We start from the raw sequence: 72,089 nt of genomic DNA on the forward strand, positions 1-72,089 counted from the left end.
GAATAAATCATCTAATTACTGCAACAGCATTTTGAGACTTGACCATAGAACTTTTTATTACCTAAGACGTACCAGACAACATCAAGGGGCTTGCCTTAATTTTCACCCAGGTACCAGGAATTATCTAGTCCATAGAGTGTACTTTAAGAGATAATAAGACACAGAAATAACTTTCCTTTTTTTTTATATTTTGCAAGTCATGGTTGTCGAATGTAATGATTACACAAAGTTAATACAGCAGTCTAGGGACGCCTGGTTGCCTCAGTTTGTAGAGCATGTGACTCTTGATCTTGGGGTTATGAACTCTGTTGAACTCAAGCCCCACGCTGGGCATAGGGCCTACTTAAAAAAAAAAATATGGCAGTCTGAAGGGTAGGATCTATGAAAGAGAATTGTTAAGTTCCTAGAAGTTTGGTGGACAAAACATGTGATAGGAGTAACATGTATAAAGTCAAGCCTTTCTAAAAAGTATATGACTACTTAAGTCATATTTTTTTTTTAGAAAGGCTTGACTGGGGCACCTGGGTGGCTCAGTCAGTGAAGCGGCTGCCTTCATCTCGGGTCGTGATCCCGGGGTCCTGGGATTGAGCCCCGCATCGGGCTCCCTGCTCAGCGGGAAGCCTGCTTCTCCCTCTGCCTGCCACTTCCCCTGCTTGTGCTCTCTCTCTCTCTCTGTCAAATAAATAAATAAAATATTTTTAAAAATATGACTTAAGTAGACAAAAAGGAAAGCAGGGTTTCCCAAGCACCATAGTTTTCTCCAAGCATCAGTAAGTAAAGCTTAATTTTATAAAGAAAAAGAATTAATAACATTGGTTATCTTATCTTGTATGACATTAAAATTAAGTGTTCAAAATATGCTGAATTGAATTCAAGAATGTCTTAGTCAAAATAAAAAGTATAAAAAATATCATTGGCCAACACTTACCCCAGGCGTATAAGGTATAAAATTAAGGCAAGAACATCCTTTTCCTCTACGTCTGATGTATGACAAGGACTTCTGCCAAAAACAAGACATGGCGAACCCTTTAAAATAATTCATCTAATAGACTAGAAAATGTAATCCAATTATTTATTTTCTTCTTAAAAATGTTCTGCGGTTCTAACTTTTCTAAGATTCAAGTGTATTACTTTTAAAATAAATATTAAAACATTCTAGGTTTCTTCTCTGGCACGAAGAATCAGATGTTTTCTGGGGAAGTGGGAATATTGACTGACACTGTAGTTGTGAGTTAACTGAGGCAGTAACTAGTCCTAAAGAGGAAGTGACCCTTTGCAGGGTCACTGCTTTCTGTCTGAAGTACCTTGTCTGGCTGATAGGGGAAGGAAGGGCAGGTAAATTTATCTGGTGTGGATCCCCTTTCTCTTGTATACCTTGATGGACTGTGACAGGTAAGACTGTGCTTTAGCCACAGGGAAAGAAGAAAAGGACCAGCAAAGGGACAGCAAGCTGGGGAAATCAGAAAAGTAGGCCAAGTCACAGTGGTATACCCAAACAGGTTGCAAGCAAGCCACCCGCCAAGTAGCGCTGCATGGCCGTAGCAAAATCTTTAGAGTAGAACACCAGCATTGTGCCCGGAACACAGAGACTTTTCAGTTGGAGTCCAAACGCAGAGCATCTGTCACTAAGTCACTTATAATTAATCCTGCCTTTAAATTAGCAGCTGTCTTAGGACATTTTGCTGGTGGGTGGGTTGCGGACAAAGACACATTTAAGAATGTAATGGATTTGAACTTGTCAGTTTTAGGGTGTCTACAGTAGCCAAGATTGGGCTCTTCTGAGGGCTGTTCATGTTTATAACAGTGGTAGTGACCCGTTTTTGACATCTCTAATATTTTCTTGGCAAAGATTAGAGAGACAGCTATTTTAGTTCAGGATTTAGCCTATCAAATTCTTTGAATTCCTCTTTCATTTTCTCCTACAGTTTGTATTCACTTAATTTGAAGGAAATCTGATTTACAAAAATCATTGCCTAGCCATCTGCCAAATTCCTGAGGTAATGGATACTAATTTTTCTTAGCCTCGCATCACCATTTGAGAGATAGTAGGACATTTCTTAATTCAGGTGTCTTCAGCTGCAGAATCTAGTGGTCATGGTGAGAGCAGGCCACTTTTTTCAAGTCTTCAGAGTGGATAGAAGATGCTAACCCTCCTCCTCATAACCTTCTGCTTCTGACTGTCTCCCCTCTTCCCTGATACAAATGTTTTATAATATTGTGTATTCAGATATAACTTGCTCGCTTAATATTTTGATGTGAGTTTCATACTTGAGTATATCCATTTTATTTGCTCTTTAGGGCATTATTTGAAGCTTGAGCACAAGTACTACATCATTTATCTGCTAACAATAAATAGCTGTTTTGTAAAATTTTCCCGAAGATAATAATCCTAGGAGCTAGCACATAATGAGCTTTCGTTATATGCTAGCACTGAGAAACACAGTTGTGGCAGGCAGCCTCCAAGATGACCTCCAATGATCCCACCTCCTGGAATTCATGCCTTGTGTAATCCCTTCATCTGAACGTGGACTGAGTTAAGTGACTATAATATAAATTTTCAGCCACTAAGTTTTGGGGTAATTTACTATGCAGTAATCAATAACTAATACAACTTGAGATATATTATTTTATCTTTAGAACAGTCCAGAGAAGTAGGTATTGTCATTACTATTATGAAGAAAGACTGAGATGTTAAATATCTTGTCCAAAGTAATACAACCCGGGTGAAATAGGAATTTAAACTCAGATCTGCCTGACTCCAAAGTCACTTCTTAAAACTGTTAAACTATTCTGTCTCAGATGACAGAAATTTTATTTTATTTTATTTTATTTTAAAGATTTTATTTATTTATTTGACAGAGAGACACAGCAAGAGAGGGAACACAAGCAGGGGGAGTGGGAGAAGGAGAAGCAGGCTTCCCACTGAGCAGGGAGCCCGATGCGGGGCTCGATCCCAGGACTCTGGGATCATGACCTGAGCCGAAGGCAGTCGCTTAATGACTGAGCCACCCAGGCGCCCCAGAAATTTTAAACAGTAATGCATAAATAAAACTTGGGCTTTTCTCATTAATCAGAAAGTTGATGCCATCGAAATCATCTCTGTCTTTTAGAAATTTAGGTGGACATTGTTCTGAACCTTGGTTCTGGTTGTAGCAGTGTGTAGGTTGCAGTGTCCAAATGGGGTTCCACGGCATTCCTTCAATTCTCATGCCCTCTGTGCTTCCTCTGCCTCCTCCCAAGTCTGCCCTCCCTATTTCTGGCAGCCCGTTAAGAAACTTGGCCATTTTCTCTCCCCACTGCTATCCTGCTATCCTCTTAAGAATCAGCCTCACTTTGCTATTGACCATCTGTAACTCTCAAGAATTCTGGAGAAAACGCTCTCTTGTTGAGTTATAAATATAACCAAACTCCTCTTGATGATGATGTTAGATGGAAATGTTCCCTAGAGGCATTGCTATGATAGTTTTTCTCCTTTTATATATTTTTAAATTCTCCTTCATTTTGAAAACACTTTCTTTGCAACCTGGGATGGATTGCAGGATTTATATGCAAAGTAAAAATAGGCTCTGAATAGGGCTGAGGGCCATTTTTTAATGCATGTGCTTGTGGTCATTTTTTTTTGTTCCAGGACAGGTTCATAGCTTTGTTTTGAATGACGAAGACCTGCCAAAAGTTAATTTCTACTTAAGCGGGATATTACTCTATTTTTTATTTCATTTCATATTATTTGCAAAAACAGACACATTCTTTCTCATTTTATTCTTGAATAACTCCAACAACCTTCTAACTATTCTTTCTGCCAATATGCCCTTCCCCTCCAGACTAACCCCTCTGTGACTTCCCAAAGCTCATTTCCAAAACCCCACTTACATCAGGGTGTAGCCTGATGATGGCCTCCAGCGTATCTTCACAAAATAATCTGAGAACTCTTTCTGGGGTTAAATATTTTGTTTAAATAAACTAGAATGGAATGTTTAGAGTGGGGACTTGGCTCAAGTTGAGCTTTGTCTATTAAATTATCAAACAGGGTTATCATGACTATACTACTAATCCTGATTTATATTAAATTACATTCAAGTGTGAAAGGGAGTAGAAAAAAATGTGATTTTTTAATTAAAGCTTTATTTTTATTTTATTTTATTTTTTAAGAGAGAGAGTGGGGGAAGAGAGAGGGAGAGAGAGAATCCCAAGCAGGCTCTGTGCTGCATGGTGTGGAGCCCAAGGTGGGGCTCAGTCTCACAACCCTGAGATCACAACCCTGAGATCACTACCTGAGCTGAAATCAAGATTGGATCCTTAACTGACTGAGCCACCCAGGTGCCCCCCAAAAGTGTGATTTCTAATTGATAGTAACCTCTGATATAATGAAAGTCATTTAAATGTAATATAAATACTTTTAATTAATATATTGTGTTGCTTAAGGTATATTAGTAGTAATAGAAGTAACACTAGTGGGGCGCCCAGCTGGCTCAGTCAGTGGAGCATGTGACTCTTGATCTTGGGGTTGTGAGTTCTAGCCCCATGTTGGGTATAGAAATTACTTAAAAATAAAATCTTAAACAAAAAAAAGAAAAACTGGTGGTGGTGATAGTAGGTATTTGAGGGACTACCTACTGATTGTGATAAGGATCTTACACATATTGTCCCTATGAAATAGGTACTGATACTGTCCTACAATTTATAGCCTTATCTTAATTTCACAAATTAGCTTAGTGCTTTTTTTCTTTTTTTCCCAGATCCTAAGTATCTATCAGTCCTGCTTTTATCAGTCAATAAAAATCTCATGTTTCTTGCTCTTCTCTTATAGGCATGTGCAATACAGGAGTTTAGGGAAATGAAATATCTTCTATCATGAAATATTATACTTCTCTAAATCAAGATTTATTATAGCTGTTTGAAGCTTCTACCTGAGGGAATTTTCTGTCATACAAGTCAAAGAACTTCTATTTGTTCTGCCTAGTTTAGCTTTTCTCTCGACTTTACTGAATAAAATAAAAAGATGTGACAAAAGGAGACATTAATATCCACAAATCCATCTCGGCAGAAGTGAAAATCGGTAGCTTTTATGATTCCTTTGGCAAGGGGCTCCTTTTAAAAGGGAGTAGCAATTATAAATAATATTAATAGCTGTGGCTCCAATAATAGTAGTCCATTTATCTTAGAACTTTTTTATGTACTTTTATTTTTCCAAGTGAATCAAGATAGAATAAAGTTCATCGTGTCTCTGTTATAGTTGTGATGTAGGGGTGGGTTGGGAAGAGACAAAATGTAAGTAATTTTTTTTGACTGTTACAATGTACCATAAAGAATCATCAAGTATTACTTGTTATAATGCTCTTAAAATTCTCAAATCTCTATTATTTCCAAACTTGTTTGATTTAGAATAGTGACCTTGGAGGTAATTTCGGATAACAAACAGCAGATAGATAAATAGAACCCCAATCTGTTATAAATGATTACTATTGAGTATGTGATCAAACAAAAGCCAATCTTCCCAAATGCATCCTCCCCCAAACAAGTCCCCATATGCTTCTTGTAAAATCATGTGGTTGAAATAATTTAGAGAAAACTCAACAATAATCTTAGTTAAAAATATAAAGTATATTAAAGGAATAAACAAATTCACCACTCAGTACTATGAGTACTCTCACTTCCTGTGTTTGGGTGCATGGTATAAGTCATATGGGAGTGCCTGGGTGGCTCAGTCGGTTAAGCATCTGCCTTCGGCTCAGGTCATGATCCCAGGGTCCTGGGATCGAGCCCCACATCAGGCTCCCTGCTCCGTGGGAAGCCTGCTTCTCCCTCTCCCACTCCCCCTGCTTGTGTTCCCTCTCTTGCTGTGTCTCTCTCTGTCAAATAAATAAATAAAATCTTTAAAAAAAAGTTATATGGAATAAGAATGGTTTTGGGGGCACCTGGGTGCCTTTGTTGGTTAAGCATCTGCCTTTGGCTCAGGTCATGATCCCAGGGTGCTGGGATTGAGCCCCGCATTGGGCTCCTTGCTCACTGGGGAGTCTGCTTCTCCCTCTGCCCCTTACTCGGCTAGTGCTCTCTCTCTCTCTCTCTCTCTCAAATAAATTAAATAAAATCTTTTTAAAAAATGGAGTTTTGGAGAACTGCTGATTACAGTTTTAAAAAGGTGAACTGTATCTGTTGTGAGAAATTTTATCATGTCAAATCAAAGGATACAGCCCAATGAATGAAAACAAAATAGTGAAACAACTACTAGTTTTTTTTTTTAAAAGATTTTATTTATTTATTTGACAGCGAGAGAGACAGTGAGAGAGGGAATACAAGCAGGGGGAGTGGGAGAGGGAGAAGCAGGCTCCCTGCTGAGCAGGGAGCCCGATGCGGGGCTCCATCCCAGGACCCTGGGATCATGACCTGAGCTGAAGGCAGACGCTTAACGACAGAGCCACCCAGGTGCCCCGAAACAACTACTAGTTTAGGTGTTTTATATCTTCCCGGGATAAATGCCTTTAGTAGTCTCTTTGCTTCTGCATGTGTGTGCTCATTTGCCCAATTACTTGTGGTTATTCTCAAATTATCACTTCATGTTATTCTCAAATAATCACATTCATCACTGGTAGGTAATTCTAATAAATAATAAGCAATTCCTCAGTGATTCTGACTATTCATTTTGCTCTAGTGCACTTAATAAATTTGGTAAAGTTAGCAAATAAAAAACTCACACCCCATAAGCCTGTCCACAGTCTTGAGTGGCTTAAATGTCTTGTTAATAGAGTTGTCAACTCAGAATCGACAGAATTTTGTATCTTATTCTTCCAACTTAGTGTCCCCTTGCAATATCCATATTATCTCTGGTTTTGTCCATACTTAAGTGCCTCTCCTTAACTTCCAGGCTTGGTACCTTAGCTTCAATTTGGACTTAACTCTTATCCTTATTCCTCACCTAGAGCCACGGGTTTGTCCATGCTTGCTTTATCATATGCATCACCTCCCCCTTTCCTCATTTTGATCTCATTCATTCAAAATCTTATCCAATCAATATGTTCTCATCATTTTGCATAAAATTGTTTAATATTACCCAGTAGCATATAGGATAATATCCAAAATCTTTAACCTGACATTCAAGATATTTCACAGCATGAACTAAAGCAAAGATGTTCTATCTGATTTCCCTTTCATTTCCTCCACATTCTACTGCAACCAACTTTATCTTTTTGCTGTCTTGGAAAATGCAATTCTCTTTGCTGCCTCTGTATTTTTACTTCGGAGGTTCTCTTTGCTTCCATCCCCCAATGCCTGTCCCCATCTAAGGCCTGATAACCTCCTTAGATCATTTCGGTATTTAGCAATCATTCCTGCATTTAAAGTCAGAGAGTCTGTTAATTTTAACTTCACTGTTATTCTGTGTTTGTCTTTAGGACAGAACCATACATATATTCCTTTATGTCTCTCCTTTGGGCATATTTTAGGACCCTTAAATATTATCTAAATTTTTTTAAGTATCCAAATGAAGCTACTTAGGTGAATTCAGTATGTGAATTTTATTACCAAAAGACAGGCTGTGACACCTTTTCTACCTTTCTCGGATCCCAGTCCCCTACGAATACAGAAGTATATCAGTTAGGCTCTGAAATATGTGGATTATGGCACTTAGAAGTTGTGAAGATTTTTGTTAATGGAACATTTCAATAGAGCCCTTGGTTCCACAGGCTCATTATTGCTTCTATGGCCACTGCAGAATACAAAACAGCAAGTTTAGTTTGTTTAGGATGAATGTGTATGTGGGACAGATTAGTGTACAACTGATAAAAGTTCAGAGGTTAAAAAGTACCAGATTTTGGAAAAAAATCTGTCACGTGGTCTAAATTAATGAACTTATTGGTATTTATTTTGAACCTATAAATAATGGTATCAAATTTTTTCCTGAACCTTTGTGTATAGTTTCAAATTCTCCGGGTATTTTGATACCTACTAATAAAAAAAATAATCTTTCCAGTTGTCCCCATAAACTATCAAATTATCTCAGAAAATTTTAATTTTCCATAACTTAAAAATATATTTCCTAGACAACTTCTCGCACATAGTAAATTATTTGACCACCTGTACATACGTACAGAATACGTATGTCCTCCATGTCCACTAGAAATATAATGTGAGCTACAAATGTAATTTTAAATTTTTTAGTAGCTGTATTTAAAAAAGTAAAAATAAATGGGGTAAATTAATTTTAATAATATATTTTATTTATTATTTCAAAAATACTATTTTATTTATTTTTTTAAAGATTTTATTTATTTATGAGGGAAGGGAGAGGGGCAAAGGGAGAAGGAGACTCCCTGCTGAGCAGGGAGCCCAACAAGGGACTTGATCCCAGGTCATTGTCCACACTGGCTCAAAGGGTTTAAATGGGCCAGAAAGCGAGTTGATTGAAATAATAGTTAAAAAATAGCTATATTTTAAAATAGATCTAAGTTCAAGGAGATCTGAATCCTTAGACCTCAAAGATAGAAGAAGTGGAAAATTGCTTTTGGTTCAGAAATTGTATAGAGTAAGAACGCCTCATTCCAATAAGTTTAAGTCCCCATTAGTTATAGAATTTGACAATCTGAAACAGTAAGTCATAATATAACTTAGGAGAGATACTATAATTTTCTGAAATAGAAATATAGAGGAATATGATGCATGGGCTAAAACAAAGAGTTTCTGTTGATCTGTGGGTTATAGGTTTATTTTGGAATCTTTCCTCTGAGTGGGTAATGGGGTAAGGATGAGAGGGAGTGTCACCCACAACAGTACAATGGGAAAATAGTTCTTGGAAGCCAGACTGATCTGTGTTCCAAACCTTGCTTTTCCACATAATAGATACATATACTTGGGAAAACTACCTAACTTCTTAGTATATATCCTCATTTATAAAGTGAGGATTCTAATATCTTCTTCATAGCATGATAATGAGATTAAATGAAATAATGTATACAAATTCATAGCACTGTGCCAGGCACCTGGGCAGTTTTATTACATTAGCTCCTTTACCTTCCCTTGGTAATAAAAATGACCTAGTTATAAAATTGTATTGTGGAAAATAAGGATTTTATTATTTTTAAGTACTAAGTATTTGGATAATTGTTAATAGAATAATGATATAATATATAAATGTACGACCATTTGCTCCTCCATGTCCACTAGAAATATAATGTGAGCTACAAATGTAATTTTAAATTTTTTAGTAGCTGTATTTAAAAAAGTAAAAATAAATGGGGTAAATTAATTTTAATAATATATTTTATTTATTATTTCAAAAATACTATTTTATTTTTTAAAGATTTTATTTATTTATGAGGGAGGGGAGAGGGGCAAAGGGAGAAGGAGACTCCCTGCTGAGCAGGGAGCCCAACAAGGGACTTGATCCCAGGACTCTGAGATCATGACCTGAGCTGAAGGCAGACGCTTAACCTACTGAGCCACCCAGGAGCCCCCCAAATACCATTTTAACATGTAATTAATATGAAACATTTTTAAGGAGATATTCTTCGGTTTTTGTTGTTTTGTTTTGTTTTTTTGTATCAAGTCCTTGAAACCCAGTAAAGCCGCATTCAAGTGCTCAATAGCCACTTGTGACAGTTCTGCTCTATTAAACTATGCAGACCTAGGTACTTTTTGTGGAAGAAAAAGGAAAGTGGGCAGAACTCTGCAAAACTTAGGACTTAACCCTGAAACAGAGAGTTTTAAACTAATAGGAGATGGTTCCTACTAACAGTAACTCAGATAGTGTTAACTGGAATCCATCAGGATTCTTACTTTCAAGTGATAGAACCAGCTCTGGCTAATTTAAGTAGAAAATCAGATTTATTAAGGCTATTAGATGGTTAACAATCTCTGTGACTGCTAGAAAACTAGACTTGAGGGTATAGAGTCAGAGACAAAGTCCAAATCATTCTGCAGAACTGGCCCATCAAGACAGCACTGCTGAGAATGAGTGCACAAGAATTGCCTCCTTGATCAATGCTGGACATTAGAGATAATGCTAGAACCACTTTCACTGCTGCCGCCTCTGGGAAATGGATTCAACTACTGTGTTTACAGCCAATATTGGCAGAATGGATTCTTCATACAGCCTGCTTCTTTGCATCCCAACTTCTAAGCCAGTGTCTACTGTGTGTGCGTTTTATTGGCAGAATCTGGGTCATGTGACCTAGCGACAAGGAAAGCTGGGGAAAAAAGCTTTCAGATCTCAGAATGGGCAATAGTCACTGCCTCTCATCAAGATTCATGGAGTAGGGAATTCCCCCCCACATATAGAGTGGGGTGGGGTGGGGTTACTACAGTCCAAAAGAAAGGTAGTGTCTGCCTAATAAGCTTGGGTTTTTCTGACTATCCAGTAGCCTAGGGTGAGGGCTTCTGAAGATTAAAAAATTTTTAAAAAGTTAATGTGAAAAAATTTTATATATATGAAATCTTTCTTCCCAATATGAATGCAGTACCCATGAAGTTTGTGACTTTGTTTTATGCCAAAAATATAACATGAAGGGATTTATAAAATCTATAAAAGTATGTTTATTTGACCATCTTTTTTCTGAAAAGATTAAAGTTCTAAGTAATTAGAAACCAGAGGATATTCCCAGAGCAAATACGTAGGAGTGAATGTTCCCATTTTGATATTGAAAATAATTTGAAAACTTAAGACAATTTGGATGTTTAGGAATCTGAGTAGGCTCGGGGCGCCTGGGTGGCTCAGTCATTAAGCGTCTGCCTTCAGCTCAGGTCATGATCCCGGGGTCCTGGGATTGAGCCCCGCATTGGGCTCCCTGCTCAGTGGGAAGCCTGCTTCTCCCTCTCCCACTCCCCCTGCTTGTGTTCTCTCTCTCGCTGTGTCTCTCTCTGTCAAATAAGTAAATAAAATCTTAAAAAAAAAAAAAAGGAATCTGAGCAGGCTCATAAGCAACACCCTTATTCTTTGCCTTAGTGCAGAACTATTGGAGATAGTTACTTAAGTCAGCCAATATCACTACTTTTACTGCTAGCTTGAAGAATGTGGCTTAAATGAGAGGAACAAATGAGGTTGCTAGTGCTTCCCAGATGGAGACCTACCCAATAGCACTGCCACCCACTCACCGATCTGGATGGCCAGAGAAGAAAGAGACTAATCCTCAATGTTTAAGAGACATAATATGAGACTCCATTTGATTTGGAAACCTGATCTGCCAACTTCTCCCCACTAGATAGTAGGTGAGCAGTGAGAAAGTGGTAGTGCAAAGGTCTAGAAGCCTTACTCTCCTTGAAATCTCTCCCTAGGGAATCCTAAGAGTGAGGGATAGATAGTCCCCATAACATTTCCAACTTTTTGCTCTTTTAAGCCATTTGGCTTAGCAGTTAAGCTATGATTGCCCAGGGATGTGACTGTGGGCCCCAGAGAGCACCTCTTATCCAGAGAGTATTCTGACCTTTATGAAGCCATTCTCTTATTTCCAAGTCATGCAGCTTCCTGAAACCTCTGGTGAGCAGTGTAGACTTTGGTCCAGAAGGCTCTAAATATGAATGAGAATGGTACATTATTTAAATGAATTCCAGGACCTTGCTCTACCCATTGCTTAGAGATCACCTTATTCTGTTTTCCCTCCCACATCATATCTAGACACAGGGTCTCCTAGAGCTCACCAGATAGGTAATGAGATTATACAACAACATAAAGGTATTCCAATAACACAATGCCACCAATACAGAGGAGCCCTAAATTTGAATATCTGTGCTACACTATTATCAAATTGCCTGGGAAAAACTAAAGTTCAAAGATTAAAAACACAAAGAGGGCGCCTGGGTGGCTCAGTCGGTTGAGCAACTGCCTTCGGCTCAGGTCATGATCCTGGAGTCCCGGGGTCGAGTCCCGCATCGGGCTCCCTGCTCGGCGGGGAGTCTGCTTCTCCCTCTGACCCTCCTCCCTCTCGTGCTCTCTGTCTCTCATTCTCTCTCACAAATAAATAAATAGAATCTTAAAAAAAAAAAAAAAAAAAAAAACACAAAGAAATTAAATTCCAGAATTCTTAAGTTAAATTCCAAAACAAAGTCCCAAATCAAATTCTCTTGTTCTTGTGAATCATGCATCCAATGAATTAGAGTTCAATTTTTTTTCTTCTACCACTTCTTTTTAATAGGAACCTTTTAGAAACATGACCCTGAGGCCCCCTTGGTGGCAGTCTCTTTATCTATCTGCCCCACGTCCAGAAACATTGGTCTATACTACAGTCCCCAGCATAAAGTCATGAATCCCTTTTAGGAGAAAATATGGTCAGTGACATGATAAACATTGAGTGGGCTCAAACAATTCCCAGTTACTCCTCATAGATGAATCTTTTAGATGACATGTGGTCATTTTGTAGAGGAGCAGGGAATCTCCTCTTCCTAGTTAGAATGAGAAATCAATCTCTTATTTTTTTTTAAAGATTTTATTTATTTATTCATGAGAGAGAGAGAGAGAGAGGCAGAGGGAGAAGCAGACTTCCCGCAGAGCGGGGAGCCCGATGCGGGACTCGATCCCAGGACTCCGGGACCATGACCTGAGCCGAAGGCAGACGCTTAACCATCTGAGCCACCCAGGCGCCCATCAATCTCTTATTTTTAAAACTGGGGATCCCACCATTACAGGGCAGCATCTGTGGCCTTGTGCTCCAGAATTTGCCTGGCCTACTCAGGGATGTTTAGGCCATTCTCAGTAGAGTTGGTACACCAGACAGCAGTTGACAATCAAAATTCTGGCCTGAGCTTCTTGAGGTAATGGTTATGTTACAGGTAATAACACACACAAAATGGCACAAATGCAGCAAAATTTCCCAGGCCTCCAGATGTCTGCAGGATATTTTAGAAGACACTCTCCTGAAATCCTGGGTGTTCTTTTATTCGCCCCAGTATCTATCATCAAATTAAAGGGATTGCCCACTCTTCCTCCAGTGCAGTGATCTCACCCCTTTGGATCAAAGTCCCACATGGTATTTAAGAGCATCCTATCAGGCCTCTGTGAAGGTTCATATGCCCCTAACCACTAGTAAAATCCATGGAGTGCTATGATGTAGAACACATTCTAGATCATTTGGGTGGTTCTTATATATTATGTGATTGTACATTCTTGTACCTTTATTCCACAATCTGGTAAATTTTCATGGTTACAGTTCACTATGTGATCAAATGACTATTTTATAAATAATACCTTTTATAATATTTGTGTATTTCCCTTTCCCCTTTTTGTAGTGGTAGAAACCAAACTCTGGAGTATTTCAAAAATTATTTTAGTGATAACCGAACTAATGATTATAGGAATCACTCCCTATTGACTTATGATCCTTTGCTTTTTAAGGCAAAAAGAATGTCAGCTACAATTTTTCCTCTTATATTTGATACAAAAGCAACTGATGAAATCCCACTCACACATACTATCAAAAAGTGTACCTACCTCGAGAGGAGACCAAGTGGAAGGCCCTGAAGACTTGAATTTCTTTTCTGAACAGGTGTCAACCAATCTGGGGCACATTTACAAATGGCATCCTGCTGTCATTCCATGATGCCTGTTTTTTTGTTTTTTTTTTTAATCTTCATGGGAAAAGGTTCTATCCATTGGGATAATTGTAGCTTTTTAACACATTTCACTATAATTAGTGAATCTGCATGTCAGTGTTTTCTAGCATATTCCCTGATTGAATTGGAGACCGTTTTAGTTCTCCCCATGACCCGTCAAAGATAAAGAATTTGTTTACTGTAAATTGCACACCACTCACTCCTATGTGCCATCTGCCACACTTAACTGCACAGTGCTACAATTTTCTAATAATAGCTCTTTGAACTTAAGAAAAATAGTCAGAGGTGTTAATCATACTTTCTAGGGGAATATTTGCTTCTCTCTATCATCCTTTTACTTCTTGATGGGATTTTCATTTTAGTGTATTAAGTTAAGATGACATCGTACTTCTATCAATAATGCACAGCCAAGCAGGATTCAGAGATTCCCCTAAGTGGCTGTCATTTAACAATTTTGAGTGGTGCACTTCCAAGAAAGAGTAGAAAGTTCCGTACTTCAGAAAGGAATTTAGATATTTAGCATGGCTCTTATTGTCAGGACTCAGGTCAAATCTATGAGCTGTCTCACCTCCTTTACTGTTTTCTCCTTTTTTCCTTCCTCTTTTATGGCAGTCTGGGTAATGAAGTTTGTATGTCATGCTCTTCACTTATTCTTCACATTTTTCATTATTCTAAATGGCTCTACATAACCACCATATGGGGAAGGGTAATAAGCAAAGTTACTTTAATGCTTATTAGCCAATAGACCTTGAATGTTAACAAGGCCTTCCTTTCAAGAAATGAGTTGCTGAAATTTATCTGTCATTGGCAACGTTGGATAGATGCAAGAAGGTTTTATTTGGTTAGACATGCTCAGAGCCCCCTTATGCTGTAATAGCAGCCCTCAAATGAGGTATCTTTCCCTGTGGAGTTAGAGCAATTACATTTTTGGTTTATAAAAATAAAATAAAACAGCAACAACAACAAAACCACTAATTCACCACCACTTTACAAAGTACTACAGCCCATTGCTCTTTGAGAGTTTTGTGTTTTCACTTGAATAATCTTAGAGGACACTGCACGATGGAGGAAAGCCAGCTGGCTAGACTTGAAGGGCAGGTTGAATCCCTTTTTCAACATTTAATATTTATGTTCTCAAATATATCCCCAAACATTTGAGGATATTGATGTTACAACTTTATTTTGTTATCTCTGAGTCATTGCACTGCCAGAACCCTCATTTAACTAACTGTGATGAAAGAGCATCATAGACAGTCTGTCCTGCAGAGGACAAGCTGTAAGCTTTTCCTTTGAAATTTATCTTTTGTACTTTGCTATTTTTGTTACCAAATGTCCCCCGTGCTTCACAAGCTTGTGGATAAAATGAAATTGCATTTGTATTTACGACCAAATTTCAATGGCTTTAAAATTTCACCCCATTTACTAGCAAGGTTCCCCTTCCCAAATGTTTCTAAGACTCTCCAGGGATGCCTACACATGCCCATGAATCAGTTGTTTTAGAAGAAATAGAAATTCGGACCTTTTGTGTGGACCCCACTGTGGCTGATACCCAGATAACTTGATCTGTCAGGTACGTCCAATCAATCAGGTGCCTTCAGGTTCATTGGAGCCCACTCTCCTCAAGTCAGTGAGAAAAACCACAAGGACCCAGGAGATCCACAGAGATATGGCTTAGGTAAATTTTCCGTTCCTCTTGGTTCTTATGCCTCACTTGCTGATCCCATTGCTATCACCTGAACCTCCCACTTCTCCGGATGCTTTGTCTAGCTGTGAGGTTTCCTCTTAGGGAAGAAGGGGACATTTCTTTCCTTACTATCACACTCGGGCTTGGGCCCCAATTTTTATTAGTTATAATGTTTTAAGTCTTTGAATGCACATCCATAGAGTCATTTCTCCAGACATACCCATAGTACAAGAGTGACCGAATAAGGATGAGTTCCAAAGTTAACCAAACATGGAATCCCAAAGCAACATTCCTATTTGGAACACAGATAGGAATGTGTGTTCCCCTTCTTTCTTATGGTTCATTTTCAGTCAGAAGCTCTCATTGTCCTTTATTGCAAAAAGATGTGATTTTATATTTTGAACTTTAATGTTGATGGTGATGTGGGGAGTGGAGAGAAGAATCATGGTCCAAGTTCTTTATCTTCCATGAGACCCATATTCTTCTATATAAATTTGTGGCATGAAATATATATGTTAAAGGAGGGATAACCCCCCCACTTCCTCTCAAGCCAAGCCATTGGAGAGAGAATGTCATCTCATTTCTATAACTGATTACATCTAAGCACAGATTTTTACTTAAGCAAAACTCTCTGTAAATCTTTATATCATCTGTGATAAAATGTTTTGGATACTTGGACTGAATGCATTTATTTTGCTGAAGTAGGGCAATAAATGTACAATATGAGGATAGAATGACAGTGTGAGAGTTGGTGTTAAGGTAGTAATTTTCATGTAAAAAATATAGATGACCAACAGTCTAGAATTTTTCTAACTTGGAACAATAGCAGTAATTTAACTGAATGAAAAGCATGAATTTAAGTAATGAAAAGATTTGTAAATTATGTTGCAGATTTTCCCTGACCCCTTTTCATCTTCTTATTTATTTATTTATTTATTTATTTATTTATTTATTTATTTGAGAGAGAGAATGAGATAGAGCATGAGAGGGGAGAGGGTCAGAGGGAGAAGCAGACTCCCTGCCGAGCAGAGAGCCCGATACGGGACTCGATCCCGGGACTCTAGGATCATGACCTGAGCCGAAGGCAGTCGCTTAACCAACTGAGCCACCCAGGCGTCCCCCCCTTTTCATCTTCTTAACTACTCACGTTCTCATTAGATTTTTATTCAGCTAACATCTATTTTAATTTTAAGTAGGTGAGGTCTTAGAGATATCAGGATGGATTAGATATAATTCTTACTCTTAAGGAGTTCATGGTTAGAAGAAACTGAATAGGTTACACACGCATTGCACATTATCAGGAACTTAAAGAGGGTCTAAGATTTCACTCTAGTTAAATGCTTAACAGGTTAGCCTGTTACAGTTTCATAGATGCTGGCATAAGATACGAGATTCCTGGGTCAGAGTAAAGGACTTTACTCATGCTACAATAAGCAGCATGAACCTCATGTTCTCATGAATTCTTTCCCCACGCTCACCAAGTTCTATGAGGTGATGTGAAATGGCCCAGGTAGATGTGTATACAGTAGGTTTGTATCATAGTTGAGGAACCCTAACCTTAGGAAGCTCTCCATTGTATAAAGGAGGCTGCTAGCAAATTTGCCTAACCTTTACCTTGGTGGGAGACAGTACCTTTATTATCAAGACAGGTTAAGAAAAAGCCCACCTTCTTCCCCCTCAAAGAGAAACACTAGCTTTGTCTCATAAGGCAGTTTGTCATATACACATCCTTGAAAAGATAGTTGGAAACAAAATCTGTCAGTGTCTTTGCTCAAATGAGCAGGAATGCAAGACCCCCATGGAGAATCACCTCTCAACATTTATGTAACAACAGTAATAACAACAGTGTGATGTATTCTGAAAAAGAGTTATGAGTATGCTACATAGGAAGGCACAACCTAGCTGAGTCTGGGAAGGGAAGATACATTTTTTTAACTTGATAGGAAGGGGAGAAAAATCAAGACAAAGGAACTTCATCAGCATGGAAAGCACCAACGGCTGCTCCAAGACTGCCCTGTAGTGTATGCAAAGCTTCACCTCTGTGACATTTGGCTTTGATGACAACTTTCTGCAGTCACGGGGGTGGGAGGGTGGAGAGGGCACATTTGCTTTGGAGGTAAAAACCAGGTCTTTGGTATACCACCTGGAGATCTATTCCCCTTAGTAATCCTAAGAATTTACACCACTTACAGTTTCTCTCATTAAAAAATATCCTTGTTGCCTTTATGTGATGAGTTTAAGGGAATGATTTCTCTAGGAGTTGGAGAATAGAAGAATAGCTTATTGGTTTTGATAGTTTACACCTCACTGCATGTAAATTATATGTGCATAACATTACGGTCTAGCCCACTAAATGAAATCATGGAGGCAGAATATTAGAACTATAGAGTTCTAAGAGTTATCTAGTTGATTCCTTCCTTTTTTTTCCTTCCCTATTTCCTTTCTTCCTCAAGGACTTTAACTGCTCACTGTGTTGTGTTCATGCTGGGGGATACAAAAATGAAAGACAATGACTTCTTTCCTTAAGTTGCTGACAGAATCTTAGGAATGAAGAGACATGGTCCCCCAATTACAACAAACTAATGTAAATTCTAAGACAAAAGGAATAGCAACTACTGTGGTTAGGGAACCTGATCCAGATAAGGGTTTCACAAATGAAAATTCAGAGGAGATAATTTTTGAATTGGATCTGGAAGGACAGCCAGGAAGTATCTAGGGAAAGAACTGTGTAGAAAGGAGGTTAATCTCTCTATAAAGGGCTTTTTATGTCATGCTAAGGAGTCTGGACTTTATCCCAGTTGGTATCAGGAAACTTTTGGAGAATATTTATCAAGGAAGTGTTATGATCAGATTTACATTTTAGAATGATTGCTTTGGCAGCAATGTGGAGAATAGATTGAAAGAAGAAACACTGGGGACAGGGAAATCGATTAAGACACTGGTACAGTGACCTAGGCAAGAGACCTATGAGCCTCTGATGCATATCATTAACATACAGATTGAAAGGAGTGTCTGTATACTAGTAGTGAAATCAATGTAATTGGTAAAAAATGGGAAAAATTAAAAGGAGTAAGGATTCAAAGATGACTGAGGTTTGTTGTACCTGAGTAGATGGGTTGTTTTCAAACAAGATCTGAAGAAAGAAAGTTTGGCAACAGACTTGAGATGAGTTCAGATTTTGCTGTGCTGTGACTTAATCATCCTTGGATCATCCATAGAGAAATGATATCTGGACTTGGATATATCGATATGGAATGACTCTAAGCAGATATAAAGAAATTATTTCTTTCTATCACAGAAATGAAACTTGCCAAGAAAAGGATTGGCCTGAGAGGTATACTTAGGTCTTCTCAGATATTTTGTGAGTCTGTACCTTTGCCTGGGCATGCATGGTCATTTTTGAATTTTCCCCATATATGCAGTTGCTTTAGAATGACCTAATATTTAATTTCTGGCCCCCCAAAGGGGAAAGATAAAAATGAAGTGGGGGCAGGAGGAAGAGGGCTAGCCCTTTAAATCCCCGAGAAGTCACTTTAGCTCAGGAAGCAGGGTGTACCTCTCCCTATTATTTAGTATTTGGGTTTCTATCTCCTGTCTTCAGGGGTATGTTTATACTTTAAGGAGCTTGGATTTTATCATAACATCTTGTGGTTGGACTTTGGAGTGGGGTATCTAGTTTATACTGTCCTCTGTTCATTCTGGCTTCTGTTTGGGTTTTGGAAGTTGGCATCTGTCTACCACCATCTGCTGCTGATGTCTGCATTCCTAGCATGGTTTCTGACTCTTTTTTGTCCACACTACCTCTGTTAACAATGTCCCTTTGTCAAAACCATGAGACCTTCTACCTTCTCTGAGTCATTGCTGTGCTCATCTTAGGTGCTCAGGAAACACTAGATGCTTTCCCATAGCCTGTGGCCATGGGCCACTTGGGAAGCTGCCTCAGTTCCTTTCCTCTGGGACCTTACCTGCTGCCATCATATTATTTCTGGCTGTGGTACCATGTTGGTACCAGAAAGAACTGTGGATGCCTTGTGGTCTGCTTTCAAATCACTCTAAATATAAATGGAATTTCTATGTGCTCCCTGCTCTCAACACATTGGGCTGAGTGTGTGTGTGTGTGTGTGTGTATGTATGTGTATTTACGTGTGAAGTCCCTGTTCTGAAATTCACACCGGAAGTTTATCCCATTGTTCTTTTCTCCATTTGCTATTTGTTCCTTTAGCAAATCTCTTAGCTTTATCTCCTGTTGGTGGAAAAGTCAGCTCTTACATTAACTTACATCCTTCCCTATGTTCTATTATTTATAATTTAAACATTAAGAACCTAGTTTTGGGGGTAAAAATGAAAAGAAAATGACAAAACTCCTTTATATGTGTTTCTAGTGACTGTGGCAATCAGAGGTCCTGCCTTTCAAATGTTTGTATTTGCTATAGATTTTTAAATCCAGGAATTTGACTCTTTATTCTTTTCTGTATTATTTCCATGATAAGAGTGAGTCTATAGAATTCTGCATCCTGGTTGATGGGAAAAGGTAAGGGGCACAAAGAAATGAGGAGAAAGACTCCATTAATTTATCAGAGTGAAAGCAAGAGATGATTGACCAATCTGTGGGAGGCCAGGAGAAGTTTCCAAACCAAGTTGGTAATGTTAGTTATAAGAAATTTATTATTTTTTATTTTTTCAAATTTTTATGTAAATTCTAGTTAGTTAACATACAGTGCAATGTTGGTTTCAGGAGTATAATTCAGTGATTCATCACTTACATACAACACCCAGTGCTCATCATATCAAATGCCCTCCTTAATATCCATCACCCATCTAGTGCATCCCCACCCACCTCCCTCCATCAACCCTCAGTTTGTTCTCTGTCTTTAAGAGTCTCTTATGGTTTGTTTCCCTCTCTCTTTTTTCTTACCCCCCCATATGTTCATCTGTTTTGTTTCTTAAATTTCACATATGAGTGAGATCATATGGTATTTGTCTTTCTCTGACTTATTTTGCTTAGCATAATACAGTCTGGCTCCATCCACACCATTGCAAATGGCAAGATTTCATACTTTTTTATGGCTGAGTATATTCCATTTTATATATGAAATGGAATATTCTTCTTTATCCATTCATCAGTTGATGGACATTTAGATTCTTTCCATAGTTTGACTATTGTTGATAATGCTGAATGCTGCTATGAACATTGGGGTGTATGTAGCCCTTCAAATCTGTATTTTTGCATCCTTTAGGTAAATACCTAGTAGTATTGATCCAATTGCTGGATCATTGAGTTCTATTTTCATATTTGATCATAGAGATCAAATAGTTCTATTTTCAACTTTCTGAGGAACTTCCATACTGTTTTGCAGAGTGGCTGCACCAGTTTGCATTTCCACCAACAGTGCAAGAGGGTTCCCCTTTCCCCACATCCTCGCCAACATCTGTTGTTTCCTCTGTTGTTAATTTTAGCCATTCTGACTGTGTGAGGTGGTATCTCACTGTGGTTTTGATTTGCTACTTCCCTGATGATGAGTGATGTTGAGCTTCTTTTCACGTGTCTGTTAGCCATCTGGATGTCTTCTTTGGAAAAGTGTCTGTTCATGTCTTCTGCCCATTTCTTAACTGGATTATTTGTTTTTTGGGTGTTGAGTTTGATAAATTCTTTATAGATTTTGGATACTAACCCCTTTATCAGATATGTCATTTGCAAATATCTTCTCCCATTCCAGAGGCTGCCTTTTAGTCTAGTTATAAGAAATTTAGACTGGGGGGGGGGAATCCAAGATGAGAAGAGTGGTCTAAGTTTTCAAAAGGGGGCTGACAGGCCTGGCATGCATTTCAAAAGAGTGAGGTATAGAGTGAAATCTGGATAGGGCAGAGAGCCCTAGAATAGCACCACTGGGATGTGTTGACTTTAGCCTAAGTGCTTATTATTCTCCACCCTGGTTTGAGCCCTGTTCTCCTCAGGGCAGCTGGGAAGGGGCTAGAGAAAGTGGGATACTTTTCAGAGCAGGGCTTCTAGGTGCTTATAGCTGAGAATTGCAGTTCAGGGAGAGAACTAGGATTTGAAGTGGTTCTTATAGTTTTAATATCTTAGTATCAAAGAAAATTTGAATTCCCTAAGCACATACTTGGTACAAAATGGGTCCCTGAATGACCTCCTATCTACAGTTCATTCTTTGTACCTGAATCACTATTTCCTAGTGTTCAGAACTCTGGGATGGTCACTGAGAATATTAGTACACTAAAAACAAACTATCCTAAATTAAAAGGTTACATGATGTAATTAGGAGCTGGCAAACAAAACATTTTCTTACCCCATTGCTCAGGTTATAAACAGCTGATAAATATAAATTATTGGGAAAACCAGATTTACCATCTTCTCCTACTTTTGAATCTCCCTTTTATCACCGGGCCCCCAGATACCTATAAAGACCTCTCTGCTGCTCTGTCCTCCCTGGTTTACAAGTGATAAAAAAGAACAAAGATGTGGCACACATGTTGGAAAAGCTGTACCCAAGCCTACTCCCTCTTGGGTGTGGGTATAAGTTTTCATCTGTTGTATCAGTATTTCTTAAATAGTACTTAGCTTATTTTTTATAACTTGAAGTTAAACGTCCTGTTGTTCACTCTCCCATTCTAATTTTTCACATGATATGAATTATGAGTTCTTGGGCAGGCTAGGATTAAAAAAAAACACCACTGAGGATTAAAAAAAAACATAGTGTTTATGTCAAATTTTTTTTGTAGTAATTGAAAATAAATTTTGGGTAATTTTAGTTAATGACAATCTAAGTAGGTTCTTATATGCCCTGAGTAGGGCCATGATTGCTGAATACTTCATAAATATCTTTGCATATGATTCAGCCCTTTGAAGCAAATTGTAATCTCTATGCTGTAGAGGAGGGGGTTGCAACAGACATACCACTTTAATTCCGTTTTACTATGAGTTATTTCTTCCCTTTCAGTCACTATGTTTATGTAACATGCTATCTCCTGACTACTTTCCCTGATACCCATAATCCATTTGTGATACTTAATCCTATTCAGAACCTTAAACATGCACTGGTTTTCCTAATTTCCTCCATCTCACCAGGAATTATGCATTGTTCTTATTCTCCCTGTTTAGGTATATGTCCCATGTCATCCCAAGGGTAGCTGACATTTCACACATGACCTGTTGATACTGATAACCTTGGAATTATCTTCCCCTCAAACTGGTGGCTAATGTAATGATTATTTTGATTTTTTTCCCTTAAGCTATAGCAATGCAATTTATCTTCAGTATTGTCATTTTAAACATCTATTAATAATTTACAATTTGCTCTTCTTTTTGCACAAAATACTATTAAATAACATTGAGTAATTAGTTATGTACACATGCCAAGAACTTTACAGACTTGTAAAATAGCAGGCCATTTCAAGGATTTCTGTCTTGGTAGAGACATTTATAAGGAAAAGGGGGAGAAATTCAAAAATAAATTTAGTTCAAGGTCAATGATAGGCAACTTAATTGGATGGGTTACTATTTTCTCCAAAGAGGTTTTAATTCAGTTAACATCCATCAGAAATGATTAAATAGTTCATGAGGAATACCATTTTTTTTCCCTTGGGATGAGGTTTTTGTATTACATTACCAAAAAGATTCTCAGAGTAGATTTGGGACAGTTTTAGGTTAAAGCCCTCCTTTGACTCAGTCTTCAAAGATCTGTCTCAGTCAAAAAGCAAGTTTTCATTGCATATTTGTGCTAAGATCATTCATTGGATTTTTTTGTCCAATCACTTTTACATTTTTATAAATGGCAAAAATTAGACATAGGCTTAATTTATGCAGTATATATAGAGTTCATGCTTACCAGGTCATCACAGTGTTTCCTTATATACTGATATTCCTTTTTCTCTATAGTAGGAATATTTCCAAACAAAATCCTGTGGCAACTCAGAATCAGTATTAGCTAGTTTACATAGTCTTGTGGACTAAAATTTTTATCTATTTTCTTTTCAACATGGCCTACATTATTTACCTAAGTCCAGTTAAAGTGTGATGAATAGTGCTCTTACTCTTTGATTAACAAAACTAGAGCTATTTCTTACTAAGGACAGAGAATTAACTTCTGTTCAGAGATTTTTTTTTTTACATTTATTTATTTATTTTTAGTACTCTCTGTACCCAGTGTAGGGCTTGAACTCATGACTCTGAGATCAAGAGTCACATGCTCGGGTTGCCTGGGTTGCTCAGTCAGTAAAGCGTCCGACCCTTGATTTCCACTCGGGTCATGATCTCACGTCTTGAGATTGAGCTCCACCTCAGGCTCTGGGCTCAGTGTGGAGTCTGCTTATCCCTCTCTCTGCTCCTACTCCCACTTGCATGCTCTCTCTCTCAAATAAAGGACTAAATAAAATCTAAAAAAAAAAAAGAGAGAGACTCACGTGCTCTTCTGAGTGAGCCAGCCAGGTGCCCAACTTCTGTTGGGATTTAAAAAAAAAAAAGAGATTAGGGGCACCTTAAGTGGCTGCCTTCAGCTCAGGTCATGATCCCAGGGTCCTGGGATTGAGCCCCACATCAGGCTCCCTGCTCAGCGGGGAGTCTACTTCTCCTTCTCCCTCTGACTGCTGCTCTGCCTACTTGTGCTCTATATCTCTCTGTCAAATAAATAAAAATCTTTAAAAAATAATAAATAAATAATAAATAAATAAATAAATAAATAAGATTTTAAAAAATCCAGGCTACATTATTGTTCTAGAATTTCCTTTTCTCTTTTCCCCTGCATGCCCTCTCTTCTCATTCCCCTCCTTATTCATGGTTTCCTTCCTCAACTTTATCTTCTCTTTTCTCTCCTCAATCCTCTACTTTCCACTTCCCTTCTCTTCTCTTTTTCCTTTAGTTTTTCTTACTTTTCCTCCCTCCCTCTCTTCCTTCCCTCCCTCCCTCCTCCCTCTCTTCCCTCCCTCCCTCCCTCCCCCTCCCTCTCTCCTTCCTTCCTTCCTTCCTTCCTTCCTTCCTTCCTTCCTTCCTTCCTTGTCTTCCTTCAGTTGCTCTTGTCACCTTGTCTACTCTGAGGTCAAAGGACCAAAGAACAAGTGACTATTTTATTCTAGGATTACTTACTGTCCCTAAAAATGTAGGACTATTCTTATTTATTTATTTAGCCTCTGAGGACCCCAAATTCATCACTGTAACTGGCCTGCTAGGAGTGGTGATATATCATGTAAGGCTGGAACCCTGTTAGTCAGAGTCAGTACCAGACCAAATGCCATACATGAAGTGCTTAATTCCTTCAGAGTGGGCTTGTCATAATTAAATAAGCTTTGCCTTCAAGTCTGACTTTTCTGGTACAGTTATGATTATAAATTAGGTTTACCTAATTATGTTGAAATTGTATAAATAGCCACATTGCCATGAGCAGTACAGGGAATCCGTAAAGGCACTGTACGTAATATTTGACCTGTTTTACAAGTTTTACAGCAAGGCCAATCCACACATATGCATTTTTACAGAATCATCATAAATACTATTGGTGGTTTGAATATTTATTGATAGTTTGAGGTTAGAATAAGTAAACTTTATCTAACATCTTTTAACAAAAACAATTACGCTTTTTTTTTTCTGAGCTCAACCCATTTTAAAATCACTTCTGATTTCTAAACATCAGAGGCATTATACTTAAATTCTTTTGAGAATCCAGTGGTTATATTTACAGTTCTCATAAGAATTCATAAACTCATAGCTTTTTGTGTGTGTGTGGATTCCATTGAATTTCTATATAGGCAATTGTATTATCTGTGAATAATGACAATTCTACTTTTTCCTTTCCAATGTAGATTTCTTTAATTTTTTGTTCTTGCCTTATTGCTCTGACTAAAACCTCTGGTATAATGTTGAATAGAAGGGATGAGAACAGACATCCCTGTCTTGTTCCTGATATTAAGGGGAAAAAATTCACCATTAAGGATAATGTTACCTATAGGTTTTTCACAAATTCCCTTTATCAGGCTGAAGACGTTTCCTTCTAAGTTTGTTGAGAAAGTTTTTATTGGGAAGAGATGTTGGATTTTGTCAAATGCTCTTCTTGCATCCATTGAGATATCATACGCTTTTTCTTTTCTAGTTGTTTAATATGGTAAATTACATTGATTTTCAAATGGTAAACCAATCTCACATTCCTGGAATAAACATTACTTATTCATGATTAAGTATTAATTTTTTGTTTCACTACATTTGGTTTACTAAAAATTTTTTTTGAATGCATCTATGTTCCTGAGAAATACTGATTTGTGATCTTCTTTACTTGTAATATCTTTGTCTAGTTTTAGTATCACAGTAGTGTTCTTTCTTTTAGAATAAATTGGGAAGTGTTCCCTCTTTTTCAGTTTTCTGGAAGAGTTTCTGAAAAATTGATATTTCTTTCTAGATATTTCATAGAATTCACCAGTGAAGCCACCTTGGCTTGGAGTTCTCTTTGTCAGAAGATTTTTTTTTTAAAGATTTTATTTATTTATTTGAGAGAGAGAGAATGAGAGACAGAGAGCATGAGAAGGAGGAAGGCCAGAGGGAGAAGCAGACTCCCTGCTGAGCAGGGAGCCCGATGCGGGACTTGATCCCGGGACTCCAGGATCATGACCTGAGCCGAAGGCAGTCGCTTAACCAACTGAGCCACCCAGGCGCCCTGTCAGAAGATTTTTTAACTAAAAATTTAATTTCATTAATATGTAGAGGGATATCCAGGTTATATATTTCTTTTTCAGTGAGCTTTGGTAGTTTGTGACTTTCAAGACATTCTGAGTTGTTAAATTTATTTAATTTATTGGTTTTCCATTGTGGGGAAACCCTATCAGAGTAGTTGGCTGGGACAATTGTGGGGTTCACCTCATTTATTTTCCATCTCTCAAGGGTAATTGCCTTTTGCTGCCTGATATCCAATGTCTTAAAAATCCTTCATATATTTTGTATGCCTTTTGTTTTTTTCAGACAAGAGAGAAAATCCAGTCCTTCTTTCTCCATTTGGGCTAGGAGCAGAGGTCGTAATCCAGGTATTTTAAAATTAAAATTTTAAATAAAATAAAAAATTTCTTAGAAGTCAATTTGTTGGGAGTCATTGTGTCAGCCATGTTCATGAACTTAAGTATATTTTCATTTATTCTCAGGGGTTATATACTTACTAAATTATATTCATATTAACAATACTTTCACTGAATGAGATTAATTGGGTTGATCTTCTCTTTTTCATTTAACTAAGAAAATATAGAGCATATCTATCATAACTCACTATTGCTAGTATCCCTCCTTTCCAAGGCCAATTCTCTCTTACAAGGAGAGGGGATCTGTGCTTCAAGAGAGTACCAGAAATGATTTGAACATAAGAAACACCTGGTCATTTTATTATTTGGAATTTGGGGCCTTATCCTGGATCGACAATGAAATTGTTGGATAAAAATCACAGTTCCAAAGAACAAGAAATAACCACAGTATTGGCTGTGTTATTAACCAGAATGGCAATACATTATAACTACCAAAGGAAGGTTAGCATTATAGAAGCAAAAAATCCCTTATTTTCTATTTGTTTGCTTATAATTATTTACAATTATGAAATATGCCAATAATTATTTACAGTTACAATATGAATTTATTGAATGTCAAATTCAATAAACCTTTTTAACAATACACATATACAGTGGTTAGGCAAAAATCCTGATATCTGGGTAGAATATGAAGAAAACAAAAATATTTTTGTGCAGCCTTCTATTTAAAACAGGCTATACACTGAAAGACCAATTTTCTTTGTGAACCACCAGTGCTCAATTTCTCTATTATACATAGCTTCTTTTAAATTTAATCTTACTGGGCGCCTGGGTGGCTCAGTCGGTTAAGCATCGGCCTTCGGCTTAGGTCATGATCCCAGGGTCCTGGGATCGAGCCCCGCATCGGGCTCCCTGCTCAATGGGGAGCCTGCTTCTCCCTCTCCTTCTGCCCCTCCCCACTGCTTACTAACAAATAAGACTACATAAGTAAAAAATTTGTGGTAACTATCCTATTGCTAGGGTCCCTGCTTGGCCAAGTACTACATCCTTTGTTGCAAGAAGTTTCTATTTATTTTAATTACTTAAACATTTATAAGCTTTAGGTCTTAAAGTTAATTGAGTCTGAAGTCTTAAAGTTAATTAAGGGTTTTAGAATTACAATTTAAGTTGACATTAAAGAACAATAAATCTACTTGATATTAAACACTTATCCCTAAAATTTTACTCAGATAATACAAATAAGGTAATTGTAGAGTTAGGTAATTTTTGGCATTGCTTGAAGTTTTATAACAACAAGGTTTAAGATGTTCATTATTTTAATTCAACATGGTTTTATATCCATATTTACATCTTTGCAATCTTAAAATCTCAGTATAATTAGTGATTACTTATCTGATCAATATGACAAATACAAGTTGTTGCCAAATAATTAGGTTCCCTGTCAGAAAATAAATTAGAGTCATAGATAAATGAAAATGTCATTTGCATTCTATCCTGCACTGTAATAATATTTCATTTGTACATGTATTACCATAATTAGGAGTATTAATGTAATTTTGTATAACTTATTTATTTATTTATTTATTTATTTGGCTCCACACACAGCATGGGGCCCAATGCAGGGCTTGAGCTCACCACCCTGAGGTAAGACCTGAGCTGAGATCAAGATTCGAATGCTTAACAGACTGAGCCACTCAGGCACCCCTATAGAACATTTATTTATAAGATATTTATCAATAATTAAAACATTTATATACTAATATTTTTAAAAATTTCTTTTAAAAATGACAAAAACTCAATACAAAAATGTTTCTTAAGGATGACCTGATGACTAACTGTTTATCTTTTATTTTTTTTATCATAGTCACCAGGATCCTAACCATTAATAAAATTCTGTCATTTCCTTTTCAGAGATTTTTGTCCCTTTCTGTTAAGGGGAGCATAATTATTTTTAGAGCCAATCATGAAAAACTTTCCTGCAACACAATTAATGTATAAGTCATTTTTTTATTTAGGTATTCATTTTCTCAATGATCCATTTCTTTGCAAATATAAAGGTGAATTAAATGGGTTAGACACTTACTGGGGATTTTGAAATGAATTTGGACTAATTTGGGCATCCCGATTGCTACATTTCTCAAACTAACACTTACTTTTTGCAGATTTCTGTTGTCTCCTAGGATGTTATGTTGGCAATGTTCTTTTTTATTTTTATTTTTTTTTACAATGTTCTGATGTACCTTGAATATCATCCAAAGTGGCTCTTTAACAATTGAACTTTTGCTTTTTACTAAGCTTTGAATTTCAGAATTTAGCCTTAAAAAGTAGCAGCCAAGATGTTCCTATCTTTATGTTAGGATATGTGATACCAGAATGTTGTAAAAATAACTAGTGGAAGCAGACTTAGTAATTTGGTACTGGCTCTTCAGAGTTTTATATACAATTTTGTATTTTGGTTCATAAAAGACAATTTAGGTTCTTTATTTTGAAGAGTAATTTTAAATTGATTTTATTTATTTAATCTTTATATTTTAAAATTATTTCAGGAAAGTTTAAAACTATTTCAGGAAAGGTTGTAAGGATTGTACAAAAAACTCCATGTGAATTACCCTCATATAGATACTGCAAATGTTAACATTTTAATCACATTTGCTTTGCAATTTTCTATGTAAATATACACCTAAGTATTATAAGTATTTGAGAATAAGTTGCAGACCTATAACTCTTTATAGCATCATAAACACTTCAGTGTAAATTTCTTATTAAGGGACACATTTTGTTATGTAACCATTGCACAATTATCAAAATCAGGAAGTTAACACCAGTATAATACTATTATCTAATCCAAAGACCTCATTCAAATTTCAGTAATTGTCTCATTAATATCCTTTAGAGCACTTGAGAGCACTGGATCCAATCTAGAAACACATGTTGCATTTAGATGTCATGTCTTTTTAGTTTCCTTGAGTCTGCAACAGTTCCTAAATCATTCTTTTCCTTTCATCTCCTTGATATTTTGAGGAGTGCAGTTCCTGCAACAGTTCCTAAATCATTCTTTTCCTTTCATCTCCTTGATATTTTGAGGAGTGCAGTTCATTTATTTTAGTAAAATCTTTCTCAGATTAGGATTATCTGAGATTTCATCTTGATTAAATTTGAACTGTACCATTTTGACAAGAATATCACAAAAATGATATTATGTTCTTCTCAGTGCATATATCAGGAGGCACATGACATTTGTTTTTCCCATTGCTGGTGAAGTACCTTTGATCACTTGGTTAAGATCATGTTTGCCAGGTTTCTCTTTCCTGTAACTAAAATGTCTTCATGGAGATGTACTTTAAGACCTTGTCAATACTCCTCATCAAGCTTACACCCACTAGTTTGAGTATTTATTGATGATATTTGCCAGGAGGAATTATTAGTAGGTGGTTGTCAAATGGTAATTTGTCCAATTCCAGTATTCCTTTTTCATTTATTACTTGGTCTACTACTGTAAGTTAGAACAGTCTTCTTTCCCTCGGTTTATTAATATAAATTAATGGACTCATGGACTCTTATTTAATGGGACATAATCCATTACTATGGTTATTTATTTTGACGCTGAAATTGTTCCTTATTTTGCCAGTTGGAAACTTTGTGCCCTTTTGCCATGTTCCCATCCTTCTTTAAGCACTGCCTTACAAAGCAATCAAATAGTATTTAAGAGGACTTCATACTGGAGACTTGTGTTGTCTTTTTGAGAATACGTTACCTCCATCTTCTAGAGCAGACACTGACTTCAAGAAATTTTGTCACTGTTTTTTTTTTTTTAAAGATTTTGTTTATTTATTTGACAGAGAGAGACACAGTGAGAGAGGGAATACAAGCAGGGGGAATAGGAGAGGGAAAAGCAGGCTTCCCGCAGAGCAGGGAGCCCGATGCGGGGCTCGATCCCAGGACGCTGGGATCATGACCTGAGCCGAAGGCAGACGCTTAACAACTGAGCCACCCAGGCGCCCCAAGAAATTTTGTCACTGTTTGATTTGAAGCTTCTCTAAAGTGGTTTGTTGTAGTCATATTAAAAGAGACCTTCAGTGTTCATTATGATAGATTAAAAATGGCTCTAGAGTCTCTGCAGGCCCTTCCATCAAGCTCTGTGACTTGCCTTGACCAACAGGATGTGGCAATTTCTACTTTCACCTTCTTGAATTTTGCCCTGAGATCACCATGTAAGAAAGCTAGTCTAGCCTACTGGAAGATGAAAGGCTACCTAGAGGAAAATCAAAGCTCCCTGTGAGAACCAGGACCAAGTGTCTGACATGTGAGTGAGGCCATCATGGATGTTCTAGCACAGATGACCCTCAAACTGAATTGGCTGCATGAAAGAGCTCAGGCAAAACCAGCAAAACATTTGGTCAAACCACAGTATTGTAAAGAATAATAAATCTTTTAAAAAATCTTTTAAATATTGGGATTGTTTGTTATTCAGCAATAGTTAATGTACCATTGTAAATTCAAATGATCTCTAATAATTTACATGTTCTTAAGTATCTTAGAGCTTTTCTCTATAATGCATAAATAGATAAGGAGTCCTCTTGAGTCCCCTTGGCTGGAAGCCTATTTGTTTTGAATTAGATAACCCCATGGTCACACAAATGATAAACCCTGTAACCAGTGACATTTTTCATGGAATACTGTTTTTACTTGAAGGAAAAACTCAGGTTATTCAGACTTGGGTAGTTGGCAGACACTTCTCTGAAAATGAATGAAGCAAGTTTGTCACTTCAACAAAAACATCGGAGGGGTGCCTGGCTGGCTCAGTCAGTAGAGCACGCGACTCTTGATCTCAAGTTTATGACTTCAAGCCACATGTTGGGTATAGGGATTACTTAAAAGTAAAAGTCTGAAAAAAAAAAAAAGAAAAACTTCTGATAGTATTTGTTGCCAATGATAAAATTTCAAGTAAAAATTTTGAATTTTGGAAAACTTGTATCTGCCACTAGGAACCTCATAGCTTGATAATTTCTTTTGAGATTGGTGATGATACTGATGAAAATGATTTTTTTTGTTTTTATTTTATAATGAAATTTGTTAGCATTTAGAAGGTCTGCATAACTCAGTGAATGCACATTGTCCGAATGACAAATACATGATATTACAAAATCACATATGTGTCAGAAAGATCCATTTAGGCAAACTAGAAAAATGGATTTTAATGTAATGATGTATAAGAATTTCATTCATATAATATCAGGTTCCATATAACAACTATCCTTTTAAAATCTACCACTTATAGAGTTTTAGTGTCAAAGAAGAATATTCACAATTATCTGGAAGGTTATTAAAGAATTCTCCCTTTTCCAACTATTTATCTGTGTAGTTCAGATTTTTTTTATTACTTAAACCAAAACAATGTATTGCAATAGGTTGCACATAGAAGCAGGTATGAGAATGTGGCTTATCTTCCATTAAATCTGACAATAAAGAGTTTTGCAAGAAAGTAAAACAATGCTAGTCTTCTCATTAAATATGTTTTTGTTCTGGAAAATTTTAGTTCTTTTTCATAAAATATGCTATTTATGCTAATATGAAATTGTTTTATTAGTTTATAAAATAACAAATATTTACAACTTTTCTTAGTTTTTATTTACAGTATGTTAAAAATAAGTGGGTAAAGCTCCTATAAAAAAAAGCTGTCTGGAATCTTCCATTCTTTTTAAGAGTATAAAGGAACCCTGAGACCAAAAGTTTGAGAACCACTGCTCTCAGCAAATGGGCAGCTGTATATTACAAGGTTTTCAGAGAATATCACTGACCATAAACACAAGGGCCTTAGAAGCAGCTTCCTAGATACACAAGCAAACATGTAGAGAATCCTGAATGAAATATAATATTCTAGTCAAAAGACAGAAACATGTCCAAAAACAAACCCTGCAAGGAGAAGACAATATATGATCACGAATTCCTCACACATCCCTAGAATTCCTCAACATAGAGCATTTACCAAAACCTTAAGGCACCATTTCTAGTTCCCCTGTCTGAGGGAATCTAATATCCCCTACATGCCAAATCACATGCTCTCACTCTGGAGGAAGTCACTGATAGGACCCAAGTTACAGACCCAAATTACCTTTCCAAGCTCTTACCTTGGATGGCAAGATGTTTCAAAAGCAATCATCTTTTAAAATGACTGAGTAATAGACCTCCAGATATGCCAATGCTCTAATCCCTGAAATCTATGAATATGCTGTTATGTTATGGCAAAAGGGACCTTGCAGATGTAATTAAGTTCACAGATTTAAAGGAGACGTTATCTTGGATAGCTGGGTGATAGAATCTGTGAGCCTGTAAAAGTAGAGACCTTCTCTGGCTGGAGATGGAAGAGATGGGGCTGAAAGGAAAGTCAGAGGGATTTGAAGTGTTAGAAGGACCTGATGCATTATTGCTGGTTTGAAGATGGAGGGGGCACACATGACAAGGGAAGGAGGCAGATTTAAAGGGCCCAGGGAGGCTAGCTGACAGCTAACAAAGAAAAGGTTGTCTCAGTCCTAAAATCATGCGAGCTGAATTTGTTCAACAACCTGAAGGAGTTTGGAAGATTCATCCCCAGAGCCTCCAGAATGGAACACAGCTCAGGTGACATCTTGGTTTCATCCTGTGTGGGACTCTAAGCAGAGGAACCAACTAAGCCACACAGTACCTGACTTCTGACTTAGAGAATCATGAAATAATAGATAGGTGTTTCAAGATGCTAATTTGTGGTAATTCATTATCGTAGCAATAGAAAACAAATATAGCAGTCATTGGACTTTGATATGCAAACACTCTAAAAATGAGCCCAATTTTTCATGCCCCAGCAACAACTTCCAGTAGAAGCTCAGGTACCAGAAGGTTGGGGCAACAGAAAGGATCTCACCAGTGTGCTTGTAGTGTTCTTTAATCCCTTTAACTCTGGTAGGTCCTTTTGAGAAAAGCTAATCTTGATGGGTTTTCCAAAACTGTTATAAATACTTTCGATGATAGTTATGAGCTTGTGTCAACATTTTATTACAGTTTTGCTACAATTGAAAAGATCTCTAGCAAGCAATTCAGAGATTTATCTCAGTAGTGATATTTATAGGAAAAAAAAGGATGGTTCGATAATCATTGAAGGATCAGACAGAAAGGGAAATGAATATCCAGTTAAAGGTCAACTGACAGTCAACTGGAATGTATATATTCCAGAAAGAAACTATGAATTATATTGCACTGAATGTTCTGTCCAAGTCAAGGGTGGGATGGTTTTTTCTTTTGCAATGCTCTTTCTTCTCTTCTTTACTGAATTAACTTCTACTCACATTTCATATCTTGTATCATGTATTACTTCTTCACAGACACCTACCATGACCTTTCTAACTCCTAGTTCCCTATTATGCACTCATAATGTACTTCATGCCTCCAAAACTCTTCTTACACAGGCAATTTTACATTTGTTTTGTTGATTAAACAGTTCCTCTTTCACTTATTGGACTTTAAACTTTTGACAGGCAGGGGCTGTGACTATTCTTGTTCATTAGTAGGTCCTTGGTGCTTAGTAGTGCTGGCCATATGAAAAGGGCTCATTACGTATTTTTAAATGAATAAATGAGTGCTATACCATTTAAATGTGGTGAAATATATGAATATCCTTAATAGGAATATTGAGCTTTTTTTCTTTCACAGTGGTTTACCATCACTCGTGAAGACCAGTGAGATGTACAGTATGAATGTTTGAAAACGATTGCTCTAGTTCACTGTGTTAAAAAGAAATGTCGGTCTGATTTAGATAAACTTTGTTCTGATGAAAAACTGGCCCATTTTATAGTTAGAGAAAATTTGGCCTTTAGCAAGTTTACTAAAATCAAATAGAAAATCAGAAGTGAGATTATATTCTTACATTTTTTATCTATTACTTTAATAAACAGAAAAGCACCCTTAGGAAAAGAAAATAACTTTTTACATTGCCAAGTAGCAACTGCAGGATGCTAATAGGAATGGGAGTATATTTATAAACAGAAAATTTAGTTTTCTTGATTATAAATAGGATAATATACCTGGTGTTCTACAAAGCTCATATATGCAGGGAGGATTTTGTCAGGTCTTTGTTTTAGTGGTTTTCTATTCAGGATATGAAATACTGAATCCACCATGCCTCCTCCCTTTCTTCTCCACTCCATTCTGTTGGTCACCTATTTATTCTTTTAGTGAATAGCTATAAAATATCATGGTGCTTAGAAAAATCTCTTTGTAAATGTTTTTCTTGGTTTCTTTAGCAAGGAGCCAAAAATATCATGTGTTTCTGTTTTGGGAGTGTAACAAAAAGAGCTTCCGAAAAATATGGACGGTGAAGCTGAGATAGGATGACAATATTTTTTAGAAACACATTTTTATAGAACCAGATGGTCTAGTATATTCTCAAACAAATATGTCACCTATAATTTGATGACTACCTTCCAAAGGAAAATAATTTTTTCAGATAACAGATGGTATCAGTCAAAACCATATCGAGACACTTTAAGAAAAACTTGATGGCTCAAGTGATTTAACCAACAGGATTTTCTTCAATGTACCAACGATGTTTTAGGGTCTAAAATTTGTCATCTGCAAATAATTCAGCCTCATTTCCAAGGTTTACTCCATGGAGAATTGAATGCAACCTGTTTTATATGCTAGCTATAAAAATGATGAAAATTCCAAAGTTGTTTTCTGGCTCTGTTTTTGAAGTATCTATTATATTATGCTAAAAGAAAAAAGTACATATCTAAGTGTCTTAACAGTATAAACAGTTTATACTCATATATAAACATATTTTAATAGAACTGAACTACATTTTACGTATGGGGGTGTAAGATGGTGTTAATAGTGAACTTTTGGTAGTGCTTTTCTTAAAACTGTAGAGAGATGAGCATAACAGAAAAAAGTTCTGAAGCTGCAGATATAAATTATTAAGGAATACCTAGAATATATGTCATTGATTTTGCCCTGGTTTTGGCAAATGATACCATAACAGGGCCATGATTCAGAAACCCAACATACTGGTACATTGATAGTAAGATCTTGATTTATATACAAACATGGGAGATAGGAGGTACAGTGAAAATTTGAATGTTGTCTTTCTTCATGCCTCATATCCATATATGAACTAAGGTGGCACCATGTAGTTTATCACTTTGCCTGTGATATATTTGTGAGTAAAAGGGACACTGCTTGTAGTTACTAAGTGATTGTAAATATAAACTGGGACTGTCCAGTGAAAATTGTGATATATATTCATCCCAAGTGTACACAACTAGTGCTGTGATAAATGAGTCTACTGCTTTCTAACTGGTATGTTCTGGAGAGTGGCCACATTCTTGGCCACTTTAGACATGGTTAGGTGGGTAATGCTAATGATTGTGTATTATCTAGAGTATCATTACTATTTCCAGACCTTTTTCAACATTATAGGCAAAAGACTTGTTTTTGAGACCATTTGCAATTCTGTTTCTTAACATATGTGTGTTTGTTTAAGTGTAATAAGATTGACATTATGCTTGCAAATATGATGTACTAGATCATGGGAAGGCAACAGTTTCACCATGACAAATTTTAAAAAGAAGATTTATTGCAAAATTATGTTTTTTAAAAATTAGATTTTTATATCTGTAAGGAGACTAGATGAACTGAAATTCCAGAGAGGAAAGACCGTTTTTCTAGATGAGTTCATGATTGCCAATCATTTTCTTCTCTGGGGGCATTTCCTTATTTGGTACAGGAAGATGGGCCTTAGTCTAAAGAGAGGGTAATCTTGCTGAGGGAAAAACTGGAACTTTTGAAAATTGAGATATGATTTGACATATAACATTATGCTAAGTTTAAGGTGTACAACATATTAATTTGATACATTTATATTGCAATAAGTTTGCCATTGTAGTATTAGTTAAACGTCTCTGTTGTGCCACATAATTATGATTTCTTCCAGTGGTAGGAACAATTAAGATCTAGTTTCTTAGTGAACTTAATGTTTATACTATAGTTTTGGGGTTTTTTTGTCTATAATCACTGTACTGTGTATTAGATTATTAGATACTAGTATATACCCTAAAATAACATCTCTCCTATTTTCCCATCTCCAGCCCCTAGTAATTACCATTCCTTTGTTTTTTGAGTTTGGTTCTTCTTCTTCTCCTCCTCCTCCTCCTCTATATTCTTTTTACGATTTATTTATTTATTCCAGAGAGAGAGAGAGCATGAGTGGGAGGGGCAGAGGGAGAGGGAGAGAATCCCAAGCAGACTCCACACTAAGCATGGAGCCCCACATGGGGCTCAATCTCACGACCCTGAGGTCATGACCTGAGCCAAAATCAAGAGTTGGGTGCTCAACTGACTGCATCACCCAGGATCCCCAGAGTTTGCTGCTTCTTTTTATTCTTTTTCAAGTTTGGTTCTTTTGGCAATTGTAAACAATAGTATGATTGGTTGAATTCAGATTAGACTCAAAAGTGTAGCTCCTTTTTTCCATAAAACATAGTCCCAGGGACTGGGTCAAGGCTTCTAAAACACAGAGAAAATTTCTTGCGGTTTCCTCTTGTGTAAAACACAGTCCAGCTAGAGCAAGGAGGCTTGACATGGTCAGTCTCCACATCAAAATAACATATCACTAGGGGCGCCTGGGTGGCTCAATCAGTTAAGCGTCTGCCTTTGACTCAGGTCATGATCCCAGGGTCCTGGGATCGAGCCCCACATCGGGCTCCCTGCTCGGCGGGAAGCCTGCTTTTCCCTCTCCCACTCCCCCTGCTTGTGTTCCCTCTCTCACTGTGTCTCTCTCTGTCAAATAAATAAATAAAATTTAAAAAAAATAACACATCACTATCTTTAATATGTATTTGAAATAGCATGGAGCAGGAAACTATAGAGCTAAGCTTAAAATCTATAAGGGACAGAACAGAATCTCCTGTGGTTTTTCAGGACTAAATAGACAAAGACCTGCCAGAACGTACAGGAAAAGTCCAGAACGTCCATGCCCAAGAAACATTTTTGAACTAATGGTGGACTGCATTTTACTAAAACTGAAACCTAGATCTAACTCAGTTAAATCCCTGATTGGATTTAGGTAGCTAACTTTTTAACTTATTTGCCAAAGAGGGGGAAAGAATAGCCTTCCTTTGGGGAAAATAACATCATCAGCAAGTGGTGCAAACATATATGTATATTTTTTGGCATATTGTCAAGCATACAATAAAAATTATGAGAATATGACAAGATAGGATAATATGATCAGTGAGCAAGAGCAAAAATAGGCAATAAAAGCAGATTCCCCCAAATAATCCAAGAATTGGATATAGCTAACAAAGACTTTAAAAGAATTATTTTAAATATGTTAAGAAATAGAGGAAAAGATGAACAAAAATGATTGAAAAGATGGAATTTTTTTTCATTTTTTGGCATTTTTATTGAGGTGTAATTGTAAGTGTACAATTAAGTGGGGTTTTTTTTTTTTTTAGCAATTTTATAGAGTTATACAACTATCACTACAATTTAGTTACCCTTCACATTCCCTCAAGCTTATTGCAGTCCCTTGTCTCCTCTCACCTCCTGCCCCACTCTGTTTTCCTCAAGAATGAGAATTTTAATTTAGAATTAGAAGTTATAAAAGAGAATAAAATTGACATTTTGTAGTAAAAATGTAATATCCGAAAATAAGAATAGTTTGGTGGCTTAACACCAAACTGGATATAGCGGAAGGCAGTGTTAGTGAACTTGAAGACACACCAATAGAAACTCAACCAGAGAGCAAAAATAAGGAAAAGAATAAATCAAGGTACCGGGGACACAAGACACAAGGAGAAGTTCCAATATGCTATGGTTGGGGTTCCAGACGGAGAGTTGAGAGAGAATTGGGCAGAATCAATATTTGTAGAGATAATACCTGGGAACTTTCCAAAATTGGGAGAAGATATCAACACACAGGTACAAGAGGGGCTCCTGGGTGGCTTAGTCGGTTGAGCATCTGACTGTTTGTTTTGGCTCAGGTCATGATCTCATGGGTTGTGAGATCAGGCCTGCATAGGCCTCCACACTCGGAAGGGAGTCTGCTTGAAGATTCTCTCTCTCTTCCCCTCCTCCCATTCATGCTCTGTCCCTCTCTCTCTCTCTTAAAGAAATAAATCTTGAAAAATAAAACACACAGGTACAAGAGACTCAGTGAACTCTAATCAAGGTAAGTACAAAGATATCTGTATCTAGGTACATGATATTAAACAGCTGAAAGCCAATGTATAATAAAAAGCTTAAAATCAGCCAGAGGCAAAAGAAACACACATTATCTTTAAACTAGCATCAGTAAGGTAATCACTGACTTTTTGGTAGAAACTATGGAATCTATAAAAAGTAGAATGACATCTTTAAAGAGCTGAAAGGAAAATAATGACCAATACAGAATTTTATACACAGTAAAAATATTCTTGAAAGATGAAGGTGCTAGATGCTATACAGTATTTTGGATTATATCCTAGGATGGAAGAAGAACATTAGTGGAAAATATGGTGAGATATGAATAAAATCTGTAGTCTAGTTAATAGTAGTGTTAGTGTTCTATTTATTTATTTGTTTGTTTGTTTATTCATTTATTTGTTTGTTTAGTAGTGTTAGTGTTTTAGTTTTGAAGCGTGCCATGGTTATGTCACATGGTAACATTAGGGGGAATCTGGGTGAAGACTATAAGGAAACAGTACTATCCTTGCAACATTTATATAAAACTAAAATCATTCAAAAATTTTAAAAAAGTATACAAAAATAAAAGAGTTCTCAGACAAAATCTGAGAGTATTTGTCACCAGTAGAAACAGCCTATACAATATGCTAAAGGAAATTCTTCACACTAAAGGATAGTGATTCCAAATGGATGCATAAAATTGCAGGAAGAAATAAATGGCAATGGAAAGTGTAAATACAGGAGTAAATATGGAAAGATATTGGTGTTTAAAACAACAATAATCATATCTTTGTGGTTTATAATATATGGAAATGTAAAATATATGACTATAATGGCATAAATGTCAAGAAACATGTAAGGGGAGTTAAACTGTTGTCAAGTTATTGCATTGTTTGGAAGTGATAAAAGTACTAATGTTAGGATGACTGTATGGAGGCAAAGATGAATATTGTAATCTCTAGGGAAACTTCTAAAAAGTAATAAAAATGTAAACAAACAAGCTAAAAGAAGAAAAAAAGGAAGTAAAAAAATGGTAAATTCTAAAGGAGGCAGGGAAAGATGAGAAAAGGAACAAAGACCAGATGAAGCAAAGAGAAAAAATTATTGAGATGTTGTTAAATGCAACAACATTAGTTATTACATATACATGGATTAAGCACTCAAAAGGCAAATGGATTAAAAACAGAATCCAAGTATATGCTCTGTAAAGAGATCCATTGTAAATATGGATATAGATTGAAAATAAAAGAATAAAAGTAAAAAAAAAAAAAGGATAAGAAAAATGGCCTGGGTCCTCTGGGGCCCCACAGCTGCCATCTTGGCCCCACGGCACTCCACATGCCAGGCTTGGGGGGCAGGAGCCCAGCAGAAGTTATCACTGTGGGCCCAGGAGGCAGCCCTGGGCACATGCAGCTGGAGCTGGCACCAATCACAGTGCTGCCCCCTCCACCATCACAGCTGCAGCCAACCCCAGCCACCCCCATGCCCTCAGGGGCCATGTTGGACCTGGGCGACCAGCGGGAGCACTGGCAGATGTTCCAGAGTGTCATCTTCCAGGGCACAACAAAGCTGCCACTGGGCACCTTCTAATACCGGAGCCTGGTGAAACACACAAAGCTGCTGTGGAGCTTTGAAGTTTGGGCCTCAGCGGATGTGTAAATCTTTTACCGTACCTGCAGCATTTGTGAGAAGAAGATGAATAGACAATTCATTGTTCTGGCTTCTCTCTTCAAGCTCCTGAAGGGGGGCTAACCACTAACACATTCAACAGGCACAAAGCACAACACCCCTGTAAGAGATGTGATGTTCAGAGCCTTTACGCTCTCTGCTCAAACCCTGGAGGCTCCAGGATTGCCCCACACTGCCTGGATGAGGATGCTGCGAGGAATGTGGTCTATGAGGAATTCAATGCCATCTATTGGGAGAAAGTCAGGAAGGAGCACAAGACCATCAAGAACGTGTCTAAAAGTGAACTCCCACTTCTCCCTTCCTGAACAGGAGGAATGATTGGGACCAATAGCTTTGCTGTCCCTGCTGCCCCTTGGTGGTGCTCAGGAATGTCGCTGACACAGACTGCTGGTTCTCTTGGCCTCTGGCCATCTTGATCTCTGCAGACTGCTCCAGCTACCAGTTTCTCTATGCAGCACTTTGTCTTTCTTCAGCCTAGGTTTTGATGTAGTCTAGTTGACATTCTCCTTTCTCCTCCCAATTTTTGTATGATCTTTTAGAAAAATAAATATTTTTAACATTAAAACAAAAGAAAGGGATGTAAGAAGACATATCATATAGACAATAACACAAAGACATTTAATGTGGCTATAATAATATCAGGCAAAGAAGACTACTGCAAGAAATATTGAAAGATATAAAAGAGTATTTCATAATGAAAAAGGGTCAATTAAACACGAAGCCCAAATAATCCTAAACCTGTATGTATTTAATAACATAGCTTGAAAATATATGTATAAACATTGACAGAATTAATTGTGATTGTGCATTTGTCTGTTTCTCATTTTAATCTTGTCATTTATATTCTAGATCTTGATCTTGGTAGTGATTGCATTTAACATTTGTGCACTGTATATGTTATACCTCAATAAAAAAGTTTATTAAAAAATCTTATAAAAATAAGTTATGGGACAATTATCCAGGTAAAATTTTAATATAGTATATTTCTTTTCTCTTTTACCAAATCCTTGAGACTGGATAATGAATAATCCTATATTAGAGGTTGCTAGCATGTTCAAATGATGTTTAATAGAGAGTAAAGGTCACAAAACTTATAGTAATAGAGGTATTTTGACACCCAGTATATATTAAGATTCCATTATCCTTAAAACAATGAAAAATATGAGTTCAACTGTGTTTTAAGATATTCCTTTTTATCAGAATTATGGAAATAGCATATTAACATAAATGTTGCTAGACCTAGGAAAACCAGTAAATAGTGACTAAACTCTGAGGAAACTTTAGATAAGCAAGTTCTGAAATTAGTATTTATTTATTTTCTGGCATTGTGTTAGACAGTGCTATTAGGATAGCAGATTCTAGTGTATGTGATGTTCTTCAAGATACTTCAATTTCATTCAATTCTCTTAACTTTCTAAGATAGTAATGACTGATATTTTCCATATGAAACACTTGACTTGCATTTTCTGGTAGTTAATAGCTACCATATGCTTTTTTCATGGTTTTTGCTAATGATAATAGCCATTATTTAGACAAAAATTTGGAGAAGTGCTATGAGAAATCTCTGGAGTGTGTACTTTATTCTAAGAGTGTTCAATAAAGTGACTGTGAGTCTTAGAATCTTTAAGATATTTGTGTATTTTTTGTCAGTATGTTTTGTGATAATTATTACACACTTAAGAAGCAACTGGGGTACATGTTAGTGCTGTACTTGTTGAGGCATTTGCAGGATTGGTGTTGGACTTCGAGGATAGGATAGGTTGGATTTATAGGAAGAGAAAGATAAAGGTACCTAATAGAGGAAGAATAACTGAGCATAGTATCATACTGAGAGAGAAAAGTATATATATATATATATAAAATGAGATTTCCTATCTAAAGCTCAGGTATTCATGTAGAAGTTATGATTTGCTGCCTAGATTCCTCTTCAAGCATGAAGAAGTTCTTCCCCTAACTATAGCATATGCTGCTAACAGACAGCTCTCAGCTCTTAGCTCTTTTGGGGATTGTTTCAGTTGAAGAAAATCATGCCCCCTTCCAGGGAAACCTGTATTCAGTGACTGGTTGATGAGTTTGAATAAAGACTTGGCTCCCTTGCCCAAACTCTGGACAATTCTGAGAGGTCATCCCAGCTTGAGAACACCCTATAGGGTTGACTGAGTTCTTCACAGAGATGACATTTTACCTATACTTCTTTTTTGTCCAATCATTTTTTCTTTCCTTTCTCCCAATTAATAATACTAATATTATTATTAATAATAGGATAATAATAATGAGATTAATACTATGTTAAAAATATTTTAAGTTTTCAAATACGTTTTACAAGATTTCATTCTCCCCATTAAATAGTTTATTTGCTGATTTATTTACAAGATTTCATTCTCCCCCTTAAATAGTGGGCTGGAAAGGGTGATTTGAGTTAGCATATACAGATAACACCATACACCAATGTTATAAAGGAGGCAAGAATGATGGGAAAGAGTAATGGAGCCTTGAATAAAGTCCCCTCTTTAAGAGTGAGTTTGGGGAGAAGGCAGAGGCCTGGAATGTTAAAGGAAGTATGACGGGTATATTTCTTTTTTTTTTCCCTAGAAAATAGAGGGCATAAACCACTGAGGATAAGTAGAATTCTTATAAAAAGGAATTGTAGTAATTAGTGGTAGGAAATGTCTTGCCAAGTTAAAAGGAGAGGGCTGAGAGTCCGTAATAAGAATGACCCATGTCATTTTGTTCTCAAATTAATTGTGTCTTTTTTAACAAGGAAATTTTGCTATTCAAACATGATATGGAGCATCTGGGAAATGACTACAAAAATTATTTAGTAAGAGTCCAGTAGGTTCCTAACATGGTGTTTGGCATACAGAGGAAGTAAAGGGACAGTTTCTTCCTTTGAGAGGAAACTAGATTTTTTTAATAGAAAGGGTTATAGAAGAACACAGTCCAAAGTAATACACTTATTGTAAGATGAACAGTATGGTGATGTGCCATTGTAATTTCTCAAGTTCATAGACACTTAAATTGGGAATTAAATGCTGATATATTATTGCCCATAATTTTTTTTTAAGATTTTTTTTTTTTAATCTGACAGAGAGAGACACAGCAAGAGAGGGAACACAAACAGGGGGAGTGGGAGAGGGAGAAGCAGGCTCCCTGTGGAGCAGGGAGCCCGATGCGGGGCTCAATCCAGGACCCTGGCATCATGACCTGAGCGGAAGGCAGACGCTTAATGACTGAGCCACCCAGGTGCCCACCAATAAATTTTTTATGCTTACTTCTTTCTAGGGATCAGCAGTCTTTGAGGTTGGCACTAGAAGTTTGAACGCTGGCTCAAAGTATCTGAAACTCCCGTGATACTAGATGATCTGTTAGGTTATTTTACCCTCCACCAAGTATGTCATGGAAAATTACTCTTTCTCAAGAGAAATACATACATTAAGGGTTGTTATCTTTCCTTCTCATTTGAAGAGACAGATGTTGAGGTCTTGTTATTCCTGAAAGCCATAGATTAGGAAAGGTTTCTTAGTTTTTAGTTTTTAGCCTAACACCATCGCTAGTAATTCTTCACAGTTATTATTTGCACATCAATGGCTTTGGTCTGTTATCCTAGAGAGCTTGGTGTTTGTTTCAGGTCTGTCATCTTCTCTGGGATGTTGATTTGTACCCTTGCTATCTACTTCCTTTTTATTCTTTTGTCTCTAGAAGGCTGTTATTGTGGTCACAGTAGAATTAATCACTGTCTATAGACCTAGTTTTATAAGGATTTAATGAGCTCTCTTGAATTCTCTAGAGAAACAAGAGAGATGTATGTATGTTCCATTATGTTCTGTAAATTTTTCTTTTTGTCAAAACTCTGGACCAGAAACTTTCCGTAGTGTTTCTAGGGTTTACAGGGGATAACCTAATATTGTCTTCCAAAAGTCTTCTAGGTTTGGTATTTAATTGGCTTGGTGTCCACCACAGGATAGTTTTCACTCAGTAGAGGAGTACATGTGTATTGAGAGTCAGGAATAAGCTTAACATCCTATTTCTCTCCAGGACAAACATACAAATCTGAATTGCAGGATCAGAAGAAAACTTAGCTTATTGACTATAATAAAAATAACTTGGGCATTTGAAAGGGCTCAGAATAAATTCATAAGCCTGTTTCCTTTTTTTATATTACTTAATATAATATCTTAAACAAATTTGTATTTTCCTGTCCACAGTTCTCAGTGTATGATAATTCCTTCAGTAGTCAGAGATTTCCATGTTGCCTTGAAGAGAGTTAAGATTGTTCCAGTTGGAAAGCAAAGAGAAAGAATCAATGGCTGTTCAGTTTTTGACTTCCAAAACAGCCTCTTAAAATCCACATCAAAATCAATATTTTCAAAAGCCAAAGATTTTGTTTTACAAAAACTGAATTTAATTGAAAGAAAATCAGTCTCTTGAGAATCAAAAGGAAAGACTCTGAAAGAGGCATGCATTGACATTAAGACTATAACAAATAGGAAAGAGCAGAGACAGGTCCAATTACCTCACCCTCTAGGACACTAGGTGAATAACAACTGGTGTATCCGTTAGGAATTGTGTTTGGTTGCAGGTAACAGCAACCAGCCAAAGGTTCCGTAACCAAATGTGTGTTCATGTAAAAAGAAGTCCAGAGAAAGCTGGGAAGGCAGTTCCATGATATCAATATCCAGGGCTCTGTCTTTTTGCTTTGTTATCCAGTTATCTCTGGTTTTCTTACGCATGGTGATTCATGATCACGATATCGCTGCTCCAGCCTTACATCTGTGTCCTAGATAGACAGAAAAAAGAGGAAGGAAGCAATGAGGAGCACAGGGAAAGCAAAACACTCCCAGAAGTCTGCTGAAGTGTTATAGGCCAAAGTTATTACACTTAGTTGCAAAGGAGTCTGGAAAATACACTTTTTTAAAATAAAATTTTCCCAGGGAAAGAATTACATTGGATTGGGGGTAGAGAAATGATGAGTTGGATGGGAAGTACATTAAGGGATGTTGGTGAGACCTGAGACAAAAGCCCTTTCTGAGGGTACCATATGGAGACAAGCTGAGTGAAGGTCATTGCGTCAATGCCATGAGCTTCATGTAGTCTGTGCAAAAAATCCTCATTAATTTTGGTGGGGGGGAGGGCTCAGGGAGGATTTTCCATTGACACTTGCCCAAAGCTTTTATAAGATGTATTTGAAGTCCCTCCTTTGGAACCTACTTTTTCAATGGCTAAAACTCATAGCCTCAGAAATAGAGGGTAGGTTTCATGACGCTTAAAGATGCAAAGCAGGATAAAAGGGGAAACTGATAGCTCTTACTCTCGAGCAGGACTATGTAGGAACAAAATTTCCTCCCATTTATTCCTCCACTAATAATTTATGCACAGATGTCAGAATATCTCTTCTGTGATTTAACATGTTTTTCTAACTCCTTTTAGCTCCAACTTCATTTTTAAGAAAATTTCAGTGATGAAAAAACTTGGAAAAGGAAAGGTAAAACACCCAAGAGGAAATTTCAAATAAAGCTGTATCTGAGTTTAATACTGCAATAAATTCAAGAGACCTTCACCAGCTATTCTCACTATAAAAGCAGTTAGACATATTCTTGGACAGCTTTTGGGAATGACCTTCATCATTGTTTTTAACCTTTGTGTCTGTGTGTGCACTTCCCATTACCTTTGTTTGATTTATATTGTTACCAGAGTTGTTCTCCTTCTGTGGGGACTTTTGGTTATGGATGGTCATGTGCTTATCATTTTTTTTAAAAGAGTGTTGGGCAAACAGGATGTCGCCTTTCACAGATTATCGTAGGGAGAACACACTGTAAATAAGTAATGCCCCCTAAAAGAAGAAAAGAAAAAAGAAAGCATACATTTGGATAAATATAAACCTTTTAAAAATTTTACTTCCATAGTTTCAGAAGTGAGATATTTTTTGTCCCCCTAAAATGCATTAGATGGATACTTCCAGAGGTGTGCACTTTTCTTATGCTATTCATTTGATCCATGATTCATAAAGCACCTTTGTACAAAAGCTGGTTAGTGTCTAAGCCAACACACTGACTTTAAAGGTATGCTTTGGCCATATTTTTCTATGCTCTGACTAGAACAGTCCAGAGTGCCAACAAAATTTAAACTCAGAGTTTTTTCAAAGTAAAATTTGATAAAGAGAAGCTTACCTAAAATATTGTTGGTAAAAGTAAAAGAAAGACAGTGACTAGGAAAAAAGAATTGTTCCCTTTTGGAGCTATATTTTGAAGGAAAATGGTTAATATTTTCATTTCTGGTATTAAAGTATTTTCCCTAGCTTCAGAAAAAATAGCATTATCATTGCAGAAAAGGGTGGTTAGATGTTTTATTTTTAACTGAAATCAGAATACTGTGGTTCTGATTAGTTACTGCAAGTTTTAAAATCTGAGACCCTCATTTGAGCCAGGAGTACATATGGGCTTTTAGTGGATGGGGAGTCTGCCTTTATATTCTTCTTGACACAATTCCAAAAGAGCTGGATTCCAACAATCATAGACAACTCTGCTGTCCATTTGTTTTAATGAGCAGAGCATTTCACACAATACCGATAAATTCTTTAAATGGTTTTTCTTGTATAATGGGCTTTTACTCTCTTCAGTAACAAAATCAGAGAGGTAAATAAAAGCAGTTAGAGCAGAATGAAACAATGTAGCCAAGGGAAGAACCTGCTATTACTCTTAGCATTCTATTCCACTAGAGCTAATAGCTTTAAAATAAATGTTATTTTAGAAATCATTAAAATTTTTTCTACTAACAAACAAGGGCATCATTTGGGGGATATGTTTCATGGTAAGCATATATTAAAAAGCTTTAAATATAATACCAAGCTGTGAATAAGGAAAGAAACATTTTGTGTTCAGCACAAGCAAAATTCTTTGGATAATATATTTAGAGTCTTGGTCAGTAGTTGACATTACTGGTGAAGGATAAGAAAGTAGAATCTCAAACTCTACTCTACTTTGCTAGAGCCTGTTAGGAAACGTTGCCTTAGCCTGTTGCCTTTTCTCTCTGTGACTCGGACACCGGGTATACGGAAATCAGTCTAGGGCCTTCCCGATTAGCATAGGAGTGGCTTTTCATCTTTCTTTTTTTCCAAAATAATAAACACTATTTGTTTTATTTATTTATTTGAGAGAGAGGGCACGAGCAGGGGGTGGGGAGGGGCAGAGGGAGAGGGAGAGAGAATCTTAAGCAGGCCTCATGCCCATCGTGAAGCCAGCATGGAGCCCAACACGGAGCCCTAAGTGGGGCTGGATCTCACAACCCTGAAATCATGACCTGAGCTGAAATCAAGAGTCAGTTGTTTAACCGACTGAGCCACCCAGTGCCCCCCATAACCACTTTAAATAATACATACATACATGTAGGGACACCTGGGTGGCTCAGTCAGGTAAGTGTCTGCCTTCGGCTCAGGTCATGATCCCGGGGTCCTGGGATGGAGCCCCGAGTCAGGCTCCCTGCTCAGCGGGGAGTCTTCTTCTCCCGCTCCCTCTGCCCCTGCTCATGTGCTCTCTCTCTCACTCACTCTCTCTCTCAAATAAATGGATAAAATCTTTTAAAAAAATACATACATATAGGTGGCATTTTTATCTTTTTATTTTTACAACAAAACCTTATGATAATCGGAGTATGTGATATTCCCTTTTGCAGATGTGTATGAGATATTAAGGTTTGAAAAGGTTAGGTAACTTACCCATAAGCCTAGAACATCCTATAGCTAAGACTGGGGTGTCCTAGAGTCTGTAGTCTCTTCTTGCTATTAATATTCTATGGCTTTCCACACCAGCAAGATTGGGTGACCTCCAGAAATTCACCTGGGCCAAAGCCCAAGATGTCAGGCCTATTGGCTTGATTTCCAGCTTTGGTGGAGCCCAGCTGCTCCCTCACCAACCTGCGAGTGGGGTAAATGAACTGAAAGATAAATATCTGATTTCTGTTTGGAGCGCCACCTCCTCTTTCTACTATAGCATTGGCTATTTAAAAGTAAGGATTCTGTCTTCTGTGGTAGTTTTATATCTGGCATAGAGTTCTGGGAAGTATTCTAATGAGATACGTGTAGAAAAAGAGAAAGAACTATTTGCCTATCTCTGTAGTGCTCAGATCATTCAGCTGTGCGTAAGCAATGCCTAATTGCATGGAGATTACTATGAAGTATAACTAAATCAATTCACACATGATGCCAAAAAGCAAAGATAATAGCAACTATATAATATCCAGTTAAATGCACTATTCAGTGCTTTTGCTTCCCCAACCTGAAGTTGATATGTTGATAAAAATGGCTTTCTGTTATTAGGTGCTCATTTCATTTATTTTTATTTTTATTTTTTTTGAAGATTTTATTTAAGGTAGAGAGCGAGAGGGATCACAAGTGGGGAGGAGGATCGGAGGAAGAGGGAGAAGTAGACTCCCCACTGAACAGGGAGCCCAGCTCAGGGCTCCATTCCAGGACCCCGAGATCATGACCTGAGCAGATGCTTAACAGACTGAGCCACCCAGGTGCCCCTAGATGCTCATTTCAGAAAGAAATGCTCTATATTTGGGGGATAGTTTCCATTTGATTAATGAGGTGCTAATATATAAAAAAAATTAAGAAAATCTCATTAAAGAATCCAAAAGATTAATATTTTACAAATAGTAATCCCATTCAAATAGCATCATCTCAGAGTTGGAAGGGTCCTAGGATGAGTGTCCTACCCTATGCATGAATTTCCTCTACAGCATCCTGAATGCACTATCTCCAGCCTTCACCCAGCTCCCAACATGAACAAAATGATTTTCTTACAACAGTCTATCTGAGTGTTGGATTGCTGTAAATGTTACAGCTCTTTCTGATACTGAACTGAAATCAACTTCCTCTGATTTCCACCCTGCTAGTCTTTTTTTTCCCCTTTCTTTTCTTTCCTTTCTCTTTCCCTCCCTCCCTCCTTCCCTCCCTCCCTTCCTCTTTCTCTCTCTCTCTTTCTTTCTTTTGAGTAAAATGGCTCTAAATTTGCTGGTCTGGCATTTAAAGTTTAATTGAAAAATCAGTGTGTTGTGTCCTAAGGTGTATAAGTGTTTAAATATACTCTGTGAATGATCATTTGGGTTGGGTATTTCAAACAATGCAAAAGGGGAAAGAAAAAAATGAGACTACTTCATTTTTTTCCCTCCTCATTTGTTGTATTTTTAAGCACCCCCCAACACACTGTTTTATTCCTCTGAGTGAAATAGGGATCTCACTTTTGGACTGAACAGGAATTCAAACAGGAATGGGCATGATTGCCATCTGGTGGGTGAGTCCATGAGAAGCTCAATTGTATTAAAAAAAAAATTAGGAGAAGGAAGGGAAAAATGAAGGGGGAGAAATCGGAGGGGGAGACGAACCATGAGAGACTATGGACTCTGAGAAACAAACTAAGGGTTCTAGAAGGGAGGGGGGTGGAGGGATGGGTTAGCCTGGTGATGGGTATTAAAGAGGGCACGTTCTGCATGGAGCACTGGGTGTTATACGCAAACAATGAATCATGGAACACTACATCAAAAACTAATGATGTAATGCATGGTGATTAACATAACATAAAAAATAAAATTAAAAAAATAAATAAATAGAAAAAAAATGAGGAGGCTGCTTAGGAAGAAAGCGGTTTGCTTTGTCTGGGCCGCCGATTTAGGAGTTGAGACGGGGAGAGTAGCATGGGGTTTGCCAGTCAGACTGTCCCCACATGAGTCTATAGAGCTGCAGCCGGAAGGTAGAGGAACTCTTTGCATAAAGGACTCCATGAAATATGGGAAAAGTGATGGTGCATTGTCTTTACCACGTTACAAAGTGTGAACCAAGTCAGGGAGAGAGAGGTTATCTCTGCATCTCTTTGTGTCCCTGGGGGTTTACTGGTCTGAGAGTTTTTGGTGGTGGCACTTTTGCTCTGATAAATTGTGCTGAAGGAGTTAAACAGGAAAAGTAAGTGATTCAAGACTATTGTAATAGGGGGAGAAAGATTGAAACTCAACTGCACTGAGACAAAGGGTGGGAGAATTTTTAAACACTGGGGTGGATTAGCGGAAAGTAACTGGAGGATTTAGTGAGGAGGTTGGTCTATATAGTGTGAGTTCACCTGTGTTTGCTAATTGGCACTTATCAAAGTCAGGCTCCTACATTCCCGCAGACACAGGGTGACAGGTGCTCTATCTTTCTCGATGATTATATTTCAAAGGGATGGCTCCCAAGTCTTTGAGGAAGACATTCCTGGGTTGTAAAAACTGGCAAGAGGCAGGGAGAAGATTTACATCTCAAAGGGGCAGAAGAGAATTTATAATTGCAAGTTTTCCAAAGTAAATGCTCTAAGAAAAGGGAGATGGGGGGTGGAGCGGGGAGGCTAGATGCAGGAAGAAGCCTGTCTAAAGTTTAATCAAGCTGAGGGAATGGTAAAGCCATTTTGGTCAGACCTCAGTATTCTCACGGAATATGGCTATGGAGGCACTGCCTTCAGGTAGTTTCAAGGTAGTGGACATCATTGGAAAGACAGGACTTGGAGACTGTCAGAGGACAGCTTGTGATAACTCATGAGACCCTCTGGAAACTCCCAGAAGCACGTGGGAGGGGTTGCAAAGGGCTGAGAGTATGTGTGATATAGGGAGAGGCAAGACCAGTGAAATTTGGGTTATTGCCATTAAGGAGGTCCTGCAGATAGCCAATAACTGGCCAGGCCTGGGGAAATAGTCATTACTGAAGTAAAGCATTTCAAGCTGACTTTAAAATGATTACACCCTTCAGTTCAGGAGTGTGTATACTGTGACATCTTGCTTCTCTGTCCTTCAAAAACAGAGTTGCTGTAGTAGAGTGGACATAACACTGTTACACAACTGAAAGATCTGAGTTTTTGTGTTGTTCTTTTTGTTTTGTTTTGCTTTTTGTTTTTTTATTCTACCATTATCAGCTAAATGACCATATTTCTTCTACTTCCTTATCAGGAAATTGGTTATAATATATCTACTTCACAAGGTTGTTATCAAGATGAAATCAATGTCTATGAACAAGTATGATGCCTTTCTTTTGACCTCTAATATCTCATGCATTACTTAAACACAGCCTTAATGTGACCCCAGTCAAGTCTCTTTAGGACCATTGTAACTTTTCATAATCAGACTACTTCTCCTATTCTCTGTTTATGCAAATTTATTCCAGTTCCCATTAATTTCAGCAGCACATACATGTTTTAAATAGATTTTTTTTTTCTATTTCATCTGCTATGTTTTATCTCTGTCTCAGCTCATCCAGCCTTGGACTCAGACTTGAGTCTTGTCTACATACCCTGTTTCTCAGGAGAACCTTGTGAGGAAATGGAAGTCAGCAGCAATCTTGCCCCATACACTCCCACCTGAATACACATGTTGCCATTTGCTCACCAATATTTCAGTGTTTGGTTAGTGGTTTTTGTGTTCCTTATGCATCTGTTGGAATCTGTCTAAATTATACTGTGTAGCCATAAGCTATTGGACATCATTATCTATACCTGATAAATGATCTAGTTTAGAGAATGTCTAAAGAAGATGCCAAAGAAAAATCTGTTATCTTGAGGCACCTGGGTAGCTCAGTCGTTAAGCATCTGCCTTTGGCTCAGGTCATGACCCCAGGGTGCTGGAATCGAGCCCCTCATTAGGCTCCCTGCTCGGCGGGAAGCCTGCATCTCCCTCTCCCACTCCCCCTGCTTGTGTTCCCTCTCTCGCTGTGTCTCTCTCTGTCAAATAAATAAATAAATAAAATCTTTATCTGTAATCTTTTATAGAAAATGTGAGTGTTGATTAAAAAAAATCATTCTTTGACGGGAAACTTAAACATTTGCTTATCAGAAAAAAATAAATTCCTAACTTCAAAGGAATTGCTTATTTTTTCATTAAATCCTCAGGATAAAAATATAACTATTTTGAGAGGACTGTCTAAAGATGCAGTCGCAGTTACTTTGGTATTTGGCCCTTGTTCCATAGTAATTTAGTCTGAACAAGACCCGAGTGTGTGCTATTCTTTGGCTTTATAGTCCTCTAACCATAGGCACTGATGGCATTCATGATTATGGATTAAATAGGGCCAACTCTTGTCAGTAATTTGTCAGAAAAGTCCCACAGAGATACCCATGGTGCTGCTGAACAATGATGTTGGTAGTGTGTTATTTTGCTTTAGGAAAAGCTACAGCATTCCAACACGGGGTTCAATGCCTGGTACTGGAAGCCTCTTCTCTATTTGATGTAAATTAAACCTTGAGTATACTCTGCCTGGTATTGCAATTAGCATCTGTGGCCTGACCAAATTCTAATGTATGCAATTGCAGATTACTTACCACTGGATAAGAAATATACTCTGTCATAGCCTTGCTTTGTTATATAATTTTGCCTGGGGTTGTTAAATCACTGTTGCATTCCACCACTACGTGCAGCCAGTAGGCTTTTAGAAATTTCAGCATGAAAGGCTCTCAAGAAAACATGAAAATCTTTTAACATAAGGTTATCTCCAGGAGACTACTTTTTGGTTTAGTTATGTGATTGCATTTGAACAAATGTATTTTTCTTTAGTTCTCCTCAGTGTTTTTTAAATTGATGGACTTTCACGACAGGTTTTCAGATCTTGTGCTTTCAATTCCTTTTATTGGGCGGTAGAAGTTTCAGAGTGAGATATGAAGTGTTTTGTGAGACGAATAAATTAAAATATCAATTAGTATTTTGCTGATCTGATTTTTTTCCCCCTGGAAATACAACAATAAAAAGTGGTATTCTTAAGAGAAAATAAAATTTTTGGAAGGCAGGTGCCAGATAGATTAATCTAATATTTTATTTACTGATGAAATCTTTCACATTTTGGAGATAGTATTCATTGAGGTGCACTTGGATTCTTTGTGAGGTGGCAACAAAGGACTGCTTGGTTAACACCAGGGTCAGCAGACCATAGCCCACAGGCAAAATCAAGCCTCCCCCCCCCCCCCCCCCGCTCTTTTTGTAAACAAAGGTTCCCTGGAGGGTGGCCATGCCCATTTGTTTATGTATTTCCTATGTCTGCTCTTGTAGAGACTGTGTGGCCTAAAATACTTACTACCTGGCCGTTTCTAGAAAAAGAGACCCCTGGCCAACCCCTAGTTACATCATTAACTTTATCTTGTAGAATCAGAGCTGAGTGTGCAGATCCTCTAACTATGGGAGAATCAAACCACATATTTGACAAACAGTTTAACCTAGGTCTTTCCCCTCCCTTGAACTCTAGTTAGATATTTGTGGCAACTTCAAGCTTCCCTTTGTCTTTCTTCTTTCTCAAGTTACGGGGCCCTAGCTTTTATCTGTAACTGCGGCACCAGTAATTTGGAGTTGATAAACTATTGTTGGACTGAGGGTGTGTATTTTTACTTAAACCATTGGACTTATGCTTTGAACCCAGTGGAAACATGTGTTTTGCAGCAGCTTCACATTTTAGGCTGCCTGTTTAGGACTGCTCTTATGTTATAGTTTCTTACGCTATAAGGTAGAAAAACATACTTCTCTTTTATCATTGGCCTAAAGTGTTCACACTCTTTCCTAAAACATTATTCTAGACTAATCAAAATCTATACCTGTATTCTAGAGTATGATCCGTTACCCCTGCATCACTTGGAAGAAGGATGGAATGCTTATTCTCCATTTGCTCCTCCAGAATTACCCATTCTCCATCTATTTTATCTTGAGTTCCCCCAAAAGCAGCATTTGAGAAGGAGGATACATGAAGATAGCTATTTTGGGAAATGACATTAGAGAACAGGAGTCAGGCGCCTGGGAGTAGTAACACAGAGAAGGAGGTAAAGTTAATCCAAGAGTGGAGTTATTAGAGTGTTCGTTACTGTTATGGACAACTGGGGCTCAATCTAGCTAAGAACTCTCTGCAGAACTGTGTCATTCCATTCTCAGAATGGTTTGCTCAAGACATGGAAGAAGATATATTTATTCATCCTGGCTTCCAAACCTGCTTGACCAAGGGTTGCCCCGGCAGCCACTAACTTCCTTGCATGTACAGTTTGAGCAGGCTGCAGCATGGATACACAGACTAGTCTCACACAGGTGTCTCCCCCAGTGAAGGCAGAAGATTCCTGAGGAATAAGAGACTGCTGGGTCCGGGAGCCATTGCTGCGGTGAGTTGACATAGGAATGGCCAGAACAAAATGATGGGCCAATGTGATGTGAGACAGGACATAAAAGATATATGTCTCACTGCCCTTCCTAACCTGTTCCATCCCTCAGGGGGATGATCTCTGTGGCCTAGATCACCTGAGCTCCCTTGCCAGTTTGGCTTCTCATTGAGTCTTGGTACCAGGAGACATGGCAGGAAATGTAAAGGCAGGAGAATAGAATGGTTGGGGTATTTATTTCCCTGTGCTTCCTCCTTTCTTGCACTGCCACTGGATACAACTCCTATTGGGTAGTGCTGCTTCTGTGGCTCCAGCTGTCTTTGGGTTTGGGTATCACCATTCTCTTGATACCAAAAGCCACAGAGACTTCCAAGAGGCCTTCTCCTGCAGCTATTGCTCTTTCTTGGATTCAATAACCTCTTGTCCCTCTTTTCCTTCTGGCCTACAGTAGGTTGGACTGTGCCCAAACCACTCTAAACAGTCCTGTCATTAAACTTTCATCTGTTTAATCCTTTATGCTTTGTTATCCACCTAAATAAAATTGAGGTTTTATTAGCAATAAAGAAGGGGAAACATTTTTGGGGTTGGCATTTAAGAGCATCCGTTATTCTTGTTATAAAGGCCAAGAGCAACAGAAAGCTTGCCACCAGTGTAATGGTTTCAACACACTTTGAAAAATGGCCTAGAGATAAAATTCGTATTCAGGGACAGTTTTCACCTGCAGTGGCCCCTACTTTCATATTTTGGATTGTTGAACTGGGTATTTTACATTTACTGCTGTATTTTATATTTTCATTGTGTTATTTTTTTCTTCTTATAGCATTAATGTCTTTTCAATGTAAAGAATTAAAGTAACACAAAAAAGGCATAAATATAAAAGTGAAAATCTCCTTAATTCAACCTCCCACAGATAAATATTAACATTTTGGTATGTTTTCCTTCAAACATTCTTTTTTTCCCCTTTAAACAACAGAAATTTATTTCTCACAGTTCAGGAGGCTAAAAGTCCAAAATCAAGGTGTCCCCAGAGTTGGTTTCTTCTGAGGCCTCTCTTGGCTTGTAGATGGCTGCCTTCTCCCTGTGTCCTCACATGGTCCTCCCTCTGTATGTCTGTGTCCAAATCTCATCTGCTCTTCTAAGGACACCAGTCAGATTGGATTAGGGCCCACATGACCTCATTGTACCTCAAACATTCTTGAATGGAACTATAAAATAAATCAGAACCTCAATTTTATGTTTGGAAGGAGGATACAGTAAAAAAAGTGGATGGGGTGAGAGGAAAGGAGAATTAAGTCACCGTGTTGCTGGATAAGCACCAAGTTTAAATATCTCTTATTATTCAAGGATATGCAAACAGGAAAAAAGGAAATAGAAGAAAAAAAAGAAAACAAAAACAATAAATATTTATAATTCCCCCAAAAAACGTAACTCAAGAATCAAAGGAAGACTGTGCTCTTTAAGAACATTTGTGATTGAATACGTGTGACAATTTAAATGTCTATCATGTGGTAGTGGATAAACGAATTTTGGTAGATTCATTCAGTGATACCTGTTCACTACTTTGAGAACATTGTTATCTTTTTTTTTGAGAACAGTGTTATTTCAATGAATGGATGTGATAGCCATTCTATGATGCATATGGAGTGTTTATAAACATGTTAAAAAGATGTTTGTACAAATGCTATTTGTGTACTACTTTGAGAACAGTGTTATTTGTTCTATGTTAGTGGAATGAAGTAGAATGTTATATGCTAATATGAAATGATCTTCAAGATATATTAAGTGAAAAAAAGCAAGGTTTACATAAAATGATCTCATTTGTATTAACACCAGAAAACATAAATATACTTTTACATACTTGTGTATACATAAAACATTTCTGGAAGGAAATGAGAAATTATTTTAGGAAAGGGGTGAATATTTGGGATGAGAGATTTGCTTTTAATTACATATATTTTTGTCATGTTTGATTGTTTTTTCTGTTCACATATTACTTATTCAACTGGAGGAGATTTACATGAGGGAACAAAATCACATCCTAACTGTGTACCCAATTAACTTCCAGAAGATATAGAATCTCTGAAATGAGAGAAGAAAGAGGACATAAAAAAAGTGAAAAAGGGGTTTCTACACAGTTGTAAGTATAAAGGGAACTGGCAAGAAAGTTTAAATTGGAAAGAAACTTAAAATGTAATGAGGAAATTAAAGTCTATGTTAGAGTACAGATAACTAGGACAGGTAAGAATCATTTCTTAAGAGAAGTAACAGTAACTTGAAAGACTTCTTTCAACAATTTCCCAGAATTCAGAAGATAAGAAAAAGAAGAAATTAACAAGAAAGAAGAGGACAGGTGCAAAAGGCAAAGAACAGAAATTCATCCTACAGAAAATTTATCTTCCAAGAGAAGAGAAAAATAAATGAACAGAGCAAGCATCAGGAAATAATGGTGTAAAACTTTCTTGAAATGAAGAATATCCTATGGCAGCACATAAAAATTGGGTAAAAGAGGGGTTCCTGGGTGGCTTAGTCCTTAAGTGTATGCCTTAGGCTCAGGTCATGATCCCAGGGTCCTGGGATCCTGTTCCGCATCGGGCTCCCTGCTCCTCAGGAAGCTGGTTTTCCCTCTCCCACTCCCCCTGCTTGTGTTCCCTCTCTCGCTGTCTCTCTCTCTGTCAAAAAATGAATAAAATCTTTTAAAAAAATGGGCACAAGAAAAACAACACCTACACATATCCTGGTGAAATTTTTGAATTTTAATAGTAAATAAAGAATTTCCTGCACAGAAAGGAAAAGTAGTGAGAACTGGCTGGTCTTAATCCAGCATAACGATGAACATTAGATGTCAGTGGAGCAGTGTCTATAGAATTTTGAAGCAAATAAAAATAATTTGAGATCTAACCAGGAATTTCCTATTTAGTCATGGTATCAATCATGTATAAGGAGAAACTTTTTTTTTTATTTTTAAAGATTTTATTTATTTATTTGACAGAGAAAGACACAGCGAGAGAGGGAACACAAATGGGGAGTGGGAGAGGGAGAAGCAGACTCCCCGCCGAGCAGGGAGCCCAATGTGGGACTCGATCCCGGGACTCCAGGATCATGACCTGAGCCGAAGGCAGTCACTTAACCAACTGAGCCACCCAGGCACCCAAGGAGAAACTTTTTATCTAGTATATATTGTTGTACTTTTTATGAGCTTTAGAAAATATGCTCTGCATATTACTCCTGATGAAAAAAAAGATTACTCAAAGATACACTTACACTAGCCAAGATTTTTTAAAAATTATTTTTAAAGAAACTCAGGACTTCTGCTCCTGAGAGGATGAAGTAGACATGCTTTTCTTTATTCTTGCCTCTAAGTACAAACAAAATCCCTACACATTACATATAGAACAAACATAAGAAGACTTTGAAAGGTAGAGAAAAGAAGTTAGACTAACTGGGTTCTTGGTACCCAAGGAATGACACAGTGCTAACTTCCCTGGATTTTCTCTTTGCCACATACATCCCAGATTTAGAACTAAAGAATCCAGCAACCTGGAAAAACCAATTGGTACAGATTTAAAAATTTCACCAAAGCCTCCTCCTTCTAGCCAAAAGACTGGGAAAGGGGCAGCCTAGAAAGACTGAAAACTTCTAGACGATATACTATAGTCAAACACCTTAGAAATTTTGTGACCTCACCCTCACCTATGCCAACAAAGGTTGAGTGGGGAACCTAGACTTCTACCCTTGGCAGAATGTGACAAGGTGTCTCATTTGGTCAGGGTGGTGTCAGAGAAGGCTGAGTAAGGAGCCAAAACTTCCATACCTGTTGGGTAGTAAGGAGGCTTCACTCACTCTGCTGTGTCAGTGCTACCACGTAGAAATCTTGAACTTCCAAACCCACTCAGCAGTAATGAGGTGCTTCTATCCCTCCTCCTGGATTGGTGTCAGAGGACATCTAGAAGGGAGTCAAGCCTTTCATAACTGCCCAGTGGTAAGAAGGCCACTCACATTTCCCATGATGTCACCTGAGACTACAATGAACAACTTTTACACATAAATTTGATAACTTAGATCAATGGACCAATTCCTCAAAAAAAAAAAAAATGACCACAATTCACCCAATATAAAATAGACAATTTGAATAGCTCTGTAACTATTAAAGAAATTGAATTCATTATTTTAAAACTCCCCAAATAATGATCTCACTGATATGAAGAATTCTTAATCTCAGGAAACAAACTGAGGGTTGCTGGAGTGGTGGGGAGTGGGAGGGATGGGGTGGCTGGGTGATAGACATTGGGGAGGGTATGTGCTATGGTGAGCGCTGTGAATTGTATAAGACTGTTGAATCACAGACCTGTACCTCTGAAACAAATAATACATTATATGTTAAAAAAAAAAAAGAAGAAGATAGTAGGAAGGGAAAAATGAAGGGGGGGAAATTGGAGGGGGAGACGAACCATGAGAGACTATGGACTCTGAGAAACAAACTGAGGGTTCTAGAGGGGAGGGGGGTGGGGGGATGGGTTAGCCTGGTGATGGGTATTAAAGAGGGCACGTAGTGAATGGAGCACTGGGTGTTATACGCAAACAATGAATCATGGAACACTACATCAAAAACTAATGATGTAATGTATGGTGATTAACATAACATAATAAAATTTTTAAAAATGCAAAAATAAATAAATAAATAAATAAATAAATAAATAAATAATTAAAAAAAACTCCCCAAATAGAAATCTCCAGGCTTAGATGGTTTTCCTGGAGAATTCTACCAAACATTTAAGGAAGAATTTATATCTATCGTATACAATCTCTTCCAGAAATGACACTGGGAAGAAGTATATCCCAATTCATTTTATGACACTAGTATTATGCTGATACAGAACAAAATTAGTCAAAGACATTAACAAAAAACAAAACAAAACTATGGATTAATATCCTTCATGAATTCATTTATTTATTTTTTAAAATAGGTTTATTTATTTTTTAAAGATTTTATTTATTTATTTGACAGACACAGCGAGAGAAGGAACACAAGCAGGGGGAGTGGGAGAGGGATAAGCAGGCTTCCCGCTGAGCAGGGAGCCCAATGTGGGGCTCGATCCCAGGACCCTGGGATCATGACCTGAGCCGAAGGCAGCCGCTTAACGACTGAGCCACCCAGGCGCCCCATATCCTTCATGAATTTAGATGCAAAATCCCTAACAAAATTATTAGCAAATAGAATTCAGCAAATATAAAAAGAATTATGCATCATGACTAAGTGGGGTTTATTCCAACAATGCAGGACTATTTGAAAATCAACCAATGCAATCCACCATATTAACAGGGTAGAGAAAAATATTACATGCTTATAGCAAACAATGCTGAAAAAGCATTTGTCATAATTCAGTATCCATTATGTCAAAAAGCATTTCACATAATTCAATACATATTTACCACAAAGACTTTTAGAATAAGTAGGAATAGAATGCAACTTCCTAAATCTGATAAAGATCATGTACAAAAATCCTACAGCTAATATTTTACTTAATTGTGAAAGATTGAATGCATTTCCCTAAGACTGAGAAGAAGGTAAAGCAATATCTACTCTCACCAATTTTATTCAACATAGTGCTAGAAATTCTAGCTAAAGCAATAAGAAAGAAAAGGAACTAAAAAGCATATGAATTAGAATGTAAGAAAAAACCTATTCCTGTTTTTAGATGACATAATTGTCTACAAAGAAATCCCAAGGAATCTACATAAAAACTCCTAGAACTAATAAATGAGTTCAATTAAATCATAAGATGCAAGATAGGCATAGAAAAATCAATTGTATTTCTATGTACTAGCAATGGTCATATGGAAATCAAACTTAAAAATAAAATACCATTTAAAGAGTGCCTGGGTGGTGCAGTTGGTTCAATATCTGACTGTTGGTTTCAGCTCAGGTCATGATCTCAGGATCATGAGATGGAGCCCCGAGTCAGGCTCTGTGCTCAGCATGGAGTCTGCTTGAGACTCTCTTTTCCTCTCCCTCTGCCCCCACCTCTAAAATAAATAAATAAATAAATATTTTTAAAAATGCCATTTAAATTTACTCAAAAAACCCAGAGACAAATACTTAGGTGTAAAACTATAAAATCTATCAAAATGTGAACAAGACTTGAGTACTGAAAACTACAGAATGCCGATGAAAAAAATTAAGATTACCTAAATAACTGAAGAGACATACTATGTTCATGGATTGGAAGAATCAAACATAGTAAAAATGTCAGTTGTCCACAGACTGATACAGAGGTTTAATCAATTCCTTTCATAATCCCATATATAATTTTTTTTGTAGATATGCACAAGGTTATTCTACTTTTTAAATGGTTAAGTCAAAGGAGCTAGAATAGCTAGAACAATGTGAAAAACAATAAATTAGGAGGAATAAGTCTACCCGATTTCTACATATCAAAACTGTGTGTTATTGGCAGAAGTATAGACACATGGATCAATGAACAGAATAGAGAATTGAGAAGTAGACCCACACAAATATGCCTACTTGATTTTTGACAGGGGTACAAAAGCAATCCAATGGAGGGAAACTAGCCTTTTAACAAATGGTGCTGGAGCAAAGTGGACATCAATAGAAAGCCAGAGATATATACCTTTGGAAAAACATAAGTAATCTACTGATTGAAAATAGAAGTAAAACAAAAAGTATGATCAATATAGCAAAAAATGGGGAAAAAAAGAGTAGGTTTAAAGAATAAGTCTAGCAAGTTGAGGGCATAAAACATATTGTATTAAAAAAAAGGAATAGAGTAAGGCCTAATATACAAATTATGATAATATATATAAGTGGGTTAACCTTTCTATTAAGAAAAAGAAGAAGTTTAGGTATGGTTAACAAACATATATCAAATAAAAGTGCAAAACAAATTCTAAAAAGTTAAGATAAATGCTATATAAGAGATATATGAAGAAGGAACATTTCAAAGTAAAAACTAGGAACAAGATACATAAGGCAAACACAAACATATAAAGCACAGACAGCAACATTAACATCAAAGAAAATAGAATTCATGGCAAAAACCATTAAAGGGGATCAAGAAGAGCTTTTTGTATAGATGTAATAATTATTAATTTTAATGTACTGAATAAAATAACATCAAAATACATAAGCAAACACTAAAAAAAGGGGATTTTGAACAGACCACTCAGTTTTTAACAGATCAAACATAAAGAAAAGAACATCTAAATAAACCAATTAAAAATAGCTTTTAATAGTATGATTTATGGCCTTTATATTTATAATGTATACAATAAATATGCTATGTAATATTACAGTATAATAATATGGTATATAAAAGAATAATAGCATCTGAATAAAATAATTTATATTTCATTAGCATATTTCAAACTCCATTACTAACAGAATATACTTTTTTGTCAACCCACAATAAAATATTTACAAAAAATTGAGAACTTATTAGTCCACAAAGAAACCAGAAAAATTCTAGAAAGCAGAATATAATAGGTACATTTTTGGCTCTAATGCAAAATAAACCAGAAATTAATAATAAGGAAGCAAAATATCTCCAACTTTTTGTTTGTTGATATCGTACAAACATTAATACAAACTAGCCTTTGGCAAACTCTTAAGTCAAAGAGAAGTTCAAATCAGTTATTAGGAAAAACAATGGCAAGGAAGATGTTAAGTAAAAACATTACTGGCATATCAAAGCTGTAATCAGAAGCAAATTCAGTTTCAAATCTTTCCATTATTAAACAAGAAAAAAATAAAGCAATTAACTCAGTGAGTTATTAAAGGTAAAACCAACTAACATGAAGTTAAACAGGACCTATGTGTTCTGTTCAGAGCTGGGGGTGGAAGCGGGGACAAGCAATCAGTAAATAGCTGTTAAATTGATATGTGAATGAGTGATTAAACAAGTGACTGAATAAAAATAGAATTTGTGGAATAAAAAAAACATTAATAGAACTGAAAATCTAGCACTTCCTAAGGAGGCTCAGGCTGCATTCTTGAGGAGGGCTCGAGCTGTGAAAATGGATGGAACAGTGCAAGTGCCCGTTTACAGGGCCAACAGGTGGGCTGAGCCAGGTGTGGGCTCTGGTGACTGGGTGGGGCGTGCTAGAGGCCTCACGGTTCATTGTGGAATGTTTGGCCCCTTCCAGGGGGAAATACATCACAGAGTAGGTTTGCTTCAGACTAGGCCTGCTTTGTGGCAATTTAGTGGCACTTCAGAAGAAGAAAGCTTTCCCTTTCTTGCTGTTTTTTTTTTTTAAATTTTTTATTTATTTGCGAGAGAGAGAATGAGAGACAGAGAGCACGAGGGGGGAGGGTCAGAGGGAGAAGCAGACTCCCTGCTGAGCAGGGAGCCAGATGTGGGACTTGATCCCAGGACTCCAGGATCATGACCCGAGCTGAAGGCAGTCGCTTAACCGACTGAGCCACCCAGGCGCCCCCCTTTCTTGCTGTTTACCTTCAAAATCCTTTGAACAGGTACTGAAGGCTTCCATTTCAACCCCAAAACAAAACCTTGCAGTAACAAAGTGGCATAGGTTTGCTTTTGAGGATTGTTACTGGTAGCAAAACCTTTCCTGAACAGTTTTAAATAGGAGAAGTTGGGGCGCCTGGGTGGCTCAGTCGGTTAAGCGTCTGCCTTCGGCTCAGGTCAGGATCCCAGGGTCCTGGGATCGGGCCCCGCATCGGGCTCCCTGCTCAGCTGGGGGCCTGCTTCTCCTTCTCCTCCCCTCTTGTGCGCTCTCTAGCTATCTCTGTCACTATCTCTCTCTCTCAAATAAATAAATAAAATCTTTTTAAAAAATGAAAAAAAATAGGAAAAGTTGTTGCACTGCTGGGCCCGAGAAACTGAAGGATGGGAAGGGTTTTTATTGCTACAGGAAAGCACGTAGGACCATTAAAGACTCACTTTTGATTACACATTTTCTTCCAGGAAAGTAAGAGCAACAAATAGTAGCCCAAGCTAATGACGTATTGTGGGATATATTGACTGTAGAGAAAGTCACTTCTCATGGTTCCCTGTTTCAAATCACTCTGACTGGCTGCCTTCACTTACATGTGCAACATCCCCAACTCTTCTGAGGTTGAGATGAAATGATACATTTTTATCCACTATCAATCCTTAGTCCTCAAAAAATTCCCATTCTTTTTATCTGTGAAAAAAATCAACCAAATTGAAATGAAATATTCAATTTGGATTCAAATATTCACATTCAAAATATTGAGTACTGTACATAATTAAAATTTCCTATCATGGCCAAGGCTGAGGTCCCACTCAGCTGGCCTCCCACTTAAAAGAGCCCAACATACTCCTTTTGAATTAGATAGTATTTTTCAAGATCCTGTTTAGACTTCTAGTTAAACCTCCTAACTTCTCAGGTGCTTCACACAAAAGACTGGTTTGCCTCTTTGCTTTTGTTTAGAAGGTCACCTTTATCAGGGCTGTAATTAATTCTTGCCAGGCTAATAGTGTTCCCTGTGAATCACACAGGTCTTGAGGGGAGAAAATTGATAATCTAATAACCATAGCAAAGTGAGACATCTTCACCTTCCAGACCAGGTATCTGGCTTTCTCTTTTCTTGGCTTACAACGTGGTCTGTAGTTATGATTGCTGCTAACAGTAGGAGAAATTAAAAAAAAAAGTTTCTTGGCTTTTTGTAAGTTAGCAGCATGTCCCGGTTTTCAAGAACAAAGTCAGATTCAGAGTCAGCCCATCCCCTTACCTGGAAGCAGAGGCTTTTCATGCAATAAGATACAACAGCTTAGCTTGCATGAGGTTTTTGGGAAAAAGCCAAATATTCAAAAAACCATCTGCTTGCACCGCTCATAAATCACAGAAATGATTGCCCTTGATCTGCAGCCATTCCCCATTATAGAGGATATTGGTTTCCAAAAGATGTCACAGCATATTGAAATGAGACGGTCTCTTCCAAGCAGAAAATTTCTCTTCACCATTACATTATATAGTAGAGTAGAATTATGTCATGTTAACCCTCAAAGGCAGATAGGATCTCAGAGAAGATGCAAGTGGAGGGGTGATTGTAAATTTTGCAACTAGCATAAAGGACAAGCCACTAAAATTTTTTATGCTTTGCTCAAGTTAAATGCTGTAAGAATTTGAAATGATTGGGAGCAATGAGTTCTATTTCTGAAGATGTCTTTGAACCAGGTGTCCATCTTGTCACTCATAATACTGTTTCACACCAAGAGTGAAGACAACAGCAATTGATAGAATGAGTATAAAGAATGACTGTACTGCAAATAGCCCTTGAAAGCTAGACACTGTTATTATTTAGCACTTGGGGAACCATCTGCAGAATACTTGGCATTGTGCAAAGCATAAGGGATGACCGGACATCTGGCCAATGGCTTTGATGATCTAAGTGAGACACAACCTTCTGAGGAGCTGGCCTGGCACATGCATGCTCCATTCATTTACCCTCTGTTGTCACAGCTAGTGAAGCACTGGATCCGAAACCCACAAAGCACTGGGAAATTCCTAACACATTCTTTAACACCCAGGGTTCATGCTAGCTGTGCTGATCTGACAGCATGTTTCTGGGTGATCTATAGGGAGCTAGTTGCAGTAACAGGCTCATATGTAGTATCTTTTTGAGAAAATGGTTGCAATGAGGGTTCTTTCATTCTAAGTTTACTTTACCATCTGGTCTGAAATCACTCATGTGGTGTGTTCTTATCTCAACTGACATGAAAATTCTATTGTTATTAAGTGGTGATATATATTTCAGGGAAGTATTCAGATGTCTTTTTTTTAAGACTTTATTTATTTATTTGACAGAGAGATACACAGCAAGAGAGGGAACACAAGCAGGGGGAGTGGGAGAGGGAGAAGCAGGCTCCCCACTGAGCAGGAGCCCGATGCGGGGCTTGATCCCAGGACCCTGGGATCATGGCCTGAGCCGAAGGCAGACGCTTAACGACTGAGCCACCCTTCAGATGTCTTTAATAAGCATTAAGTACTATAAGTGTAACCAACCTTGATTATCATTTTTGGTTTTAATTTGTTTTTCATGACAGTCCTGTGAGATTTTATTAGCCTGTTTTAGCTACTGAGGATATTGGGATATATTATGTCTCATGCTTGGGATTGGGAAGTAGGGAAAAGGCCAGAGTGGGGGAGAAAAGGAGGAGAGAGTGGTTAAGTGAAAGATTTTGGTGTTTTACAGACCTGGGTTTGCATTCCAGTTCCACTGCTTAAGGAAATACATAATGTTGGACAAGTTATCTAACCTCTCTAAGGCTGATTGTCTTCATTGATAATAATACTACTACCTCAGAGGTGCCTGGGTGGCTCAGTCGTTAAAATCTTAAAATTTTAAGATTTAAAATCTTAAAAAAAAATACTAATCCTACCTCATAAAAATGTTATGAGGATTAAAAATACACATAAATATATACATGTATTATATATGCAGGTGTGTGTACATAGAGCCCAAAGGAGTTCTCAGTACTGGGTAGCTCTTATTCCTCCCATTAAAGAAAGTAATATTTCCAGGACACACTCTGGTAGAACAAAGAAGTTAGTGTCTGAGACAGAATGGAACAACCAAAGTGACAATAAAGACTAGGGCAGGATCATTTCCTTTACCCCCCCCACCCCCGACTAGTTATGTGTCTCACCAATTCTTATGAGGAATACATTGAAAGTTCAAATTGAATTAACAGTGAACACTGTGTGTGTGTGTGTGTGTGTGTGTACATTCATGCTTCAGTGTGTAAGGCAAAGAAATAAGTTCTGTTACCTGAGGGGTGGAGATTTATTTCAAGGACACATGCAAAGTAAGGAAATACAGGGCGCTCTTTGCAGCTGCCTTGGGCTTCGAGAGCCTGCAATGAGGTTCACAGCTGCCTCGGCTATGGCAGCAGCTCCAGGGACTGCTGTGTGTATGAACACTCAATCATTCATCATTCCTCAGAAACATGCCTATTACCCACGGCCACCCTGCTCTTGTGAGCACAACAATCTTGGCTAACATGATACCTTTCCCTCCTTCTCTTGACTTTCAGAATAGCTCATTGTCTGCCTTCTGTTGGTTTTCTCTGAGGACGGAGTCTCTGGTTGTCTTGTATGTACTACAGGGTCTTGTCTCCCTGGCATAGTTGACTGATCCAAGGGTGGACACCTAAGTGGGGACAATATTATTCTTTCTCGCAGGAATTACAAAATCAGGGTGGGCAGCTAGGGAGGAGCAGCTGAGTTTTGTTAACGGCCACCCTCTAGAGCAGGGTTTCTCAGCCCTGGCATTTTGATATTTTAGGCTGGGCAAATAGTTGTGGCGGCTGTCCTGTCGATGCATTGTAGGATGTTTAGCCGCTTCCCTGGCTTCTACCCACTGGATGCTGGGTGCACTCTGTACCTCTGTACTCCTCTCTCCCAATCTGCCACGGCGTGATAATCAAAAACGTATCTAGATCTTGCCCAATGTCCCTCTGGGGGGATAAGCACCTCTGGCTCAGACCCACTACTCTAGAGCGTGCTAGAAAATGTGTGATCTAAGGACTGGCAGCATCAGCATCACTGGGGAGCTATTTAATAACAGAAAATGTTGGCTCTCACCTCAGAACCAGTGAATCAAAATCTGGTGGTTTCACAAGGTTTGCAATGACTTTTATGCTTGCTGAATTTTGAGAACCACTGCTCTAGAACTTTGCTATCCTAAATGTGATTTGAGTATCTACAGCCTCAGATCACATGAGAGCTCGTTAGGAATACAGAATCTTAGGCCCACCCCAGACCCAGGTTTAGCATCACCTGGGAATTTTTTATAAATGCAAATCATTTTGAACTGATTTTTATGTGTATCAGAAACTCTGGGATTGGAGCCCAACAATCTGTTTTAATAAGCCTTCTAGGTGATTTTGATACAGCTAGTTTCAACAATGGCTGCCGATTGGAATCACCTCTGGGATTTTGAAGGCTATTGATGCTTGGGTCCCATTCCAAAAGATGTTGATTTTAACTCATTTAGGGTATGGACTGAGTATCAGCACCAGGATTTTATAATTCTCATGTGATTGTAATGTGCAGGCAAACTTGAGAACCACCACCAAAGACAGAGGGTTTTCAGTCTCTCCTGCAAATGTCCCTGGAGCTTCTATGGTTTCTTCACATCCCAGATCGTCATTGCTCCACCCTATTTTCATGTGGGGGCCACTCCTATATTCTTCCACTGATGTTTGCAATTAAGCTAGCCAGAACCCATTTCTGTTGCTACAACCCTGTAACCTCAACCCAAATAGCCATCATACAGGGGAGAGCTTGTGGTAGACTCTCAGGAAATGTGTAAGGCCAGGTATTTTGCATTGGTCATTGGATTGTGTGTATATGTATGGAGGCACCCCAGTATATTCTGGAATGGAAAACTAGCAGTCTGTGATATACAGAGGGCCATGAGGGACACTGCTCAGTAAGTCTCTTCCTACCTTGTAGCCATTGGGCAAAAGGTTGCTGCTGGAAGCCATTAGCCTGGAATATTCACAGCAGCTGGGAGATTGGTGCACAGGCCTGGACAAGAAGGTCTGGGTAAGCCATCAAGAGTAGCTTCTGTATGGGTTCATTACAGTGACGATGTTGAAGTGATGGGCCTGGGAGAACAGGAAATGGGAGATGCCCCAGATGTTTTGGTTCAAGGGGTAGGAGATAATGCTTACAAAAGTTCTGGGGTTTGATACTTTGACATTTCTATGGCATTAATGGTTTAGAGTATGTTAGGATATGATTTCTAAAATAAAGGACAAGTGTATATACCTGATGTCTCCTACATGGAGAAGGAGGCACCACACATGGCTTGGTGATCCTCTTCATGTTCTGAAGACAGTTTGCATCATATTTGAAAGAAGCATGTTGTGCATTGTCTCTGACCTAGTTATTTGGCATCCTAGTTGCTTTCATAACTTTACTGTGTAACAAAAGCCTCGAGAATCTGAGTGGCTTACAAAAGTAAGCATTTGCTTTTCTTTTACTTGAATCACACATTGTTATGGCAGCTCTGCTGTAGGCAGCAGGGAGGGGTCAGGTCTGCTCTCTGTCTTTCATTCTAGATTGCCACCTACTTGGGATGTCCTGTTGGTGCAGGACAAGGGTACAAGAGAACGATTAAAGCACATCACATCTTAAAGTCTCTTTTAGGCCTGGAATACTGTCATATCCACCCATATTCCACTGATCAAAGCAAGTCATGTGGTGGTGAAACCCAGAGTCTGTGAGACAAGAAAACCTACCCAGAGTAAAACATGGCAAGAAAAGAGAGAGCAAGAATTGTGAATTTATCACCTCCGGGTATCTGAAAATCTCCCAGAGAAAGAGAAGCATCTTTGGCTCTTTCATAGCAAAGTTCATGTTATTCTTTACTCAGCCCTAATGACCCAGCAGTTCCAAAGGTACTGTTTGGAGACCAGGATGCACAATAGAGTCTGTGATAAGCCCTCATGGAACAATCCAGTCCTGAGCTCTAGAGTCTGAGGGCAAGCCATGCTCTTCTTTCAGATAACTCTCCTTTTCAGAGTGAGCTCCCAGATTTTAAATGGACTCTGGTGAAGACAGATTCCCTGTTCTTGGACAGCTGTAGGCTTTGAGCTATTCATAAGCTACTGATGCTATTTGATATACCTAGCTTTAAAGCTGGGCATAGCTAATAATATTCCATCATCAAACCAGATACTGAAGGCACACAGTTATTTGCACATTCAGGTCGCACACACTCCCATTGTTTATGAATTCCTCAGTCTATACCTATGGATAGCTTCATGGGTAGTTTCCCATAACCATGTGACTAAAGATAAAACATTTGTACTGGGTTCTCTCTAAAATACTGATACAAATTGGAAGTAGTCTGTGATATTACAGCTCCAGATAGGAATGGCGCTGAAAGACAGTGGAGAAAATTAAACCTCTTTTTGGCCAGAAAATCAAGCATAACAATTTGCTATTTACTTTGCCTAAAAGGGAATTTGGCTTAAAATCAAGATCTATATTGATTTTTAGGCAATTATTTTTGTCTGGCCCTTGTTGGGAAAGGGCAAGATTAGGATATTGTTGGCAAGATTGTTAAGGAATGGTCTGGTTTGGATGGCTCTCTCAGAATGACCTTGGAGCATGAAAACAGTTATAGTTCATGTATACCTTTCAGAAGACTTTCACTGTAAAAGAGACTCTTAGTAATCAGGTAGACAAGATGACCCATAGATGTCAGTCATTTTCCTTTATTAGCCAGTACGGTTTTTAATCAGTGGGCGTCTGAATAAGGCAGGCATGGTGGCAGAGATAGATGCTATTCTTGCTACAGGCTCAACTTCATGAATTCCCCCTCACTAGATCTGACTTGCCTAGATAGGATCATTGCCGAGCGACCAATTTTTCAAGCAATGGCATCCAATTCTGAACCACAATCTGGCACCAAACCTCAAAGGTGCTTCTGGATACCTGGTAATTAGATCAACTAAACTGGGCCCCTGTCACTCGTGAATAAATCAGAGATTTTTTTTTTTTTATTTATCAGAATAGATACGCATGCTCTGGACTTATATTTCTTTTTCTTCCCTTTATACCTACACTCGTCTTCTTTGAGTTTATTGAAGGTCATATACTCTGTCAGAGTAAACATATTACTTCTAAATTCACTTCACAGCAAAAGTGGTAAGCAATGGGATGATTCCCAAGGGATTACTGGACACTATCGTATGTTCTGTCACTCAGAAAATACTGGCCTTATAGGATGATTCAATGACCTAATAAAAACCCAGCTATGACATGAACTGGCAGTTATCCTCTTGCAATTTCAGGGAGCTATTTGGTAAGATGCATGATGTGGTCTGTATCTGTTATTGGCAGATTTGTAGAGAAAAAGTCCAAGACATCCTTGAAGCATCCTTATTTTGTTTTCTTTCTTTCTAAGAGTAGGTTATTCAAACTTTTCTTCACTTTTATGAAACAACCTAGTACCTGTCCAACAACCCACCTTCTCCTTTTTTGCCCCAGTTTGTCTGTTGGTTTCAGTTGCTTGCAACCAAGGATTCTTGTTGAATACACCCGACTTCTAAAGTGTGTTTCTTCTTCTTTTAAATAGCTGTAAGAGAATTCCGTATGATCATTTTCATTGAGGCAAATAAAATAGTTGGCAGTTTTTTAAAGAATATGGTGGAGATCTTAGTTGTACACCCAGTATCTATCCTCCTTTACTTTATTCCTAAAAGAAATTCTGATGTTTTTTAAGACAGCAAGGTACACCAGTTTAAGAAAGGACATCGCCCAGCCTCTTCTGCAGCTGGGGATGAAAAAGAGACGCAGAGCTCTGGTAACGGGATGGAAGGAGATGCTGCTTTCAGGCAAGCCTTTGCAAGGGAACAATAAGCCTTTTTGCCTTTTGCCCTTTGCACCCCGTTCTTGTTCTTGCCTTGAATGGAGAGTGAGATGAAGCTGGAGCAGCTGTCTTGTATCCATGGGTTAACAGTGTAAAGCAGAGCCATCTGCCGAGGATGACAGAGCAGAAGGTAGAAGTTGTTGAGACACTGATGTCATTGGGAAGTCCTTGGACTAACCATGGATTGTCAACCTCTGAAGTTACTCTAACGAGCAAAGAGTTGAACCCTTTTTGATTAAACCACTGTGTTTTGGGTTCTGTTACATTTAAATGACGGCAATGTTGAACTGGCTCACACAGCTTCCCTTCTTTGTATTATAGGTTCAGGACAGAACAAAAACCTTCCTATTTCCATATAGATGACAGAGCTATGCAGATGATTTGAGGCTATTGGAAGTACAATTTATGGTCATATTTTTTTTTAGAGGTTGAAATAACTAATCTTTTGTTAAGATTGCTATGATTTTAGCTGACAAAAGTATCACAGATGAGGAATTTAGGACAAAGTAACTTTTGATGTGCCAATTTCAGGCACATTTGTTTATCTTCAATTTATTTCCCAAACACAGAAATTACTTATTTTTTTTAAAAGTGCCATTTTTTTTTCCTGTTACCATTAAATTCTACCATCACCAGGGAATGCATTCTTCCTTCTCGTGGTGCTGATGGGTTTGTGTTTTACTTTCAACTCTTAAGAACTCTCTCCAGATTTCCTTGAGGAATGTTCACATTTGCTTCTATGAGCAGCTGCTAGTTCATCGTGAAGATTTTTTTCCAGGGCTGACTCAAGGGTCTTGGCTTTAGCTTCTCCTGTTCTCTTTCTTACTAAATAATCTTTGAGGTTTTATACGTGACCATCTGTGGGTTTTCCATTTTAGTTATGCAGGATTTTTTGTCAATGTATCGACCGTGTCAAAGCACAGGAAGGTAAACTTCAAGAGCCCCAGGATTGAACACTGGAACATCTAGGCCAAAATCTAGGCAGAAGCTTGAAGATCACAGTATCCTAGAGCTGGAGGGGATCTTCAGGATCATGTCACTTACACCCTGTTGTCAAAGATGCATAGACAAGGAGAGGAACCACCCTACTCTTACAAGTAGAATCAGGGAGAACAGAACCCTAATTTCTGACTTAGAGTTCTTTCTAGGGCCTTAGGCTTCTCTTTCCTTCTCCCTTCAGGACTTGGTCCTCTTACTTGCTTTCTCTTTGAACTTCCTCCCACGTGACCACCCATTGCCAGTGCTACTTCCTTTGAACCTTTGCCCCATAAAGCAGGAAGGATTTGCATCTGGTTGTTCAGTCATGAGGTACTTTCTTTGCATGTATGTGAAGTTGCTCACTGGACATCAGAAACTGGCTGACAGTGTGATACCCCCCCATCCTGAGGTAGGATTATGGAGGCTCTTTTTGTATTGACAGCTCAGAGCTTTACCAAGAATTCCCTTCCTAGGCATTGCC

General features: G+C 37.7%; 1 pseudogene; it reads left to right on the forward strand.

Moving 5' to 3' along the window:
- The first annotated feature begins 39,823 nt into the window (after window positions 1-39,823).
- LOC110579899 lies at window positions 39,824-40,410 on the forward strand (annotated as a pseudogene).
- The last annotated feature ends 31,679 nt before the right edge of the window (window positions 40,411-72,089 follow it).

The sequence above is a fragment of the Neomonachus schauinslandi genome, chromosome 12 (genome assembly GCF_002201575.2).
Source record: "Neomonachus schauinslandi chromosome 12, ASM220157v2, whole genome shotgun sequence".
Classification (NCBI taxonomy): domain Eukaryota; kingdom Metazoa; phylum Chordata; class Mammalia; order Carnivora; family Phocidae; genus Neomonachus; species Neomonachus schauinslandi.